Raw genomic sequence first — 72,089 nt, forward strand, 5'->3', positions numbered from 1 at the left:
AAACTATTTTTTGAAAAGACTTTGCTTTGAAGGCTGCTAGACCCCAAGCAAAGAAAAAATGGGATTTTTATATCTATTTTTAGGGTTTCTAGAAATTAAATAAATGTAACAATGTTTTAAACCGAAAATTATAATTACATTAATTATAATAATGATTCTGGTAAACTATATATTTATTTGAATTTATATACTAACCAAATTCATGTTCTCATTATGCGTACAACAACCTTGTACATAATGTGTTCGATACTTGATTATCCAATTAAATTAATTCTATAATTAATTTAATTCAAGCGGCAACCAAACACAATACCAACTATATTTTATTTCGTTCATTTCAACTATAAGGTGTGACCCTGTAGGTTCTTGTAATGTTAGCAGTAATACTAGAACGATTCCAATGTTACAAACAATGAGTGGCACCTAGCAATGCATCATTGCTACCTAAGTCACAAGAAATCATGATTCGACATGACATTTTTATGATTAACCTTTCATGCAATAATCCTTAAGTCCTTTATCTCTGGATTGGACACAAGTCATGGAATAGTCACACTTGCATAGTTCATTCCATGTTCCTTGATATCTTAAGTAGACTATGATATACAAATAAGTATGACATCTCATATCAGCTTATTTGAGCATGGCCATGCATTTCTAGTCTCACTTCATCAAGTGGCCTAAGATATTACTCCCATTATGTAGGAGGGACTTATCCTATATCGATCAACCATATCCCTCTACATAGATCATGGTATATCCAACATCAGCCTTTATAGAACAATCGATTCTGATATCGTTTGATGTATCAAAATATACAACTCACGATGTTGGGATTATGATGATCTCAAGTCTGAGGATCATATACATATTAATCACTATGAGTAATGTTGTGACAATTACATAATAATCCAAGAAACATACTCATAATGGGCCAGTCCAATATGTTATTCTCTAACACACATATTCATGCATCGGTTTTGACATTCCATATCAATGACAACTCTTTATCATCAATCAACTACATGTTAGTCTTAATGCATTCTTGTTGTCCTATCAACAATAATACTTCACTAAGGACCTTTTAAGAATAATCATATTATTCTCAGGACAGTATTATAAAACAATTTATTTATACACAAAGAAAAGAAACTGAAATAATAATGGCAATGCCTTATATTAATAAACATGATAAATCAAGTATGTTATTACAACCATCTCATGATTGATCTTTGGGCATACTCTAACATAGATGACTGTGCAGCATTCCCATAAACTAATTTAATTCTTAAAAGGTTGGATTGGTTGGACTGAAATTGAATGGTATGAGCAAGTACTCGACAGATACTGGTAGTAGACTCTAGACATAGAGCAATGTTCATATAGAAGGAAATAGTGCAGGGTACCGTATTAAACACCTATAGACACGGGCAAGGTAACTTGAGGTTTCTACTCTCAAAAGAAGCAGACCACTTTAGCACTCTTCTGAGCAGTAGGTTCATTACGATTTTGTCGAGGCATTACTGACAGTAAGGGTAGATTCTTAGTAATCCCAACCTTCTAAATCAATATCGTGGACCATTTATCCTTTTTCGTAATATCTTTGCCACCGCATCCTTAGTTGTTTACTTGTTCAATTACATATTATTCATATAATCATTTTCTTAATTGCCATTGCATTTTTACTCTTGCATTGCCATAACAGTTTCAATTATTCATCAGTTACATATATTGTTCACATCAATATTTGTTTGGTTTACCACTGCATTATTATCATTATTTTTCGATAACATCAATCAAATTCCATTATAATAACTGAACCACTTCTATACCTAATCCGATCCCTATGGAGATGGTCTCACTTATCACTTTATTGCTTGATCCAACGTGTATACTTGCACAATTCGCATATCATATTCAAATGCGACACACACTAATGAAGCTACCCTAGACCTGAGCATATTGCCTTCGATGTCGCGACACAGGCACTAAGGTGTCACGACATCGGTCATATATGGGAAACACTTATGAGCTAGAGGCATTTTGGTCTGCACAATGACAAGTTAACACGAGAACGTTATCTGACCTAGGGTTGAGGATGATGACAACCCTAACTCTATAAAGAGGCTCTTAACACACTTATAAATGACATATTTTCATATTCTCAGTTTTCTTTGTAAATTTAGTTTTTGGGTTTTCCCTTTTCTTAAGTTTTAGATTTCCTTTCAGTATTTCTATTTTGTGTTCTTTAGAGAACTTTCTTTGTAGACGCGATCAACTCTTGAACATTTTTTGCACTTCAATCATCAAATACAGAACAGGATTCTCTAAACTCTACTATTGTCTTATTCTTTATGCATAACTTTTATATTAAGTTTACGATGTTTATTGATTCTATGAGGAACTAACCCTCTTATGGGGGATTAGCAAGTGGAGGTGTGATTAACTATTTACTACGTAAGGTTTTCTCAACGGATCAACTGTTTGGGAGAGGAGAAACTTAAACCCTAGGCTTGAAGTGTAACACCCCTAACTCGTCTTCATCGCCGGATTAGGGTTATAAAGTGTTACAGTACAAACAAAAACATTTAAACTTAATACCATTCAATAATTTAATCATATCATAAACCATTCATATACATGCATATTGTCCCTAAATCGAGCCCTCGAGGCCTTAAAAATATTGTAGAAGCAAATCGAGATCAATTGGAAACAATTTGAAAAGTTTAGGAAGAAGATGCAAAATTTGCAAAATAGGGGTCACACGGCCATGTGCCTCACACAGCTGAGATACACACCTCTGTCTCAGGCTGTGTAACCTTCAAACTAGAAACACACGGTCGTGTTCCAGCCCGTGTCCATACCCATGTAACTCTCTAAGTAAGGTCACACGGCCATGTCACACGCTCGTATGCTAGGCCGTGTAACTCTCTAAGTTGCCTTGCACACCCGTGTGCCAGGCTGTGTATTAGGTCGTGTAACTCACTGACTTGAACCCTTTGAGAACTTCAAATGACACACAGCTGTGTTGCCAGGCCGTGTGGCTCACACGACTGTGTCACATGCCTATGTCTCAAGCCACGTGAACCCAAAATTTACCCAAAATCAAGCCATTTCACAAGAAATTCACACCTAACCAATCTAACCATTTAAGTATGCATCCAATGGAAATAAACATCATTCACCACTATGTAAATATGCCTTTTTAACGCCCTAAAATCAACCAACCAATGTGTCATTCAAAGACACCACAACTATATCAAAACATCAATAATCCAAAACATACCACAGGCACTCACTTTCATACCATTCTAATTACACCAAAAAGGAACCTATTTACAAGCATGTTAGAATACAAGTGACAATTTAGTAAAGTATCAAATTGTACCAAACCAATATATTTAGCAACATATACATGTCACTACCCTAAGAGACACAAAAACTACCAACTTTAATGGATAGTGTGAGTCAATTGATTGATCCTTCCAAACTTTCAGCAACAGTTATCTACAAAATAATCCACAAGAACCGGTAAGTTTACATAACTTAGTAAGATCATAGTATAACATTTAATCTAACACAATTAGACATAATTCATATACTATTAGATTTCAGGGTTGCTAGAGTGTAATCAAGACACCTAAATGTGTTCAGGGGGTACTAAAGTACAAACAGGGGCACATATGTGCAATCCGGGGTACCGAAGTACAAACAAGGGCACGTATGTGCAATCAGGGGTATCGAAGTACAAATAGGGACACACATGTGTAATCAGGGGTACCGAACTACAAACATGGGCACATAAGTGCAATCAGAGGTATTGAAGTACAAATAGGGGCATGTTTGTGCAATTTTGGGTACCAAAGTACAAATAGGGGCACGTATGTGCAATCAAGGGTACCGAAGTACAAAAAGGGGCACATATGTGCAATTCATTCAATAATTAACTATAAACATTTAATTAAAGAACTATAAGTAAAAATAGAAGTGGAAATTCATTTACATATTGAAACACTATGAACTTATCAACTATTCGATTTCGAACAACACGCAAGGGCTAATCTCCTATTTTCTCTTTTCCTCGGTTTTTGTCTTTTTGATCCAAGTTTTGATCTATATAATAATTAAATACAATATATTAATCTCATGCATATTTCACATTCCATTCAATGTATATGACCTTTAACTTTTCATTAATTACACATTTTCCTTAAACTTTTACATATTTTGCAATTTGGTCTTCTAACACGAAAATCATCAAATTAACGATTTCCTAAGAATCAAATTATAGCCGAATATACTAAGCCCTTTGACAGTCCATATTATACATTAAATTCACTATCAAACCTTGTAATTTTAACATTTTAACAATTAAATCCTTAACACAAAATCTAACAAAAATCATTTTACAAAACAACCAAATACCACAATCAAAGCTTCAAACACATAGCTATCATCAAAAACATTCAAGATTCATCAATGGAAACTTCTAAAATTTTTAAAAGATTCAAAAACGAAGGTACAGGCTAGCTGGACCTAGTTGTAATGATATCAAAAACATTAAAATTACATGAAATAGGTGAAAAATTATCTCACATGCACAAAGAGAAGATAGCCGAAGCTTGGAGCTCCTCCAATGGTGATTTCAATTCCAAAAATGAGAAAAGAAGGAAGATGATACCTTAATATTTTAACCTAATTATCAAATTACCATTTTAACCTTAAAAATTTATTGCAGTTTCATTAAAACCTATCCATGCATATCCACTAACTTATTAATTGGTATATTTACCATTCAAGTCCATTAACATTCCTTCCCATAATAATTTATCCCTTTTAACTAATAGAATTCAACTTTTACACCTTTTATGATTTAGTCCTTTTTACCTAATTAAACATTCAAACATCAAAATTTCTTAACAAAACCTTAATAGGACCTTATAATTATCTTGAAGACACTGAAGAAATAATAAAATAATTATTCACTCATTAGATTTGTGGTCCCGAACCACTTTTTCTGGTATCACTGAAAACAAGTTGTTACATGACGATCCTAGGAAGTCATTTAGGTAGGAATTAACCCAAAATTGATATGACCTATCCATGAACACCATAATCCCAAACCAGTCTGGACTGTGAGGTTGAGAGATAAATAGTTCTTGTCGACTCATTAGTTTAGTGGAAGGTGTGGAAGATTAAAAAATCCTGTTAGGGTAATGACTAGTTGATTGAATAGAAACCCGAAATAAGAATTAGTTATGATCACCAAAGTGAGCTAATCACCCATGACTAGATCAGTGAGGGATAGAACCATAAATTGTTGGTATCATTAACATAGGGATAGAGTACAAGTGTGTTAAGAGCCTATTTATAGAGTTAGGGTTGAGGACGAAAAGCCTTAGTTGTACTTTATGGGTCTATCCCTCACTTGTACCAAAAGCTAATCACCTGAGGTTGAGGATGACGAAAAACCTAACTCTATAAATAAACTCTTCATGGGTCTATCCCTCACTTGGTGTTAATTATACAAACAGTTTTCAAAATTATAAAAGCTTTACTTTGATTTTTTTTCTGGTAAGTAAGCTTAAGACATGTTGTTCCATCTTGTACGTTAATGATATTCATTTCATTTTTAATACTTATATTCTTGGTGAATTTTGGCCATTACTGGTGTGAAGAAAAATTATAGTCTATGATGAGCTGAGAAGATTGTGAAAGTTGTTAGGAAATATAGCAAGTAAAATCCTACTAAATATTAGCTATTTTCCCAAAAGTCCCTTGCATTGAAGTTATTTTCTTTTTAATCAAGAATTAAGGAAGTAATGCAAATTAGCTCAATCTCGTCGTCTTTCTCTTTATTTCCTTCTTAAATTCCATCTATTTTCCTTATTATTTACTAATAGACTATACCAATCATCTAATTCCATCATAATTATTCAACTACGAGTCACAAAGAAATATCTATGAACCAACATAGAAAATACATTGAAACTCTCCTCGCTCTATATATACATATAGATATAGTCTGTAAAGTTTCACACTCACTTTGTTCGATCATTTAAAATGAATTTCCAAAAGCAGAAAATGAATACACAGTAGCTCAATTTCCATACCCATGGCATTGTTGCAAAATTTTTCACTTGGTGCGTAATTATATATAAACATATTGTTGGTGTTTTGGAGGAGCAAAGGAAGAAAAACAAGACACAGAACAAGACATCAAGATGCAAGAAATATTTTTACTTACTCACAAACGTGCAACAAGGGAGCTTATGGTTAATAGCTCATTTTGTTCATTTTATCAATCAGAAAAACAATACATTTATAGCCAAATACATCACCAACTACTACCTACTACCACTAAGTAGCCTAGTAACTTGATAAACATAGCTTGTACACATAACAGACCACCTAAACTAGTCATCCAACACCTAAACATATCAAGTTGCCATCAGCTTGTTCATTTTCAACTAAGTTTAATTACAATGTAACTAAACAAATACCTTGTTGTTACAACAATAATACATGCTGTAGCATGTTTACAAGCTGCATACACTTCAACCAAAAATATCACAGTAGCATAATTGACCAATTTTCAGCAAATACCAATTCTTAATTACTAAAAGGCTTTTTTATTTATTAAAACATAGACTTCATTATTTTTAAGGTGGGTCATAGACAAGACCATGAATAATGTAGAAGGTGAAAAAAACCATGAAGCATTATTGTCTCCTCACCTATTTGATGCCCAACTTTCCCCACTGGGCCTGCATCAGGTAATTCCATAACATTCAATGGCTATGGACAAGGCTAGAGTAGGATATTGTTATTCTAATTCATGGAATAATGCTTCAACATATTCTAAAAATAATTGAAAATAAATATCATCCATCAGTTAGAATAGCTTTATGTAAACGGCGAGCCTTAACCAATGTCTTTATGCTCTTCATGTCATTTAGACAAGGACTAATCATCTAATGTGGGCCTTTTCAGCTTTGACAATTGTGAGCACGGATAAAAAGGTGAGCATTTTGTTCCCAAATTTAAAGACATAATTCATTCAGACAATCTCGTATACATATATATACATAAAACATCAGCATCCACTTATTGTTATGTGTTGGAAAATATGGACATCACATATGTAATAAGGGTAATTACATGTTATTGTTTACTATCATGATAGGTTAGCCCAAATTAAAAGTGATCTAATTTGGTTAAGGTTTTTGGGCTTTAATTATTTAATAAAGTATGGGTCTAATATGTGTAGATACTCTAGTAACTAATTTTTAATTGATGATGAGCTTATTAGAAATTAGGCCAAATGTACCAAAATTATATATATATATATATTAAGGTTATGGTCCCCAAATTACACATAAAGTAACTTTTTTTAATATCTCATCTTTAGAAAAGAGAGAGTCACCTTCTCAAGATTAGTTGTGTGCTAATTTGGAAGATCAAATCCCCAAGATCTAAAAAATTTTAAGGAATCCATGGATTCAAGTACGCTTCTGCATCTAGTTCTGTTATCATTTTGTTCTTGATGATTTAACATGATAGATCTTGATTTATGATTTCTTAAGTTTTATATCATATCTTGATTTACGATTCTAACAAGTGGCATCCGAGCCTCGTCCTGTCGAATCATTGAGAATTAATTAAAGTTCTTTCTTCTTTGAATTATTGATTCATGAAATTTCATGAGTTTTATATTTCAGATATATATGTTGGTCTGTGAAGGTTTATATTGAAGTATTTTTAGATCTTGATTATCTTAAATTCATATTAAAAATTTAATAATTTTTAAAATTTTTAATTTGGGTGATTTTGAATCGATGGATTCAATTTTTAAGGTTTGAAATAGAAATTGCACAAAAATTTTTTGTTTACATATCGAAGGTTAAGTTCTCTTGAAGTTTGCATGCTACTATGGAAATATGAATATATGTATTTATATAAGTTCTCTTGAAGGTTTTTTTTCTTCATACAATTTCTATTTGCATGATCTATGTTTCAATTTTTAGTTCTGTATTTGCAAGTCATGTGAGTTAATTATTATTTTAATCTATACAACATTTAATTAAAAAAGGGGTTAATAAAGATATACGCATGGCTTAGTTCATATATATATTGATTATATATACATATATAATACATGCATGTTGTTTCGAAAAGTATATAAATACATATGTATATATGATTATCTTTTAATTTGATTGAAAGATGAGATTAAGAAAATATTTTTACACAAATAAATTCAGATTTTCGCTTTGGGTTTTAATTAAGGATGTCTAATCTTTTAAATAGATTAGTTGAAATAAAATGTTACCAAAGTGACCTCTTTTGTGTATATTAGTTTATTTAAAATATCAAGATGATTATATGCTTTTGTGATTCATGCGTTTATTAATTGACCCAAAGGTAAGTTAATATTTGATGAATTTTAACATCTGTGGTGATAAATGTGTGACAATTATAAGGTATTTTATATGAACAATAAGTTAGTCCAAAGATTAATTAATTTTTAACATAATTTATTGTCAATGTTTAATTGCTACAACAAGAGTATCGCCATCGTTAATATTACTTGTCCAAAGACTTTATATTAATGTTGTGTTTGGTATCTTGAGATGAGATTAGCAATTATCTTGAATTTATTGTTTACTTATGAATATTAATGTGAGCTTGTTTTTATTTCTTTTTATTCTATATTCAACTAGTTCATCTTCTACTGCCATGCTAATATAAATTTTATACCCATGCTTAATGAGACTAATTTTAAGGAATGAAAAAGACACTTACTTATAGTGCTTGGCTGTATGGGCATAGACCTTGCAATAAGGGAAGAACAACCTGCACCTCTCACTGTTGAAATCACTGTAACGTTAGAGTTTGTGCAAGTGTGCACAATCGTTATCAAGTAATAAGTAAGTATCAAGTTATCGTCTCTACAGGGATTGTATTTGGGCTAAGTCACTTAATTTGTAAAATTATATTAACAATTTGGTAAATAAAAGCACAATATAGTTGAGAAGTGGTGATTAAAATATATTAAACTAAATGCAATGATCCCTAATGTAAATTATCCTAAGTATGCAAACTATATGAATGGAATAGATTTTAGTAAAATTAAACACAATTTGCAACAATTATAACATAAATAAACTAGGACGATTACTTTAATTAAACTCAATTTATCGTCAACATGTTTAATAACATTCGGAAAAACATTCCATGACAACTCGATCTTTCATGAGTTTAGAAACCACATTAGGTCCTTTCGGAATCCTTTACTTAGTGAATACGCATTTTACTGATCCTTATTTACTAAGGGTTTCTTAACATTCGTGTGAGGTAATAAGGACGTGTTAGGTTTGAAACAATTTAATCACACAAATCTAAAAACTATGCAAATTACAGAGCTTGGTTAGAGTTGTTATGCAACCTACAATTCAATCAGGTTAGGATTTAAATTGAGCATGCACATTTCAATTATGCGTCCATTAGCCGTCGTTTTTTCAGGATCGCTCAGCTAATTCAGGTGCATTTCAATCACGTATGAACGAAATATAGACTTGATTTTAATTGAAAACATGATCGATTGAGGCACAAACATTATAAGCATGAATCAAATAAATGTTATTTAATCAAAATAATCATCCTAGCTTAAATAAAATTAAGCTATCATTGTTGTAAACAAGAACAAAGAACACAAAGCAAACATCTTTAAATTAAATTTAAAGAAAATAAAGATTAAACCCAATTCAGAGTTGCTGTCACCCAAAACTCTGATTGACGAGACTCCTTCGCTTCTTTGCGTTGCTCCTTTGCTGATGGCTCTCCAAGGTGGCCGACCAAGAGTTCTTTAAGAGGCTTAATTGCTAAAGTCCTTATGGAAGGATGATGAAAGGGAAAGATAGCTAAAAGAGTTGAGAGAATGATGAATGAGTGAGAAATGATGGGATGAGGGATGATTGAAAAGTGAGAAATTAGCTTTTATTTATAGGTGAGGCAAGGGAGCTAGTTTGCTAAAAATAGGAGTGTCCATCCTTTGAAAATTCCTCCAAGAGTGACCGACCATGAATTGAGGAAAGGTGGCTGATTTTTCCTTAATTTTTGGTCAATTTGAGTGCTACAACAACTCAGGACTAAGACTCGGTCATTAGCAAATCGTTAGGAAAATCTCCGATTTCTTTAACTCTTCAAGGGCTTTGTATAATTAAACCAAAAAATGGTTTATGACATCCATGTGCAGCCAAAAATTGGGTTGACTTGCTCCCCAATTTGGACGGTTTTGCAATTAGAAGAAAACTCTCAAACATGTCCAAAAATAATAGATAGTTTAGAGGACCAAATAATATAATTTAACCACTTTAATTAATCAATTTACTTAATTAATTAAAACCCAATTTATTAATGAAATATTAAAAATGAATTATTAAATATAAATTTATATTTTATTATTTAATTTAATCATGCATGGCCCATTTTATAGCTTAAAAATATAATATGCTCAAATTAATATAAAATAAGCCATTTTATGCATGAAAACTATATAATAAAGTATAAAATCAGATTTAATAATTTCTATGTCCTAATTTCATATTTTCGCATATTTCATTAATTTATTAAACAATTACTTGGTTTTAACAACAAATTTAAGTAAAAGGTAATGACTTATATAGGAAAAATCCTATATATTTTTCAGTTTACAATCACCCCTGATGTTAAGAGGGATTTTGAAAGGTAGGATCATTCAAATCGCATGAGTCTAATGATCATGAAAAACATCATTCTAGAAGCCTTTAGGGGTACAGAATCTTAAGAGATTACTCAAGCCAAGGGTTTCCTTGACGAGATCGAGAAACGTTTTGCTAAAAACGACAAGGTTGAGATGCCATCGCTTCTAACTTCTTTGATGTCTATGAAGTATAAGGATTAAGAAAATGTGAAGGAGTACATTATGGAGATATTCCATGTTGCTTCAAGACTTAAGGCACTTAAGATCGAGCTTTCTGAGGAATTGTTTGTTCTTATGGTTTTGGTATTGTTTCCTGCGCAATTCAATCAATTTAAAATTAGTTATAATTGTCAAAAGGAGAAATGGACTTTAAATAAACTCATTTCTCATTGTGTGGAAGAGGAAGAAAGGTTGAAGCATGATAAGTCTGGAAGAACTCATTTGGCCAATGCCCCTAAAGACAATGGCAAGAAAGAAAATATCAGAATGAAACTGCTAAGGGTCTAGTTCAAAAGAAACAACAACAACAAGCTACAGAGAGTTGTTTCTTTTGTAACAAGGCTGGACACGTGAAGCAAGAATGTACCAAATATCATGCCTGACATGCAAAGAAAGGTATAATTCTTAATTTGGTTTGTTTTGAGGTTAATTTAGTTTCAGTACCTAGAAACACTTGGTGGGTAGATTCTGGTGCTACTACTCACATAAGTGTTTCTATGCAAGGTTGCCTGAGTTATTGAAAGCCAAGTGATAATGAAAGACACATCTTTGTGGGCGATGGAAAATGGGCAGAAGTGGAAGCAATTGGGTATTTTAGGTTGTTATTAGGAACTGATTTTTATTTTGATTTAAAAGTCACTTTTATTGTACAGTCATTTGGACGGGATTTAGTTTTTGTTTCTTCGTTGGAAAAATTTGGATATTATCGTTCATCCAAAAACAATCAATTTAGTTTGTCTTTAAATTCAAATGTTGTTGAAATTGGTTATTTAAATACTTATGACAACCTTTATTTGCTAGAAACGGTTGCATCCGATAATGAAACCTTGCATGTGGAATCACATGGTATTAAACGAAAATTAAATAAGAAAAAAATTAGCATCATTATGGCATAAGCTCTTGGGTCATATTTCAAAATTTAGATTGAATGTCTTGTGTCTAATGGTATTTTTGAGTCTCTTGACTTCACAGACTTTGATGTCTGTGTTAATTGCATTAAAGGAAAGCAAACCAAAACCAAGAGATTGTGTACTAACAAATCTTCAGATGTCTTAGAATTAATTCATACAGATATTTGTGGGTCATTCCCTATGGCATCCTAGAATGGTCAACACTATTTCATAACATTCATAGATGATTACTCACGTTATGGGTACCTCTATCTCATTCATGAGAAATATCAGTCTCTGAATGTGTTCAAAGCTTATAATATTAAAGTTGAGAATCAACTCAACAAAAGGATTAAGAACATCAGATTTGATCATGGTGGTGAGCACTACGGTAGATATGATGGCTCATGTGAACAATGTCCAGGACCATTTGAGAAATTCCTAGAGGAATGCAGTATTATCCCACAGTACCCCATACCAAGATCACCTAGTATGAATGGTGTAGCTGAAAGACAAAGCAAGACTCTTAAGGATATGGTAAGGAGCATGATTAGTTATTCTACCTTACCTGAGTCCCTCTAGGGAGAAGCATTAAAGACAATAGCTTACATTCTGAATAGAGTACCCACCCACTAAAGTAGTTGCAAAAACACTTTATGAGCTTTGGATAAGTCAAAAGTCTAGTCTAAAACACTTTCACATTTAGGGATGTCCAGCTGAAGCAAGGCCTTATAGGCCATATACAAAAGAAATTTGACTCTAAAACATTGAGCAGCTACTTTATTGGTTATTCTGAAGGATCTAGAGGCTATAAGTTTTATGATCCTATAATTAGGAATATTTTTGGGATAGGAACTGCAACACTTTTTGAGGATGTTGATTTTAGAGGGAGAAATAAGGTTAGAGACATTGCTTTTGAGGAGAAATTGGATTCTAACTTAGTTTCTACTATCACTTTTAATGATGTTCAAGTTCTCATAACTATAATTGATCAAGAAGTGAATCTATAACCTTAACAAGATAATTTTGAACAACTTCCTATTCAAGATGAGATAATTATTCCAGAAGAACAAACTCAATAACCTTAAGAACAAGTGCCATTAAGGAGGTCTACAAGAGAAATGAGAAATGCTATTCCAAATGATTATGTTGTATTTCTCCAAGAACATGAGGATGATAATGGAATGATGGAAGATGATCCAATCAACTTTCGTCAGGCCATGAAAAGTTCTAATGCTCAAAGGTGGATTGATGCCATGAAAGATGAGTATAAGTCTATGCAAGACAATAAAGTTTGGGAACTTGTCCTATTTCCTGAAGGTGCAAAACTAATTGATTTTAAATGGATATCTAAAACCAAGAGGGATGCAAATGGTAATGTGGAGAGGTATAAGGCGCATCTTGTAGCTGAAGGATATAGTAAAAAAGAATGCATTGATTTTATAAAGACTTTCTCTCCAGTTTCATCGAAAGACTCTTTTAGGATAATCATAGCTTTTGTTGCTCATTTTTATCTTGAGTTACATGAGATGGATGTTAAGACTGTGTTTCTCAATGGCGACATTGAAGAAACAATTTATATGGTGCAACTAGAAAACTTTGTATCGGAAGACCTAAAGAATATGGTTTGCAAATTGACAAAATTCATCTATAGACTCAAACAAGCTTCCCGCCAATGGTACCACAAGTTTCATCAAGTAATTTTTTTGTTTCATTTTGAAATGAATATTGTTGATGATTGTGTGTATCACAAATCCAGTGGGAGTAAGTACATATTTTCGATTTTATATGCTGATGACATTTTGCTTGCCGCTAATGATATAGGCTTATGGCACGAAACTAATAGGTTCTTATCCAAGCATTTTGAGATGAAAGATGGGATGTCTATTTTGTTTTAGGAATTCAAATACATCAAGACCGATCTCGAGGTATTCTTAGATTTTCACAAAAGAGCTATATCAATAAAGTACTCAAAAGTTTTGGCATGCAAAGTTGTAAACCAGGTGACTCTGTCGCTAAAGGAGATAAATTTATTCTTACTCAATTCCCTAAAATAACCTTAAAATTTAGGAAATGAAAAAGATTCATATGCATCCGTTTTTGAAAGTCTAATGTATGTTCAAGTATGTACGCGTCTGGACATTGCATACATTGTTGAGATGTTAGACAAATATTTAAGCAACCCTGATATGGACCATTGGATAGCAGCTAAGAGGGTTATGAGGTATCTTCAAAGAATAAAAGATTACATGCTCACTTATAAAAGATCAGATCAATTTAGAGGTCGTAAGGTATTCTAATTCTGATTTCACTGGGTGCTAAGATAGCAGGAAATCTACATCAGGCTATATTTACCTATTAGTTGGATGAGCTATATCTTGGAAAAGTGTCAAACAGACATTTGTAGCGTCTTCTACTATGGCAGTAGAGTTTTTAGCATGCTATGAGGCACCAAACCATGGAATATGGTTGCAGAACTTTGTCACTGGGCTATGCATTTTGGAGAATGTAGAAAGACCACTCAAATTATTTTGTGACAATAAGTCAGCGGTGTTGTATTCCAACAACAACAAGAGTTCATCTAAGTCAAAGCATATTGACATAAAGCTCCTAGTTGTGAAAGAAAGAGTGCAAAATGGACAAATATCCATAGAGCACATTGGGACAAATTCCATGATAGCGGATCCACTCACAAAAGGTTTACCACCCAAGGCCTTTCATGAGCACACTGCTCATATGGGTATTACATTATTTGAGGACATCATGATTTAGTGGGAGTTTTTATTTTATCTACTTATTTTTGTTTTCATATATTTATGTATTTGGTTATTTTCTGATCAGAAATGAAGTATTCAGTTTATTCACTCTATTTTATTATTTTGATACTAACATCACTTAAGTTTAAAAATACCAGTTAAAAATAGACATGTTTAGATCATATTGCATGTAAATTCCATGCTACACATCCATACTTGATATATGTCATTTGGTTGTGTTAATATACGTGAACAGGGATGGATTTAGTTACGATATATGTAATTAAAGTCGCCTTGGTTCTATTTTAGCATAATTAATGAGCGAGATTGTTCGGAATACCTTTTGGATATGATAGTAAAATTTTGAGCTCATAAGGTTATATAATGACATGTAATTATATATTAATTAGTATATACATGTGGTCCAAGTGGGAGATTGTTGGAAAATATGGACATCAAATATATAATAAGGGTAATTACATGTTATTATTTACTATCATGATAGGTTAGCCCAAATTAAAAGTGACCTAATTTGGTTAAGGTTTTTTGGGCTTTAATTATTAAATAAAGTATAGGTCAAATATGTGTAAATACTCTAGTTACTAATTTCTAATTGATGATGGGCTAATTAGAAATTAGGGATAATGTGCCAAAGTTATATATATTAGGGTTATAGTCCCCCAAATTACACACAAGATAATTTTTCTAATATCTCATCTTTAGAAAAGAGATCCCCAAAATAAAGCCTAGGAGTTTTAGGGGTATTTTAGGAATTTTAGCCTTTGAGTGTTCGGAATTCTATGACATGGCATATCAGTAATGTTTTCAATTATAGTTTCTAGAAAATTAAATCAATTTTTGAAAAAGAGTTTTAAATACCTTTAATTTTAGAAAAGTACTGATTTATAAAAGAGTCAAATTTGTGAGTTTTTAATAAGCAATTAGATCAAAATTAAAAAACCAACCTATTTCTTCTTCTCACCTACAGTTTTTCAGGTTAACTCTTCCTCAAAACTAGTGTTGTCGTCCCTTGATTCTCTTTTGCTATTTCAATCAATTTTGACCTCCAATTCTTAATCCTCTTTGATTTATATCACCTTGAACCTTAAACCTCTATAAAAGACCAAGAAAAACACCCTAAAATACCATAGTTCCTCCATTGTCAAGATTTCGAGTTTTTCAGGTTTTCAATCAAATGCATAGATTTTCTTCATCTAAGGTAACGATTCAATTACTTATGATATTTTAATGTTATCTAGTATTTAAAACTAAGGTATTAGCCGTTAAAACGCATGTTCTTAATAAAAAGCTAAAAATTGGGGCATTAATGGTGAATTTTGGGTTTGTGGATAAAAACTTGATTTTAGAGTGTTTTTCAACTTTTTTTTAACATGAATAGAAGCTTTCTAAAGTTACTTTGAATTTTTGTTAAGAATTTCTTGAGTTTTAATGAATTTTCGTCATAAAGGTCAAAACTTGTTGAAATATTTTGGTACCTTAGAAAGTGTAGTTTTGTGTAGTTTAAAAGTTGATAATTAGTTGTAGATGAATATGTAGATGAGCCGAATTTATTTCGTGCGACAAGATTAAGTGTAGACCGAGATATTCGAATCTAAAGTTTTCTATGTTGAAAGTTTCGATTAAAAGATAAGGTAGCTTAGGCTTATGTTTGTGACTATTTTAATGAAGTTAATGACTGATTGTTGAATGTGTGTTTATGTGGTTTGTCTTGTTGAAGCGTCGGAGTCAATGGGACCTTCAATGAGTAGTATTAAAGCCAAAGAAAAACTTGTCTATGTTTTTGGTTTTCGGCAAAAGTATATATTTTGGTGAGTGTTTAGATTAGTTTCTCGTAAGTGATTCATTGTGTTATTTAGGAGTTTAGAGGTAGCCTAAACCCCTTCTCTAAACACCGAGTGTAAGTGTTCTTTTACCTATGCTAAATATGTGATAAATATGCTTGTGAATTGTGATAAAGAGAGTTATAATGTGACAAAATATGAACATGTTGTGATGACTTTTGTGATGGTAAATATGAGGGTATGTTATTCATGCCATGTGATAGTGTGCATAATGTGCTAATGATATGGTTATGCGGAGAATATGTATGAATAATCGGTAAAGTAATATTTGATGACAATATGGATATTTTGGCCTTGTGACTTAATGAGACCGTTAGATATAGTTGGCATGCCCCAAGGACAGTTTTTGAAGAGATAAAGGAATGCGAGCTAAGCTCCATTCATCGGAATATATGTGTGTTTGATGTGTTGGAGAGTGTTAGCTATAAGCTACACTTATGGGATATGTTCGAATCTACGAGTCTATGTGTGGTGTGTTGGAGGTTCGTGTATCCGATGAGTGATGATATGTGTATATATGTGTAATGTGATGTATGCCTAAATGAGTATGTGGATGATATGCAAATTATTATAAATTGCGCTTAAATGAGATTATATGTGACTATATATGATTAATATGTATCAGAATATATGCCTAAATATTCGTATATAAATGTGTAAAAGGGATATATGAAAGATGATTAAATATGTAAATTATGGCACTAAGTTAAAGACGTTTTGGAAAATGCTATAAGTTATTTGGTTGATGCATGACGACTTGTTTGTGTAGTGGTTATTCTGAGCATTTACTGAACTTGTTAAGCTCACACACTTCTTTTAAACCATTGCAGATAAGTAGTGCCGGTGTGAGCGGTGTGGTCTCGAGGAGTGATCCAAGCCAGGAACTTAGTTTCTATTAGTAGGTGTTATTTGTTTAATTGGGCTTTGGGAATAAAAGGAAATATGGTAGATGTTATGTGATTTTCCTATGAATTTTTAGTTGATTGCATGCCTATTATGATTGGTATTTTGTAGATTTGAAAATATGATGTTATTGTTTGGGACTGCCATTTGAGGTATTTTTGTGCGTATTTTATAAGGCACTTGATGCATGACGTTTAGGACTAATTGAGAATGATCAATGTGCTGATACATGTTATATTTTTAAGGTCTAGAATAGAGGCATCGATATTCGGGCTTTAAAAATGATACCTCTATTATTTTCGAATTTCAGGAAGTCTATTTTGCTTGTAGGTATCGATATTTTATCTCGAGTATCGATACTCAGGGTGAAATCATCAGTACTTCATTAGTGGTACCGATATTTTCCAAAAGTTGGGTTTTTGAAACAAGAAACAGTAAGCTAATTTGGTATCGATTTTCCAAGTGGTATTGATACCACTCTTTTAGTATCGATACCTACGTAACAGTTTGGAATTTTTTTCGATTGGTCTAAATGCATGTATAATTATTGTTATAAGACTATGTGATGTATATTTAGCATGTAAGGATGATAACTAAAAAGTAAGATTGACTTAACACCTATATGAATCCTAAAATAGAAGACATTTCTTTTACAACGAGATTTTAAAATGTTGTGCATGACACGAGACGGTGATGTGGCATCCTGATATTCGGGCTTGGCAACCAGGTTGGGTATAAGGTGTTACAGCCACCTTCTCAAGATTACTTATGTGCTAATTTGGAAGATCAAATCCCCAAGATCCGAAAAAATTTCAAGGAATCCATTGATTCAGGTACACTTCTGCATCTAGTTATGTTATCGTTTTGTTCTTGATGATTTAACATGATAGATCCTGATTTATGATTTCTTAAGTTTTATATCATATCTTGATTTACGATTCTAACATTTTAAACATGTTGCAGCTTAATGGAAGCGGATTCACAACTTTGCTCACCAAGACATGTTGCAAAAGAGAATGTGTTAAGACAACAAGTTTCCAACTAATTAGAGCAATAGACTCATAGTTCCTTAGATTACTACTGTGTGAGAAAAATATGTAATTGGATTGGAATTAGTTCATCGCCTATAAACTTTTTCTTTTTTACTCTTATGTGAAATGTGAAAACATTGCAATAGCATCCTATGCATTTATTCATAAGGACTTTATTTAGAAGAGTATTTAATCCAACTATTTACGGATTATAGTGAAAACTAATCATTAATTTTTTTAGTCATATTTGTGTACTTCGATATGTAATCAATTCCGGTAGCTACCACCACCCGAACAGTTCCCTCCGCAGCTTCCTCCACAACTAACGCCGCAGCCACCACCACACCCGCCGCAATTGCTACTTTTAACCTCATCTTCACCGTCAGGAGGTGAGTCTTTGATTCCATTAGTAATGACTTCACCACCATCCTTCCCTTCATTATTGCAACTTTTCTCACAGTTGCTTGAACTTTCAGAAACTAGAAAAGCCAATATAATCATAGGGACTACAAGCGATTCTTCTTCATTGATCTGGTTTTGAAAGATTAAAAAAAATCAGTAATAGCTAAAAAAGTCTAAAGATAAAAAGACCTTTCCGTCTATCATATTTCTCAAAACAAAATCAAAGCAATTTAATCTCTGTCAATTTCGAAAGTGAACAATTAATCACTACGTTCATAATTTCCTTCAATTGTACATTATTTTAATTTGTATAATAACAAATTTAACTCTCCAAGGTTACTCATTTTGCCAATTTGATTTTAATTTAAAATTTTAGCTCACAACATTAGTATATATGTTGAGCCTAAATTTGTTGAATTTTTAGGATTTAGACCAAGTTGATAAAATATAAAAATATCGAGGGCTAAATTTGTTATTACACTAATTAAAGTTATATACACTTGGAAGACATTAACCCATATTAATTACCATTAACTGCTCACTTTTAAAATTGACAGAGGTTAAATTATTCTGATTTTTTTAGAGGGACCAATTTGTTCTATATTTTAAATTCCAAGATGTTGATAATGTAATAAACCTCTATAATAGCAGACTTAAGGTTGAACAAAGCTATAGCTTTTCCATAAGGATATTCCATGGAGAATTCAACAGCCGTCATGAAATGCTCTTCATTTTTCAGCTTCTTGCCATCATTAATCTCAAATCCTAGTTTTCTTCCTCGAAAAACAATCACCTATAGCCATAATATGTACAAAAATTTAGGGTTTTTAAGATAATGTATTTCAAAGCCATTGATACCAGAAGCGAATCTAAATTATGTTTAAGGAGATTAGAATTGAATTATAAAATTTTTGTGAGGTTAAAGTGTAATTTAATCTTGTATTCACTTATGATTTCGCCACGTTTCAAAGCACTATATAAAAATCTTTTCATTTTTTAGGGGCCAAAGTATAATTTTATCACATAATAACTTTTAATCCTATTATATTTTAGGAGATCAAAAAAATAATTTTTCCATTTTAGAGGGGCCAAGGCCCTTGTCCCCCCTCTAAATCCTCCCCTAATTGATACTAGACTTGTTTATGGGTTGAGTTATTTATCTAAGTTTAAAAGTTTGCTAGAAATTTAAAAGGGTTTAAAAAAAATTAAGCTTGAAAAACGGGCTTCGATAAAAAAAACTAGACCTGTTTAAAATATAGGCTAAGCTTGGTCACGAACAGATTTTTTATGTTTATAATATAATATATTATTTTATATATTATATAATTTATAACATATAAAAATTAAATTTATAGTAATATATAATACTATAATGTAAATATTTAAAAAGTTAAAATTTCTATATATAAAATTTTAATAAATGAAATTATGTAAAATTATTAAAATTAATATAAATATGTTAAAAATTCAAAGAAAAATATAAGCGGATAATTAAGTTAGTTATTTATAAATATGAACGAACTTAAGTAAAATTTTATATTCATATTTCGGACCAAATTTAAGTAAGCATAAAATATATAAATAAGGCCTGAACACCTATACTCACCTTTCGATTTCCTTTAAAACCAAATGCAATGCTATTTTCATTTAACTTGTTATGAACATGAAACCACCAATGGGAATTATTCAAAAACCATCCCTTCTCAGCAGATTCTGCTGCAAGCACATGCGTTCCACCACATGATGTTAGACCAATCACTTCCTTTCTTGTCTGGTAATCTCTGGAAACATATATATATATATATATATATATATATATAAACCAGACAATTCGTTCAAATTATTTGGCCATGTATGAAATTATACTACAAATGATGAATTTATGTGCACTCGTGTATACCTCATGTGGAGACTGATTATATCATTGCTAGCCTCATCGGTAAAGCAATGATACTTGAAATGCCGAACCATTTGAACCATGTAGTGTGCTAGAATTGGAGGAGTGAAAGAGAAAGCGATTCGCACACTAATCGGTTTCGAATCAGCAAGTGTCAAATTTGGTACCAAATCGAACCATTCTTCTGCATAAAGCCGAGAAACTGAGTTTACTATGCCCTTCAGGGAGATTGAGGTTGTTCCTAGTGTTTTGATAGGTGAATATGACATTAGTTCAATGACAAGATCCCCTTTAGGCTCACATTGGAACACAAGTGCTTGTTTCTCCTTGGTGTTGCACAAAATGCTTATGTTTCTTTTGTTGTTAAGAAATATATCTGGTTGTTTTTTGTTGATTGTAACAAAGAGGCTTCCTTTAAGTCCTTGAGGTAGATCTTTGACCCCAACAATCTCTATCATAATCTGAAAAAAACAGTCAAATAAAAAGAGTTATAATTAGAGTGGAGCAAAATTCGATCTGATTCGAAAAAGAAGAATTTTTTTTAAAATTTTAAGTTAATTAAATTGAGTTATTTAGTTTCAAATAAGTAATTCGGTTTTTGAGCTCAAGTCTTGAATTTTACAACTCAAATAAACAATTTTATGTAAATATCCCTTGGGTCCCTAGCAGTTTTAAAATTGACAAATTTGTCCCTCTCAAAAAATTCAAAATATCTTCAAATTTTAAAATATTTTTCCAAAATTTTATAAATATATATTCAAAAACTATTAAAAATATTTAATATATATAAATGCTAAATTATAATTTTTAAATAAAAATTAAAATAATAAATTAGAGGTATTAAACAAGTAAATTATCAAATTAAGTTTATCATACAAATCATCTTGTTTTTTTTCTCTTATTTTGTTTTAAAAGAATTTTCAAATGTATATATATGTATATATGTTCTTTAACTCGAACATAGTCATATTGTCAATAAGATTTTAATATGTTCAGTTTGTTTTTTTAATTTAACTTGAACAAATTTATTCGACTCGACTTAGATAATAAAATGGAACAATTCAACTAAATCAAAAATTTTTCACTCGATTCGATCAAACACTCACCCTAAATATAATTTTCTTATTAGAAACATACGAGGAAAAAGCGTTTGAGGCTTACCTCCGTAACCGTTTTCCTAAGAAGTGAAACCATATCTTGATTTTCATTTGATGGGACCATCTTCTTGTCCCACCACTGGTTGTCCAATTGAGACAAGTTGAGTCCAAGTGGGGATGGAGCTTGTCCTCTATACATTGCTCCAGCACGCCAATACCTACATCCGAACATGTCTTCCCATTGTTTGGTTGTTCTAGAAAATCCAGTGTCTAGCTTCTTACCCTTTGTTCTATCAGAATCTGTGTCATCATGTTCTAATATCTTTCCCAAAGCTGCCATTACATCTTTGCAATAAGAAACAGGATACAGTTGATGAGTATGCCAGATAAGGTCGATGTCATATGTTGGAACACAAAAACATCTCTTGGAATTTTCCCAATTTCTCTTGATCAAATGTAGAAATCCCTTGTATCTAGCTACAGCTCCTTCAAGAAAGACATCATCATTCATGTGGGATCCAGATACCTGCTCCATATGTTGTTGGTGTCAAGTGAAACAAACTCAAAACTTAAAACGATGATGTCCAATGTTTATGCTATGAGAATCTAGAAATTTTTTTAACATGGTCTGGAATTTAATTATATATTTTTTCATAAATTAAAATATAATTTTATCATGTATTAAATTATAATTTCATTATTTTTGAAGGGATTAATTTTTTTTCATTTTTAGGAAAACTAAAGTGCAATTTTACTACATATTAATATATAATTTCTTTATTTACAAGAGGATTAAGTTAAAAAATTCTATTTTTAGAGGGGTCAAAATGCAATTTCACTATATATTAATTTATAGTTTCTTTATTTATAAAAGGACTAATTTTAAAAAAAATCATTTTGGGGGAGCAAAGGCCCCTTCCTGCTCCCCTCAAATTTGCCACTATCTATGCTAATGGTTTTTAAAGGGTAAACTACATTGATAATCACTCAACTATGAGTATTTTGTTTTGATCACCCAACAATGAGAAGTTACAAAATGGTCACCCAACTATTAAATTTTTTTTTATCACCAGTCGTTAAATGGCTAACGACAAGATGACGTGAAAGCTTTTAAAATTGGAATAATAGCACCTTTAACCCTCAACATTTATAAATTGTGTCAATTTAGTCTTAATTCTAAAAAACCTAACCCTCAACGTTTACACATTATATACTTTGGTCTCTTTTTTTTTCAATTTTGTTTTTTTTTGTGACATTGAGGATTAATTTTAAAAGAACGAGAAAAGATAAAATTATTATCTTGGATTTTGGGGTGTTTCTATTTTTGGTAAACTTTCGATCAAATTTAGCTTATAAATTTGTTTTTAACTTTTTAGGTGAAAAGATCACAAAGAAAAGTAAAACTACAAAAAAAGAGACCAAATTACACAATGTGTAAATGTTGAGGGCTAAAGTTGCAATTATACCAATCTTAAAAGCCGTCACGTCATCTTTTCATTAGCCATTTAACGACTGGTAACTAAAAAAGACAAAATCGAATAGTTGAGTGACCATTTTGTAACTTTTCATAATTAGATAACTAAAACATAAACTTAGTGATAGTCAAATGACTACCACCCTTGTTTAAATTTCCCCCAATATCATACCTGGTAAAAAAAAGGACTTTGTCTCTTAACAGCTGAAACCAGATCATACTCGGTACTCCTCGAAGAATTTACGAAATTTTTGAGGAATTGATTGCTCATATTAAGTTCATATGGCTCATATGGATACATCCTCTTCCATATTTCTTCGGTTTGCCTTCTACAAGTTGTACTAATTGCGGACATGACATTCTTATTGTCAAGGATTCTCCCATAGAGTTCCTCACAATCAGCCTTGTATCGTACCTAACAAAGACAACAAATACACAAATTGGCAAAACTTCACTGTGACAACATATATATATATATATATATATATATATATATAATGTTGCGTTTATGTTCCATGGTTTAAAAGTGTACTGGGTTAAGCCTATGGCAATGCCAAATCCATTCACAGTCAAGTGGCACAACCAAAGGGCCTTCCAAAATCGTAGATTCTGTATGTTTGCCAAGTAGTGGAAGCCAATAGTGTTTGTACCTAAACTTGGACGTTATCAAAGGTAAATGAATTATCAGAACTTAAAACTAGAAGTAGGTAAAAGTACCATGGAAGTCTCTATACCGGGAGTCAGATTACATTTTGCCTCTTTTATTTAAAAAATAGACAAATTAGTCCTTATACATTAGATCAACGAGCAAACTCGTCCTTTTTGTTAAAAACATTATCCATTCCTACTATTAAAAAATAAACGTAACTAACAAAATAACCATACGATTACATGTGGCATGCCATGTATACCTCATTTTGACATACAAGAACCAATTTTTATCAAAAAAACCAATTTTTAACAATAGAAATGGATGGGTTTTTTAATAGAATAACTAGTTTGCTCTTTGATCTAACATACGGTGACTAATTTGCCCATTTTATAAGTACAAGGGGGAAAATGCAATTTGCCTCCTAGTATAAGGGCCTCCATGGTACTTTTACCACTAGTAGTATGAATAAATAGATTAGAGTTAATTGCACTAGACCCACCCAAACTATAACCTTCATTCTAAATTGGTACCCAAACTTCAAAACATTCTAATTACATTGACAAACTATTGATATTATACCAATCAAGTCCTTTTATTATTAAAATTGTTAATTTAACCGTTAAATGAAACGTCATATCTAATGTAGCTAAATTTAAAATGAAAATTTTAAAGAAATAGAACGTTGTCACATAACTTTTAAAAGTAAAAACTAAATATAAAGTAAAACTAAAAAATTGAATAATAAATCTTCTATAAAAGTATCGAAAACCTCAAAACTAAAATTTTTAAAACATCTATTTTACAATATTCCTTTTCTTAAACTTTTCATTTTAAATTACGTTACATAAAATCGACATGTCATGTAACAATTGAATTAACGATTTTAGTAATAAAAGACCTAATTGATATAACATAAAAAATTCAGGATGTAATTAGAATAGTTTGAAGTTTAGGGACCAATTAAAAGTGAAGGTCATAATTTGAGAATGTTTGGTGCAATTAACTCAATAAATTAATATCATTCAAGGCAAAAATTAAAGAAAAAAAAGAACTTATTAGAGTTGAAAGATTGACCTATAAATGGCCCGGTCTAAGACAGGGCCATCATAGAGGGTCCGATTCCTATCAACTTCAGCAAGAAATCGTCGGTGTTGTTTGGCTGAAGCGACGAGATCAACGCTAATGGCAAGCTTTTGTGCCTCTTCCCATTCTAATTCTTGCCCCCTTTCCATGCTAAACATAAACAAAGATTTTGCTTCAAAATTGCTCCAATAACTAGAACCCGAATTAATTATTACAAAGTTATTTCTAAAAGCGGACAATCATTAAAGCTTAGGGAGTCTTCCTCGCTCTAAAGGTTTTGAAATTTTTAATTAAATTCAAAATTTTTTAAAATTTCAATTAGACACTTCGAATTTTTTTTTGTAGATTTTCATTGAGCCTTTAAAATTATTTAAACCCATAATTAGACCTATCAAAATTTTTAAAAACTATAGTTAGACACCCTCAAAACTTAATGCTAAGATCTGTCACTAGCTATATCAAAATAAATATGGACAAAAGCCTGCACGTAGTGTGATTTAGACAAGGTAGAACTCGAAATTCCCTAAATTTCAAATTTACCATTAAGCTAGGACTTCTTTTGACTTTTTTTTTTTTACCACTTAAGTGTACAAGAAACACAAAATTTCCAAAATATATGAAAGAAAATTTTTTCGAATTTAAAAATAATGTTGAGAATTCGTGTGAGGCAAGAAATAGCTTACATTGAAATTCCGTTGTCTCGATATTTTTGGACTAAATTGAAGATAGGTAATTTGCGGAATTGAGCTTAAATAGCTTACATTGAATTCATGCATTGGGCATTTCCTTGAAATTATGAGACAATTTTGGAGGGATTTAAGGGCACGCACGCATTCATGCATCCATGCAAAACAACCAAAGCTTTTTCCCTGCACGGTTTGGCTACAAAATTTTTCCTTGATTGCTCTTTTTCATCTATTTGTTGTTAAATCGAAATATCATAGAATATAATAAAAACATAATGTGATAAATGATCAATTTAGCTTTTAAAGTTTACATTGTTTGCTAATTTGGTCCTTATTTTGTTTTTTAGCTAAATTTGACCAACAACTTTTTAAAAGAGTTGAATTGTTTTATTATTATGATGTTAAATTTTTTAACATGGCAACCGCATGTACTTCATATTTTTTATATATTTTTAAATTTTGAGTTTTTCTTAATATTTTCATAAATTTTAAATTATTTGACAATTAGTGTCATGTCGAAATAAAGTATACGGACAACCACATAGGTTGTCATACCACATCATTAAAAAAATTAATGTTTTAGTCAATATTTTCATAAGAAAATAATTTAACTATTTTGGAAGATTAATAATCAAATTTAACTCAAAAAAGAATAAAGACCAAATTAATAAAAATGTAAACAATTAAAAGTTAAAAATAAAAATGAATAAATATTCATGGTGTTTATCCCATCTGTATCTTTCTTTACAAGAGGTCGAAAATAAAATAAAATTAAAAATTATACAACTTTGTTAAACAACTAATTGACGTGTGTAAAAACTTTTACTTTGACTAATTTATATGAATTAAACCGTAAACTATTATATTCACTCAACTGTAAAAAAAAAAATTTTAGACATTCAAAATTTAAAAATTATAATTTAAGTACTGCGTTACATAATTCGATCATTTTGGTCATTCTTGTTAAAATCACAAACAACAAGTTCATGTGGCGTTAAAAAATCGATAGTCCTCAACTTTTAAATATTATATCAATTTAATTATAATTTTAAAAATTAAACTTCAAAATTTATAAATATTCTTGATACTAAATTTAAAAATTTTAAAGAAATATGTAAAAATACATAAATATTTGTATAATAAATTTAAAATATATATAAATAAAATAATATTGTTGACAAAAATAATAGTATATAAATTTAAAAAATATATAAAAATAATTATTTTCAAAAAAAGGATAATAGTAAATTTAAATTTTATATTAATATTAAATAAAATAAAAATCTCCCACCTCATTTCTCTCCCTCTCCCCCTCAGTTTTCTTCACAAATTAAGATTTTTACTCAGTTTCAACTATGATAGAATCATCTAACAGGAAAGACGGCAAGCAAATTTTGAAATTCCCATAAAAGACTTGATTCATCTTACCAACAATAAATGAGTGTAACCAAAAGACTGAGTATCTTTGATATTTCATCCTAAATAGTTGAGATTTGCAAATTAGTCAGTATTTGGAGGAATGGGATTAAATGTTGAAATAGAGATTACCCTGATTCTAAGTCTTTCAGTAACTTAAGACTGTTCATAGTCAGTTGGCCAATCCATCTTCTTTCAAGGGATTCTCTTGTGAAGAAGAAGAGCCCTCCCTTCAGTCTTTAAATGTATATAAAGGTGCTTTTTTCGGGTCGGATTTTGGGTCGAGTTAAGATATATTCTATAACAATTTGTCCCTTATCTTGTCGAAACAAGATTATGAAGTGACCTTTTTTAGACAAGACTTACATGCGTGAGTTTACTATGTAAGTTTTAACTCGAAATTTTATTTAATAAATTTTGTTGTCTAACAGTGTAGTACACAAATTAAAAAGATTCCAACAACAATCATAGCGGATGTTTTTATGGTTCAAAATCCCCTCCTATCAACCATGAAAATTCTATCTTAAGTTGTTTATTCTTTAACAGAAGCCATATAGGATAGATGCAAGAATTATAAGCAATCAACATAAATTTTCAAAGCCCAAAAGACACTCACATTATGTTTCAAGGAAATTACTTCATCACCAGCACCCTTGCTATGTACTTACAGCTTCCACAAGAAGTTCAATAAAAATCTACTTACAGCTTCCCAAGATTGATTATGTTTCAAGAGGGACGGTGGTGGGGTGGGGGAGAGGGAGAGGGATGGGGTTGGGGTTGGGAGATTTTTATTTTATTTAATATTAATATATTTATATTTATTTGATATTAATATAAATATTAAAATAAAATTTAAATTTTTACTATATTTTTAAAACATTGATGATTTTTATATTTTTAAAATTTTTTAGAATTAAAATTAAATTGAGAATATTTGTAAATTTTTAGAGTTATTATTTTAAAATTATGACTAAATCAATATAATATGTAAAAGTTGAGAGTTAATTTTGTTATTATACCGATTGTTTTAACTGCCATGTCATTTTCTCGTTTGTGATTTTAACAAAAGTGACCAAAATGATCAAACTATGTAACGTAGGTGCTTAAATTGCAAATTTTTTATCTTAAATAAAAATATTAAAATTAAATTGCACGCGTGCCCTTAAGTCCCTCCAAAATTGTCTTATAATTTCAAGGGAATGCCCAATGCATGAATTCAATGTAAGCTATTTAAGCTCAACTCAGCAAATTACCTATTTAAGCTACTTTTTTCTTTTACTTCAATTTAGTCCAAAAATATCGAGACAACGGAATTTCAACGTAAGCTATTTCTTGCCTCACATGAATTCTTAAGATAATTTTTAAATTCGACAAAAATTTTCTTTCATTAAGTGGTGAAAAAAAAGTCAAAGAAGTCCTAGCTTAATGGTAAATTCGAAATTTAGGGAAATTCAAGTTTCACCTTGTCTAAATCACACTATTTGTTGATTTTTGTCCAATTTTATTTTCGTATAGCTAGTGGCAGATATTAGCATTAAGTTCTGCGAATGCCTAACTAAAATTTTAAAAATAATTTAGGAGTTTTAATGAGAATTTTCAAAATTTTGATAGGTCTAATTATAAGTTTCAGAAAATTTGAAGTTTTAATGAGAATCTAAAAAATTTTGAGATGTCTAACTAGAAATTTTTTTTTAAATGCAAGGTTTAATAAAAAATTCAAAATTTTGAAATTTTCAAAGACTTAAGAGTAGGGAAAACTCCTAGACTTCAATGAGTCAATTTTGCAATAATTGATTCTAGTTATAGTTATTATTGAGTCAATTTTGAAGTAAATGTTGGAAAATATGGACATCACATATATAATAACAGATAATTACATATTATTATTTACTATCATGATAGGTTAGACCAAATTAAAAGTGATCTAATTTGGTTAAAGTTTTATTGGCCTTTAATTATTAAACAAAGTATGGGTCAAATATGTGTAGATGCTCTAGTAATTGAGTTCTAATTAAATTCTAATTGATGATGGACTAATTAGGAATTAGAACTAATATGACAATGTTATAAATATTAGGGTTATGGTCCCCAAATTACATACAAGATATCTTTTCTAATATCTCATCATTAGGAAAGAGAGCAAATATTCTCTAAATTTCTTGTGTGCTAATTTGGAAGATCAAAACCTTAAGATCCAGAAAATTTCAAGGAATCCATGGATTCAGATACGCTTCCGCATATAGTTTTGTTATTTATTTATTTTTGATGATTTGACATGATAGATCCTGATTTACAGTTCTAATTTTATATTAGATATTATTTAAAATTCTAACAAGTGGCATCCGAGCCTCGTCATGTTGAATCATTGGGGATTGATTAAGTTTCTATTCTTTTTGGAATGAATTGATTCTCTATTATTTTGGATTGATTTGTTTTTTAAATCTTATAGATTTGATATTTTTATGTTGAATCTTTGAAATTCTTGTAAATATTTTTAGGTTTTGGTTAATTATGATTCAATCTCTTTAGGGTTATTTTTTTATTTCCATTCAACGATGAATCTTGGATTAATTATGGCTTTGGTCTTTTAAGATTTGCTTGTTTAGAATGTTTTAATTGCAATTGCATAATATAACATTCTTGATATATTGTATGTAAATCTTGATTTATAATTTTCGGATTAATTCTGCAAATCTGATAATTCATTTTAGATTAATTTTATGGCATTATGTCAATTATTTTGCTTGTTTTAGCATGTATGCGAATATAAAACAACGCACAATATAAGTTGCCTAAGGTTAAAATCTAGTTTGCTATATGTATATTATGCTTTTCTCAAGATTATGCTTAATAACGAATGAATGAATGTTGTTAAGATGTTTTTTTTCACACTATTTATTTTAAATTTTTATTTGTGGTTGAATGTATATGAAATTATCATCTTTTGTCTTTATTCATGATGAATTATATTTACCATTGAATTTTATTCATATAAACAAATGATTACTTTTGGTTCCTGCTGTAATTATTTTATATAACTTTTAGTCCTTATGAAACATGACTAAAATTAAAATGTTTGGGATTTTTTTACTATGGTAGCTATGAATTTTCATAAGTGGTTGTGCATATGAAGGCTTTTATATAATTTGAGATTCTTTTATATTTGGTGGTTATGGATTTTTTAAGTATTTGTGCGTATAAAGAAGTTTTATGATAATGTCTTTAGTCATTAATATAAATTTGAGTTTACATGAAATATGTAAGGCAAGTCAATATTATTTTTCTATTATTATAATTGTGTGTATATATATATATATTATATCAATGATTTTGAGGATTAATACATTATTATAGTTTGTGTGAATATGTGTTTATAACCATTATTCAATAAGATATCTTTTATAGTTTAATTGGTGAAATTAAGTTTTAATGGATATCGTTGAAGTTGTTTTATTTTTATTTTTGCTATGGTTGTATATATATTCGATTTTATGGGTGCTTTGGTGCAAATTCATGTAAACTATATACATATTTAAATAATTTGGTTTTAAGTTTGGTTCTATAATCTTAGGCTTTGGCATCTTATGGTTCCAAATATTTGGTTAAATTATGATGATATGGTTTATTGTATGAATTGTGGGATATGCCAACTATTATGATTTTTTTTTTGAGATTTATTGGCTTGAAAATATTTTTCAAGTATTCATGTGAATATCTGTTTAATAATAAATACAACTTTGGATTTACATGGTAAATTTAAGGTAAGTTTTTCTATTTGATTATGAATACATGTATATGTGTGAATTGCTTTGGTGTTTTTGTTCATGCTAAAATTATGAATACATGTGTTTGTTAATTATTTGGCTTTGAACCACTACATTATTTATGTTTGGTTTTGATATATGTGATTTTGGAACCAAAAAAACTGTCAAAGATTAAAGTTTTCGGTTTTTATTGTATTATTAAGATAACCTTATTTTGAGTTATTTCGAGTTTGTAAAGCAAAAAAATAGTTTTGACATTTGACTATTGGGTAAATTTTAAATTTGAATATTGGTATGTTTATATATATTTTAAAATAACTTAATTGAAGCAATAAGTCACCAAAGTGATTTTTTTGTATAAATTATTTTGTTTTAAAATATAAAAGGTTGTGTGCATGTAACTTAAGTTATGTTAATATTGATCGCCCAAATGAAGGTTAATAATATTACATGTGCAATTATGGTAATACACATGTGACAATTATTTGGTTTTACATGTGAGCAATAAATTGGTCCAAATGAATATTTATGGTTCGACATGTTCTTATTGTCAATTTTGATTATTACACCAATATATCGTTTACAAGTTAATATTTTGTCCAAAGATAAAATATTAATAGAGTGTTCGATATCTTGAGATGAGGTCTACCTTTATTCAAATTATTTTGGTTTAAATTTGAAGTCTTATGTGAGGTAAATTATGGTTTATGATTTATTCAACTATTATTATATTTGCCAACATCATTGTATGTTGTTTTGGGATAAATATATATACATATATATACTATTATCTTTTAATTTGATTGAAAGATAAAATTAAAAGAAATATTTTGAAACAAATAAGTTCGATTTTGGCTTTAGGTTTTAATTAAGAATATCTAATATTTTAAATAGATTAGTTGAAACAAAATGCCGCTAAAGTGACCTCTTTTGTGTAGATTAGTTTATTTAAAATATCAAGATGATTATATACTTTTGTGATTCATGTGTTTATTAATTGACCTAAAGGTAAGTTAATATTTGGTAGAATTTCAATGACATCTGTGGTGATAAATGTGTGACAATTATAAGGTACTTTATATGAGCAATATGTTAGTCCAAAGATTAATTCATTGTTTGACATAATTTATTGTCAATGTTTGATTGCTACAACAAGAGTACCACTTACTATTAATATTATTGTCCAAAGACTTGATACTAATGTTGTGTTTGGTACCTTGAGATGGATTAGTCATTATCCTGAATTTATTGTTTACTTATGAATATTGATGTAAGCTTATTTTTATTTATTTTTTTGTTCTATATTCAACTAATTCACCTTCTACTGCCACAATATCTGCTAATATAAATTCTATACCCATACTTAATGGGACTAATTTCAATGAATGGAAAAGACATTTACTTATAGTGCTTGGCTGTATGAACATAGACATTGCACTAAGGGGAGAACAACCCGCACCTCTCACTGCGGAAAACACCCCTTATGTTAAAAGGGATTTTGAGAGGTGGGATCGTTCAAATTGCATGAGTCTAATGATCATGAAGCACAACATTTCAGAAGCCTTTAGGGGCACAGAATCTAAAAAGATTACTCAGGCCAAGGTTTCCTTGATGAAATTGAGAAACGTTTTGCTAAAAATGATAAGGTTGAAATGACATCATTTCTGACTTCTTTGATGTCTATAAAGTATAAGGGTCAGGGAAATTCTGAGCGATCTAAGGGCTATGAGTTTTATGATCCCACAATTAGGAATATTTTTGAGACAAGAATTGAAACATTATTTTAGGATGTTAAGTTTGGAGGGAGAAATAAGGTTAGAGACATTACTTTTAAGGAGGAATTGAATTCTAACTCAGTTCCTACTATCACTTTTGATGATGTTTAGGTTCTCATACCTATCATTGATTAAGAAGTGAATCTAGAACCTCAATAAGACAATGTTGAACAACTCCCTATTCAAGATGAGGTAATTGTTCCAGAAGAACAAACTCAACAACCTCAAGAATGAATGTCATTAAAAAGGCCTACTAGAGGAAGGGTTATAATGACTTTAGAGGAATATTTTGACCTTAAGCTGCATCAGATGAATATTAAGTTAATGGTTTCTGAATGGTAACATTGATCATACATTTATATGGTGCAACTAGAAAACTTTGTATCTAATGATGCAAATTTAATTATTTGCAAATTAAAGAACTTCATTTATGGGTTTAAGCATACTTCTCATCAATAGTATTACAAATTTTACCAAATTATTATCTCATTCGGTTTAGAGATGAATTTTATCGATTATTGTATATACCATAAGTTTAGTGGGAGTAAGGTTCTATAGTTGGTTTTATATGATAATGACATACTGCTTGTCAATAATAAGTATAGTCTTAATCAATGTCTTAAGAATAATTTTGAGATTACAAAAATGCATAAGATTTTTTACATTTTAGAAGTGGGACGTCTAATGTATGTTCAGGTTTGTATACATTGGAATATTATGTACACTGTTGGGATGTTAGGCAAATATTTTAAACAACCCTGGTTTGGACAATTAGATAGCATCCAAGAGGGTTATAAGATATTTTCAGAGAACAAAAGATTACATGCTGACATATCGGAGGTCTAATCAGTTAGAGATCATCAGGTATACAGACTCCGATTTTGATGGAATATGAGTACAAGATTTTGTCACTAAGGTGCAAATTGTGAAAACAAATTGCAGTCTTTTATTCCAATAGCAACAGGAGCACATCAAAGCTAAAACACATAGACTTTAAGTTCCTGGTTGTTAAAGTAAAAGTTCAGAATGGTTAGGTACCTATAAAAAATATTAGGACAAACTTCATGATTGTGGATCCGTTTACTAAGGGACTACACTTAACGTTTTATAAGAGCATATTGCTTATATGGGTGTAATGTCATTTAAGGATATTTGATTTTAGTGGGAGTTTATACTTTTAAATGCTTTTATGTTATAGACACTTTTTTAGTTATTTCAGTTTATGGATATTAAGTTTATTTTCTGCAGAAATAAATTTATTTGGTTTATTCACACTCTGATTTTAGTAAGATTTGATCTCACTAAGGATTAAGAAGGACAAGTTGGAAATAGAGATGTTTAGATCATATTGCATGTAATTTCCATGCTACACATCCATACTTGACTTATGTCATTTGGTTGTGTTAATATACGTGATTAGGGATGGATTTAGTTACAATATATGTAACGAAAGTCGCATTGGTTCTATTTTAACATAATTAATGGACGAGATTGTTCGAAATACCTTTTGGATATGATAGCAAAATTTTGAGCTCATAAGGTTATATAATGACATGTAATTATAGAGTAGTAAATATATGTGGTCGAGTGTGAGATTGTTGGAAAATATGGACATCACATATATAATAAGGGTAATTACATATTATTATTTACTATCATGATAGGTTAGCCCAAATTAAAAGTGATCTAATTTGGTTAAAGTTTTATTGGGCTTTAATTATTAAATAAATTATGGGTCAAATATATGTAGATACTCTAGTAATTGAGTTCTAATCAAATTCTAATTAATGATGGGCTAATTATGAATTAAAATTAATATGATAAGGTTATAAATATTAGGTTATGGTCCCCAAATTACATACAAGATATATTTTCTAATATCCCATCATTAGGAAAGAGAGCAAATATTCTCTAAATTTCTTGTGTGCTAATTTGGAAGATCAAAACCCCAAGATCTACAAAATTTCAAGGAATCCATAGATTCAGGTACACTTCCGCATCTAGTTCTGTTATTTATTTATTCTTGATGATTTGACATGATAGATCCTGATTTACAGTTCTAATTTTATATTAGATATTATTTAAAATTCTAACAACAAAATCTTTGTTTATGTTTAGCATGGAAAGGAGAAAAGAAATAAAATAGGAAGAGGCACAAAAACTCGCCATTAGCGTTGATCTTGTCGCTTAACCCAAACAACACCTACGATTTCTTGCTGAGGTTGATAGCAACTGAACCCTCTATAATGGCTTTGTCTTAGACCGAGCCATTTATAGGTCAATCTTTCAACTCCAATAAGTTTTTTTTTCATTTAATTTTTGCCTTGAATGATATTAATCTATTGAGATAATTGCACCAAACATCCTCAAACTATGACCCTTACTTTTAATTGGTCATGAAATTTCAAACTATTCTAACTACATCCTTAAACTATTGATGTTATATCAATTAGGTCCTTTTTTATTACTAAAATCGTTAATTAAACCGTTACATGACTCGTCAAATCTTATGTAATGTAATTTAAAATGAAAATTTAAGAAAATGAATATCGTAAAAGTAGAAGTTTTAAAATTTTTAGTTTTGAGGTTTTAAAACTCTTATAGAAACTTTATCATTCACTCTTTTTAGTTTTACTTTATATTTAGTTTTTACTTTTAAAAGTTATATTTAAATTTAGCTACACCAAATTTGATGTATCATTTAATGTTAAATTAATAGTTTTAATAATAAAAGGACTTGATTAGTATACTATCAATATTTTGTCAATGTAATTAGAATTTTTGAAGATTGGGGACCAATTTAGAATGAAGGTTATAGTTTAGGGGTGTCTGGTACAATTAACTCTAATCTATTTATTCATACTTTTAGTGGTAAAAGTGCCATGGAGGCCCTTATACCAGGAGTCGGATTGCATTACCCCCTCTACTCATAAAAATAGGCAATTTAGTCCCTATATGTTAGATAAAAGAGCAAATTAGTCATTGTATTAAAAATTCCATCCATTTTTACTGTTAAAAACTGATTCCTATATGTCAGAATGAGGTACATATGGCATGCCATAAGTAACTGTTTAGTTATTTTGTTAATTTTTAGTAGTAGAAACGAATGAGATTTTTAACAAAAAGGACTAGTTTGCTTGTTGATCTAATATACAAGGACTAATTTTCCCATTTTTTTAGTAAAGAGGGAAAAACAAAATCTGACTCCTAGTACAAAGGCTTCCATGATACTTTAACCTACTCTTAGTTCTAAGTTCTAACTATTCATTTACCTTTGATAACGTCCAAGTTTAGGTACAAATATTATTGGCTTCTACAACTTGCCAAACATTCAGAGTCTACAGTTTCGAAAGGCCTTTTGGTTGTGCCATTCGATTGTGAATGGATTTGGCATTTCCATAGGCTCAACCCAGTACACTTTTAAACCAAGGAACATAAATGCAACATTACATATATATGTTGTCATAGTGAATTTTGCCAATTTGTGTATTTGTTGTCTTTGTTAGGTATGGTACAAGGCTGATTGTAAGGAACTCTATGGGAGAATCCTTGACAATCAGAGTGTCATGTCCTCAATTAGTACAACTTGTAGAAGGAAAACCAAAGAAATATGGAAGAAGATGTATCCTTATGAGCCACGTCAACTTATTGTGAGCAACCAATGCCTCAAAAATTTTGTAAATTCTTCGAGGAGTACCGAGTATAATCTGGTTTCAGCAGTTAAGAAACAAAGTCCTTTATTTTTTACCAAGTATGATATTGGGGGGAATTTAAACGAGGGTGGTACTCATTTTCCTATGGATATGTTTATTTTTTAGTTATCCAATTATGAAAAGTTACAAAATGGACACTCAACTATTCAATTTTTTTTGTTACCAGTTGTTAAATGGTTAACGAAAAGATGACATGACATCTTTTAAATTTGGTATAATTACAGCTTTAACCCTCAACATTTACACATTGTATAATTTGATTCTTTTTTTTTTTGAAGTTTTACGTTTCTTTGTGACCCTTTCACCTAAAAATTTAAAACAAATTTATCAGTTAAATTTGATAAAAAATTTTACCAAAAATGAAAACACCCAAAAATCCAAAATAATAATTCTATCTTTTCTCACTCTTTTAAAATTAACCCTCAATGTAACAAAGAAAAGTAAAATTGAAAAAAAGACCAATTTACATAATGTGTAAATGTTGAGGATTAATTTTTTAGAATTAAGACAAAATTTGTAACACCCTCAACTCGACCCAAATTACCGTATCCGGATCTCGGGTATTACATCACATAACACTTAGCAAAAATCTCAAAATAGTTTACATGTATTGCTTAATAAAACATATTTCTTTTTAATTTATTTAGCTTCTCAATTAAGGAAACAAAGAAAAGTATTTTTTTTAAATACATCAAACTTATTACAACTTCTTACACACAAAAGACAAATTCTTTAAGGCATAATTCTACTATACGCCTAATCCCTAAGTTGTTCTTAGTTTTTGTATTCATAGTATCCCAGCTCGTCGTTCCCATGACATACTCCTGGCTTGTCCCTCTAGGCGGACCAATACATACAACAACACTTGAAAAAAGAACAAACACTTATAAGTTCAAGAGAACTTAGTGTTTTAATATAGAATACCTTGGCAGGTACTTTTCAAATGTTGAATGTATGCCTATACGCCAGTTTTCATACTTAACCTATCATTTATGTTTTGGGCAGACACTCTCATAATATCTGACTTGCATTTATACGCCAACCGCCATACTTAACATACCAGCTTTCTTTTCACTACTTGACTGACTTCAAATTTTACAGACACTATTCTATTATACTTTCCTCTTAGAACAACGAAGATACTTCTCGAAAGAATATTTCTATAGAGTCCACTTTCTATTTATTTCTTCTTCACATAATATTTAACATTTTCCCAGGATAGCCGTCCATAGATATTACTTGTTGGCAAATACTTACTATATAAACTTGCAGTTGGTGGATTCTCATATCAAGTTTGTTAATTATCATATTAAGATTCAGATCATATGACTCAAACCCAATACATATGCATACTGGTAAAGAACATTTCAAATCATTTAGAAGAATTTCTAAACATCTATATTTCATAGCATAAGAACACTAGATTTACTAATGACTTACATTCCAAATATCCTCAGAACAAGACATGATACTCCTCAAATGTGACAGATATCAGATAACTCGAATTCCAATCTTATATAGCGTAACCAATTTCAACTAATGAACACTTATACCATTCGTAATATGAATATGCCCATAACCTAAACTGACAGACTATTATGGTGGATATCCATTTAAGATACTAATACATACTTTTATTCAGGAAACTTCCCTTAAGACTCATTTGATTACATCACAAAACTAGTCAAACCAAATTAACTTCAGATATATCATATCTTATATGGAATTATCTGAAAAAGAATTTTCAAAACGTATACGTAACTTACCACAAAAGCGAATAATCACATTCCATCACACAGACAACACTGAATACTCCAATAACACTATACAGAACTTCACTACACCAAAACAAGCTTTCAGCGGCGTTTCTAGCGGTGTTTGGATAAAAAACGCCGCTAAAGATCGATCATTAGCGGCGCTAAACGGAAAACGCTACTGAAAATAAGCATTAGCGGCATTTTCCAGAAAGCGCCGCAAAAACCTAAGCCCAACGACGCCATTTTCTGAGCATTTAGGGATTTAGCGGCATTTTTGCGGAAGCGCCGCTAATGCTCAAGGCTTTAGCGGCGTTTTTGAGAAAGCGCCGCAAAAAAACCTAAGCCCAACGACACGATTTTCTGAGCATTCGGGGATTTAGCGGCATTTTTGAGGAAGCGCCGCTAATGCTCAGGGATTTAGCGGCATTTTTGAGAAAGCGCCACAAAAAACCCTAAGCCCAACGATGCCGTTTTCTGAGCATTCGGGGATTTAGCGGCATTTTTGAGGAAGCGCTGCTAATGCTCAGGGCTTTAGCGGCGTTTTTGAGAAAGCATCGCAAAAAACCTAAGCCCAACGACGTCGTTTTCTAAGCATTCGGGGATTTAGTGGCGATTTTGAGAAAGCGCCGTAAAAAAAACCTAAGCCCAACGATGCTGTTTTCTGAGTATTCGGGGATTTAGCGGCGTTTTTCAGAAAGCACCGCTAATGCTCAGGGATTTAGCGGCGTTTTTGAGAAAGCGCCGCAAAAAAACCTAAGCTCAACGACGCCGTTTTCTGATCTTTTCTGGGATTTAGTGGCATTTTTAATAAAGCGCCGCAAAAAAACCTAAGCCCAACGACGCCATTTTTTGACGTTTCGGGGATTTAGCGGCGTTTTTGGTAAAGCACTGCAAAAAGACATAAGCCCAACGACGCCGTTTTCTGACCTTTCGGGGGATTTAGCGGCATTTTTAATACAGCGCCGCTAATGCTCTGGGATTTAGCAGCGTTTTTGGGAAAGCGCTGCAAAAAAATTAATTGTCTATTTATTATTTAATTGATTTATGTATATTAATTATAATTAGAAGTTTTCATTTAAGTTACCATTAAGCTGTTAAAATCGATGACGGCTATATGGCTTTCTCAAAACCCTTAAACCCTAAAAACATAATCCTTAAAACCCTAAAACCCTAAAAATTTCATATGGATATTGATGTACATGTATATACACATAGATATATATTAATGTAAAAGCTTATATATGTTTATAAAAAATTGTAGCAGTACTTAATATTGATTAAAAAATTTTGGGGTTTAAGGTTTAAGAGGTTTAAGGGCTATAGCTTAAGGGGTTTTTAAGTTTAAGGTTTAATGTTTAGTATAATTTTAAGTTTATGGTTTAGGGTTTGTTATATTGGGTTTGGGATTTAGTGTTTTAAAGTTTGTTGTTTGGACTTTAGTTTTTATAGTCAGAGTCTTAGTGTTTGATTATGGTTTTAAGGGTTAGGGTATTAGGGTTTAAGGTTAGGGATTTTGATAAAAAATATAAAAATAAAGTTATTTTAGGGTTTAAACAAGCAATAAGATTCTTTTTAATTACTTTTAATTGTAACTTATAATATATATTTATGGTTTAAAGTTTAGGGTGTTAGGGTATATCATATTAGAGTTTAGGGTTTAATGTTTAGTATTTTAGGTTCAGTGATTAATGTTTGTTATTTGGATTTGGGGTTTATGGTTTAGGGTTTGGGTTTAGGGTTTAGTTTTCTATAGTTAGTGTCTTACTGTTTATGGCTCTAAGGGTTTAAGGTTAATAAAAAATGACAAAAATTAAATTTATTTTAGTGTTTATGCATTAGTGGCGTTTTAGTAAAAAATGCCACAAATATGTCACATAGTATGCAAAACGATGACGTTTTATTTTGTGTTCCTAGTGGCGTTTATAAAAAAATGCCGCAACTTTGTTTCAGAAATGGCAAAACGTTGCGTTTTGATCTGTGTTCTTAGTGGCGATTTCTACCAAACGCCGCAAAAAGATAGAAATTAGTGGCGTTTTTTTAAAATGCGCTGCAAAATTTGAGCCTGATACTGCAAAACGTTATGTTTTGATGAAAAATTTTAGTGGCGTTTTTTGTAAAACGCCGCAAAAGGACTATACTTTAGTGGCGCTTCAGCAGAAATGGCCACAAATAGGTTTTAATAGTTTTCGAAACGGTCCCGTTTTTTCCTATGCTTTTAGTGGCGCTTATTAAGAAACGCCACAAAATTTAATAAAACTAACCTAAACGACGTCGTTTTATTAACCCTGAATTTCCTTTAGTTTTCCCCATGTCAGATTCCCCCGACTTCATTCCCCCAATTTCCTATCTGTGTTTCCCCTAAATTTCCCTAGGTTATTCTTCCACAAATTATTTTCCCCAATTCCGAAACTTCCAATCCCTTTGTGATCCAAACCCCCCAATTTCCCAAATCCCTTTATTTCTTTTCGGGTTCGTCCATGCTACACCTTCCATTTTCTCCCAAATTCAAACTTTTTCCTTTCAAAATTTAAGCTCCCAATCCGCCGCAAAGCTCGATTCTTTAACAAAAAGGTGTTGGAACTGCGTCGCATACAAGACTGGAACAACGTCGTTACTCTATTCTGATTCTTGCAAGAGCATTCAACCCCTTGCTTTATGCATTGATTACTGTCAGATTTTTGGGGTGTAACTGTTCTTTTTTTTTTCCCGATAGTATAGAATTTTAATTTACCGATTTTTGTTCCGTAATTGCTTTTTCTTAATTAGCACAGAAAAAAAGTATGAAATTGAGGTTGACGGTTTAGAAGGGAAGTACGAGGTTTGGCAGAGGAAATTACATCCTGACCTTGTTCTCAAAATCCACCAGGTTCAAAATCCCTCAACTTAACCCTCGTCTATTTTTATTTTTCTAAAAATTTTATAATTCTTAAACTATTTATTTCTTAAAATTTTACATATATATGAAAGTAGAGAGAATTGCCTTTACAATAAGAACTGTTGATTTTAAATTTTTGTAATAATTAAATTAGCATTAGATTAAATCGTAATTGTATCATTTTGCTGCCTTATATGCTATTATATAGTAGAAGGCACTGTTTATTTGTTATTGTTATTTCTCATTTAAGAGGATGCATCATTGGAATTAACCATTTTCTCTTGATACCTTTGGTAGTCCAAAACAACAAATGAAATTTAACATGTGTAGGTCTAAGTATATCATAAAACTAGAGCCATTCGAATGTCTATAGTTTTAGTTAATGGGAATTATTATTGAAGTTGCAGTTGTTGATGCACTGAACTAACGAAAACAAATACTATTTTGGTTCATATGCTAAAACCAAAGTTTTATCTTAGTAGTTTTCTACCCTTAGATTTGACTAAGTTACTGCTTCCTGCTCCTCCTGCAACTATATGTTCAACTGAAGCTGCCATTTAATCTTCGAATTAATATTTGGTAGTGATATTGATAAAGTTTTTATATTTGGTTCAACTGAATTAATAATATTTGGTCCTAATCTTATAATCTTACATCTGTTCTAGGTACTATCGAGCACCTGAATTAATATTTGGTGCAACTGAATACACCACAGACATTGACATCTGCTCTGCTGGCCATGTTTTGGCTGAGCTATTGCTTGGGCAGGTACATGTTTCGTTGCAAAATTTATTTGCTTATTTATATGCATTTTCCCTTTAAATTACTTAACAAATACTATTTTTCTGACTCCAGCCTCTGTTTGGTAGTGAGAGTGGAGTAGACCAGGTTGTTGAAATTATTAAGGTACCTTTTAGTTCAAAATTCTAATCAATAATAGTTTTATCATGATGAATTCTGAAAATTTAATCTTTTGGGGCTTCGATTTTGTATAGATTTTTTTGCTGGTTTTCCTTTCAAATATTGGATCATTTTACTTACTTAAAATTGCCATCTAGTTTTCTGCCTTATATTTTCTGCTATAATCTGGCATCCAATTTGCCATGTTTTGGTATTAAATAATTTTGGTCCTTCACAAATCAAAGACAGTATATTAATGTATAGGGACTAATTGATGATACTTTTACTAAAGGAATCTAAATATAATGTTTTCATGTGTCCTGCCATCACCATTTCCGTTAATTACAAACATAAGTTCTTGCATAAGATTCTAAGGACCCAAATATAATAAATAATTAAATTACATAATTTTATAAAATTGAAAGTATCCTTTTCCAATCTACTTTCTTCTCACATTTAACTTTCATTAATATCAATTATGATACCTGTTTAAATCTTCTTCCATTTCTCAAGTAATTCATTTCCAAAATCTCATTTTAAATGTGTAAATAATATTCACATGGATAAATAAATTGGTCCAAACTATACAAATATTTATATGTTTTCCTTTTTCATTATATTTTTTTATTTTATGCTATTTTAAGCACGAAAAATATATTTTGTTTTATTCTCTTTTATTTTAATTTACCTAATTAAATAAATTGTACTTAAAGTTATATTTTAAATATTTTATTTTATTTTAATCACAAATTTTTTAAATATTTAATTTTTTAAAGTTCAAATTTCATAACTTACGTAATTTGCATAACTTACATAATTCATAACTTACATAATTTAATTTTATAATACATAACTTACATAACTTATTAATATTTATATATAGTTTTAATATATATATATTTTTAAAATTTATATATATATATTTAAAATTTGATACATTACATAACTTACATAACCTACATACATAAACTTACACATAATACATAACTTATATAACTTAAATTTATCAATCATATCATAACTTACATACATAAATATTAATCATATCACAACTTACATAACCAACATAATGACTTATATAATAACCTACATAATAACTTACATAATAATACATAACCTACATAAATTATGTAATGGCCCAAATTTGCCCGGCCCGATACAGATATTAAAACCCAAATATGAAAATAAATAAAAAATTTCAGTCCAATTTACAAACCAAAATAAATTAAACCTAAACCCAAGTTACCTACCTAAACACTAGCCTAGCCCAATATCCCCAACCCAATTAGCCCAACACCTAACCCCGACCCAAATCACCTAAGCCCCAAAAAAAATCACAAACGGAAACCCTAGGGTTCCTGGAAACTAAGCCGCTGCAACAGCTATTGTGTCGCAATCGAGCACCGGCTCTGCCTTCCCCATGTACGTTGTGCCACATCCACCACCTCCGTACGCTAGCTGGCCTCCGTACCTGCAAAGAAGACGAAAACAACACAGCAAAGAAAAGAAAAAATATTGTATTTCTTATTTTGGTTTTTCTTTTTACTTTCGGCCTATAAAACAGAGGACAAAGGCATTGTAATTTTTTTTTACGAACAGAGAATCAATACAAAAAAGAAAAAGATTGAAAAGAGGTGATTTCCCTATTTTTTTCTCTTCGTTTATTTTTGTTCTCTTTTTCTTTCTTCTTTGCAAAAACAAATAGAATAAAGGAGGGAGCATACTTACCTTCGCGGAGACGATGACAGAGCCTTATCTGCTCCGCCCAAATTGGAGCTAGATGTGGCTTTGAATTTGTTGAAGCGGCGGATGAGAAAGAATGGGGGGCATAGGGTTGCTGATTGTTTTGAAAAGAAAAAGAAAAATGACTTATTTCTTCTGATTTAGGGTGTAGAATGATGTTTATAGGTATTCCAAACGGCACCGTTTGGGGCTAGACTTAGTGGCTACCAAAACGGTGTCGTCCAGACCATTGACCCAAGATCCGACCCAATTCGATCTCAGATCCGCGCATTTTGATTCATTGGTTTATTTGCGTAGAGAGTCCCTCTATATTTTGTGTAGTTTCAATCTGATTTTCTTCATTTTTTTAAAAAAATTTGTACCGTATATTTGATTCTGTTTTCATTTGGATCCAAACCTAAACGGCGCCGTTTTCTATTAGTGGTTTTGAATGTTCAGATTTTGCGCTTAATTGCAATTTTAATCCCTCATTTTTTAAGTCGATTACCAATTTAGTTTATCTTTATTTTTCCTTTTTATTTCTATTTGTAGTGTTTTATTTTTTTTTTTGAATTCCAATATCATTTTTAATCCTATTATTGTTATTATTATTATTATTATTTCTTCTTTATATTTTAAATTATGTCTTAACTTTAACTTGATTTTTAATAGTATAATTTTAAATCGAATTTAGTACTTATTTTAATATATTTATTTATAACACATTTTAATATTTAGCTTGACATTACCTTTAAACTTATTATTAATATAATTTTAAAATGTAATATACTATTATTTTAAATTATTATTGACATGTTTTAAATTTATCATACATTATTTTTTTAAAATATCTATTATATAATTTTATCTTCAAACTTGACATGTTATTATTTGATTCATTATTTATTAATATATATTTTATAAGAATTTGATATAATTTGTATATATTTTAATGTTTTGTTTAGGTTATATCTTAAAATTCATTTTGTATATCTATATGCTAAATGTTTATATAAATTTTTATACTATTTTTCAATGTTGTTATTATTTTATTTCAAGTCTATTTTGAGTACATGCGTGTAATTTATTTTAAAACTTTTATACGTAGGAATTTTTTTCATTTTTTATTATCTTGGTGTATCTTTAAAATTGATGATAAATTTATTTAGCTTTTGAATATTGATGTTGGTATTTGTATAATATGATTAAAATCATCATTGCTACTTGCATTTATCTATTACTTGCTTGTTAATTCTTAGTATATTTTAAGTTGATATTTATCTTCTATATTATATATGGCCATTAAATCATGTTTCATTTGTAAAAATTAAATTTTATTAAAGCACTACAATCATTTTATTTCGTAACTTTCAAAAAAAATGCTTGGTGTTCATAATTCTCGAGAAGGTTGTGCCCTAACTTACTGGGCTTTAATTCTTTTCGATGAATTTAGATAGTCAAGTATTTCTTTTGTTAAAACCACGCAAATTCTAAATAAAATTTATCGGGATTTCAAAAGGTCGGATCCTAACTCACTGGATATGACATTTTGCTACTTCGAATTAGGGATTTTTAAATAAAGGAAATATTTGACGTTTAGGAATTTCAAGAAATTGAACCCTAACTTACTGGATTCTGATTTCTCGTCTGACCCAAATAAGCAAATATCGTTCTCGAAATGCATGAATTTTAAGATTAAAAAATAAAATAAATTTAATTTCGAAGATTGAACTGTTGCACCCTAACTTATTGAGTGTAACAAATTTATTTCTTTGAAATGAGTATGTCTTACCATCCAACTCGATTATTTAAGCTTTCATTTCATGGGATCGTATTTAAAAATATTTTTAAGTTTCGGCACTAAGACATTAAACAATCAATTCGGTACCAATTTTGGGCGTTACGAGGGTGCTAACCCTTCCTCGTGCGTAACCGACTCCCGAACTTGTTTTCTCAAAATTTGTAGACCTAAAATCATTTTTAAGGTGGTCCGATCACACCTCAATAAAAGATTGGTGGCGACTCCATTTTCAAAGTCGATTCCCATTTTCAAATATAAAAATGGTTTCGACAGCTTGGCGACTCCACTGGGGACAGTAAGAGAGTGAGGCAGTAAAATTGATTGTTTCTTTTCTTATTGTCGAAAATTAAAAATTTGATTTGAAAAATTACGATCTTCTCTTTTCATTTGTTGCATGATTACTGTAAATGGAGATCTATATTTTGGCGTCATATTGCATAAAGACTATTTAGTCTTACCCTTTTAAGTGGGAGTGAGAAGCTACTCCTTCGTGAGGTTTTCACCTTCGTGCAGGATAGTGGATCACTTTCGAAATACATCCGTACCTATGTCTTCGTGATATTTTCATCTCCGTGCAGCCATAGGGAAATGTATTCCCCTGAACCGAACTTGGTCTGTATGAGCTTATAATGGGTGAAGATCGAGGAATCTGCTGGTTCGGGTACCTTGACTTTAGAGCCAAACCGCATGTAGAAGACATTAGGAACCCATCCTAGGTAGAGCCACTCCAAATCCTTAGTGGTTACCTGACTAGGTACTTTTGTTTTCCTTGCTTGCTTATGTTTTCTACTAACCCTTCTTGTCGTGTTTTGATTGTGATTGCATTGCATTTGCATCTTAGGAAGGAGATATTGATTCAAGTTTGACTACTAACTTATAAAGCTTGTCATGGAATACGAATTCCTTGATAAAGTGGAAAATAGTACGACTGCCCGAATATATTCCAAGAAACACAGGAAAGGTGATGAAAGAGCTCGTAACCTTTACTTCGTGGCCCAAAAATTCAAGATGACTATTTAAGAGCCTTCGATGTTCCAACTCCCTTAAAGAAGCTGACGAGCCTTATGAAGATGGGCAGATGATGGATCAAGAAAAGGAGCTAACAGTGGCATCTATCGGCGAGATTGTCTCAAGCATGCGGATGAAGAAAAAGATTGATGTTGTCTCTTGGAATATAAGGGAGAGGTCGTACATGCATCTGCTTTATGTAAAGGAATTTGCTTTCTAATAAAGTTTTCTAAATGTAATTGAATCAGAATTAACATCTCTTTAGGCATTCATTTCATGCATCTGCATTACAAGACATCATATGCATTAAAATCCATTGAAAGAGTCTAATTGAGTACATTTATTTCAGCTAATCTGGAAAACCAACCAACCAAACATCCTTACGGTACTCGTCGCAAAACTAAGGAAACGGATCAAAGATTAGAGAAACTAGAGCAAATGCAAAAAGAAATGCAAGATCAGCTACAAATGCAAATGAATGAGCAGTTAGAAAAAATTCAACAAGAAATGACAGAAAGGATGCTGGAGTCTCAAAAGGACATGATAACTGAGCTGACGCAATTACTGACTAAAGGAGTAAATAAGGGGAAAGGTCCTATGGTAAATGATGAAGAAGAAGACAAGGATAGACCTACCTATCCTCCAGGCTTTACGCCTCTGCATGCGCAGGTTCAGACTGAGGTACCTCCGCACAGATCCTCTGTTTCAATTGGGCCTCAGCGGTTTCAAACCAATGTTTCAATACCGATGAACTTTCTAGCCAGATCAAGTCCTAACCCTGGTGATAATCTGGTTAATCTTGCCATCCCGAATTTTGATGAAACAGCTGAAGAAGGAAAGGCGAACTCGGAATTGCCAAAACAGTGGGAAGATATGTATAAATGGTTGGAGGAAAATTTCAAAGCCTTGGAAAGCGCTGATAGTAATCAGGGAATTGACGCTAAGGATCTAAGCTTAGTCCCAGACTTAGTACTTCCTCCCAAATTCAAAATGCCTGAATTTGAAAAATATAATGGAACTAGCTGCCCTGAAGCCCATATCACCATGTTCTGTAGAAGGATGATTGGCTACATTAACAATGATCAGCTGCTAATACACTGCTTCTAAGACAGTTTGGTAGGGGCAACGTCCAAATGGTACAATCAATTGAGCCGTACCAGGATTGGTTCATGGAGGGACCTAGCTCAAGCATTTATGAGGCAATACAGTCATGTGACAGATATGGTTCCTGATAGAATCACTTTGCAAAACATGGAAAAGAAGCCAAGAAAAAGTTTTAGGCAGTATGCACAGAGGTGGAGAGAGGTTGCAGTCCAGGTTCAGCCACCCCTCTTAGAGAAAGAGACTACAATGCTCTTCATCAATACACTGAAGGCCCCGTTCATCACGCAAATGTTAGGAAGTGCAACAAAAAGCTTTTCTGACATAGTTATGAATGGAGAAATGATTGAGAATGCTATAAGAACAGGAAAAATTGAGGCGGAAGAGAGTAATAAGAGGTCAACCCCAAGGAGAAGAGAAAATGAGGTGAACAATACAGGTTACTCTAAACCAGTTACTGTGAGTCAACCAGGAAAGGTGGCTGATAATCAACAAAATTCATCAAGGCAAGATTCTAGCATGAAGACTGAGAAGTTCCAGTTTACGCCAATCCTAATATCGTATACGGAACTGTATCAAAATTTGTTTGATGCACATGTTGTCTCCCTTTTTCATGTAAAACCTCTACAACCTCCATACCCCAAATGGTATGATGCGAACGTACAATGTGACTACCATGCGGGAATTACGGGGAACTCAATAGAGAATTGTATTGCCTTCAAAAAGCAAGTTGAAAGACTCACCAACATGGGTATTGTCAAGCTTGATCGCTCATCTAGTGCAGAAAGCCCGCTACCCAATCATGATTGATAATGGAGTGAATACAATGTATGAAGAGGTGTTGGGAAACGTTCACATGAATGGCATATATGAAGACACAAATGAAAAGGGACCTTGTTAGATATCTACCCTTATAAATCTGGAGTGTTCTAAGCAATTAGAATGCTGAAGAAATCCCTATAGTTTTTAGAGCTTATATAGAGTAATGGTCAGAACATTTTGTTGTTTTTAGCCTAAAAATGATAGAAATTCCTTTGTGAAATAGGCTCATGTCTGAAGGTTATTATTTTAATGAAATACATCTTTGTAATTATTGCTGAGCCAATAATAATTCCAGATTCTTTCAATCTTTTGGATTTTCTTCCAAATTATTATTCATTCATTCATAATCGTATGGTACAAATAATTATTCATATAATCGTATGGTACAAATAATTATTCATGAATTTATACATTCTTTTGTATATTCTTCGGTACTTATTATGGGTCCCCAGATATCAATTTCGTGAATGACTCTGCTACAGACCTAGATTTTCCTTTTGAGCAAGGTATGTGTTTAAAGGGATCTCATGACTTTGAAAATGACATGGATTGTAACCTACCTTCTAACTTGTTGAGGATAGTAGAGAGGGAATTTTACCCTACAAGGAGATAATAGAGATTGTGACCTCAAAGAAACGTGCATAGCCGGAGAAACAAAGTAGGGCCTCGTCGAGTCACCTCTAGAGTTCGAAGATGTCTTTATATGATCATACCAGGATATGCCCGAGTTAAGTGCTGATAATGAAATCTGCACAACAACACGATGACAAAAATTTACAATGTGAACGATGCAATGAAAATTCTTTGCCGGGGCAATGCCTTTCTTGTTGACTCAGTATAGCTTTGCCCGTTTGAAGTCGAGTTTCCATCTCTTCAAGTTTTGTTGGATTTTATCCTGATTGAAGAGGAGGATCCAAATTTTTCTTTCGTAGTTTCGCCCCAGTAGGCTCTATGAAAGAAATCTGATACCAAAATATCTTTCGCATACGAGATGAAAGTAGAAGATCTTATGTGTAAGGCTTCATTGAGAAGTAATGGTTCTAATCAAAAGAGATACCATGGACTTGCCTAATCCCATGAGTTTAGATCCAATTCACAAAAAAAAAGATAAAAAAAGAAAAAAAGAAGGAAAATCAAAATCAAAATCAAAATAACAAATGAAATGAAAAAGAAAAAGGAGAGGCCAAGGCGAAAACCTGCAAAGGGCGCTTTGTGACCAAAGGTGGATTTGAGTTGAAAACCTGAAAAGGGCGACTCAAATTTTGAGCGAAATGGGGCACGGACATCACCATTATCGAGGACTTTTAATGGGCATTGTTTCATTTTTTTTAGCATTAAAGGCTGCTTCATACGTCAATGCCATCATATGCCAATATAAAATTTCGAAGAAGATTATATTGGATAATGCGTTGAGCCTGAACAATATCACGATAGCTGAGGTCCGAAATCAATTCAGAAGCAGACACCACGGTTCGTCACTGAATTGCCTAGAGATGAACATCAAGAAAATTAAAAAAAATGATTGAGATTTGCAAAGACTGGTATGAGAAATTACCATTTGCCCTCATCGCTTGACGAACATCTGTACTGGGGCAACACCTCTCTCTTTGGTTTACAGGATTGAGGTAGTTTTACCTATTGAAATCCCCTCTCTCCGGGTATTAGTTGAGCTAGAGTTGGAGGGATCCAATCGTGATATGATCAGTTGGACCTAGGAAAAGAGTTAAAAGCTGTTAATCAGGGTCAGATGTATCAGAAACAAATGATACGGGCCCATAATAAACAGGGTCGTCTCAGAGAATTCCACGAGAGGGCTGGATGTGGAAAAAGATCCTTCCTCAATGAAAGGATTCTAGAGGGAAATGAATGCCAAACCGGGAATGTCCTTATGTTGTAAAGAAGACCTTTTCAGAGGAGCACTAATCTTGAGTGAAATTGCCAGATCCTGTAAACTCAGATTCAGTCAAGAATTACTTCACCTGAAGAAGAAGAAAGGACCAATGTGAAAACCGGAAAAGGGCACTTTGAGTCGGAGAAATATGAAAAATGAAAAATGAAAAATGAAAAAGTAAAAAATAGAGAGGCTAAGGGGAAAACCCGCAAAGGGCACCTTAGGCCAAATGGGATTTGAGTTGAAAACTCGAAAAGGGCGGCTCAAATTGTGATCAGATTGGGGCATATGATGACCTTGCTATATCTGAATTAACAGGAATGAGTATACGACATCTTGGAGCATTAACAGAGTACTGCAGATCTCCTAAACACATGTCAAACTCATAATGGTCTTGAGAAAGTTTGTACAGAGAAGTTCAAGCTGCGATATCTGGGGGACCCAATTTGCTTACTATTTATATTGAATTTGTTGTTCGTGGAATACTTCATTCTTTTTCAAGATACACATTCCCAATCAATTTAGTTGTTATCCTTCTTTATTATTTTTGATAATTTATTCCTTTTGAGCTATGCTCAGAGCCAACTTTATTCTTGTCCATTGATATGACCCTTTTTGCAAGCATGTTGCATTGGAATAATGATTAATGGACTAATAAAACTTTCACAAAGGAAGTTTTGCATATTACTCTGAAAAGTTTCTAAATGATACAGAAACCTGAAACAGGATTATTGTTTAGAACGTACCAAATTTAAAGGTTGGAAATTTGAGAAGGAAGAGTCTAAATTTGGACTTTATCTTTGGATTTTGTTGTCAAAAACATTAATTGAACAAAATGACAAGATGTCGGGTTAATGATAAAGCTTAAATAAACAAGCAAACAATAATCATCAGACAAGTGGAAGAGGTTACCTCGGAGAAGAGAGTCTTCATCTGCGCATAAGTCTTTGGTACGACACATTGGGAATGGTGTAAGGAACTAGAACGATTTAGATCATGTATCATTGAATTGTGATAGGAAAGGACTAAGGAAAAGCCAGATATTTCTATCCTTGGGTTGCAGTGGGAGAATAATGGTACAGATTTTGCGTCCCAGAAGATTGAACTTTGAAGTTTACAGTGGAGGCAATCTGACTAAGTGATTCTTTGAAAAGACCGGTCAAGCGAGAAGGCGTTGTAGCACGTCAGTGTTAAAGCCTTAATAAACTTCGAGTAATGACAACCTAAGCGGGATCATTCTTGGAAAAATAAAATTCTACATTCATGCAAACACCATTCACACATGCCTAGTTAGAAGCATTTGATTCATTTTAATCATGCTATCCTAATCATTAGGCATAATTAGGTTCATTATACAGGTCATGTTCCCCAGAGAACAGATCAGGGAAATTACAGATCTTGTCTCCCTAAGCAGTAGCGAAGCAGATCGAAGACGGCGAATCTTATCTTCAAGTGTAAGGAAGCAGATTTAAGCCACAAGTCCTATATCCCTGGTCAGTAGTGGAATAGGCTGGGAATATAGCAGATCTTGTCTCCCTAAGCAGTAGCGAAGCAGATCGAAGACGACAAATCTTATCTTCAAGTGTAAGGAAGCAGATTTAAGCCACAAGTCCTATATCCCTGGTCAGCAGTGGAATAGGTTAGGAAATTACAGATCTTGTCTCCCTAAGCAGTAGCGGAGCAGATCAAAGACGGCGAATCTTATCTTCAGGAGTAAGGAAGCAGATTTAAGCCACAATTCCTATATCCCTGGTCAGCAGTGGAATAGGTTGGGAAATTACAGATCTTGTCTCCTTAAGCAGTAGCGGAGCAGATCAAAGACGATGAATCTTATCTTCAGGAGTAAGGAAGCAGATTTAAGCCACAATTCCTATATCCCTGGTCAGCAGTGGAATAGGTTGGGAAATTACAGATCTTGTCTCCCTAAGCAGTAGCGGAGCAGATCGAAGACGGCAAATCTTATCTTCAAGTGTAAGGAAGCAGATTTAAGCCACAAGTCCTATATCCCCGGTCAGCAGTGGAATAGGTTGGGAAATTACAGATCCTGTCTCCTAAGCGAAGGCGGAGCAGATCAAGACGCGAATCTTATCTTCAAGTGTAAGGAAGCAGATTTAAGCCACAAGTCCTATATCCCTGGTCAGCAGTAGAATAGGTTGGGAAATTACAGATCTTGTCTCCCTAAGCAGTAGCGGAGCAGATCGAAGATGGCGAATCTTAACTTCAAGTGTAAGGAAGTAGATTTAAGCCACAAATCCTATCTCCCTGAAGTTGTAGTGGAGCGGATTAAAGTAATAGATCTTATCTCTCTAAAGTTGCATTAGAGTGGATCGCATTAAGTCTTATCTCCCTGAGGTTGCAGCGGAGCAGACTGAGTAAGCAGGTCTTATCCCCCTGAAGTTGCAGTGGGACAGATCAAAGATGGAAAATCTTATCTCCCTGAGGTTGCAGTGGAGCAGATTGAAGCCGATAATCCTATCTCCCTGAAGTTGTAGTGGAGCGGATTAAAGTAATAGATCTTATCTCTCTGAAGTTACAGTAGAGTGGATCGCATTAGGTCTTATCTCCCTGAGGTTGCAGCGGAGTAAACTGAGTAAGCAGGTCTTATCCCCCTGAAGTTGCAGTGGGACAGATCGAAGATGGCAAATCTTATCTCCCTGAGGTTGCAGTGGAGCAGATTGAAGCCAATAATCCTATCTCCCTGAAGTTGTAGTGGAGCGGATTAAAGTAATAGATCTTATCTCTCTGAAGTTGTAGTAGAGTGGATCGCATCAGGTTTTATCTCCCTGAGGTTGCAGTGAGCAGATCGAGTAAGGTGTCTTATCCCCGAAGTTGCAAGTGGGATGATCAAGATGGCAAATCTTATCTCCCTGAGGTTGCAGTAAAGCAGATTAAAGCCGATAATCCTATCCCCCTGAAGTTATAGTGGAGTGGATCGAAGCACCAATTCTTATACCTCTGAAGATGCAGTAGGATGGAATGAGGCTACTTAAAGAAGAAGAGTACCAAGGTCTAACACGACCGGGGAAAATTAGCCTTTTTTAGTCTATGCTTCATTCCCGTTACACGACAATGAGCAAAAAGGGGCAGCTGTAATGGCCCAAATTTGCCCGGCCCGATACAGATATTAAAACCCAAATATGAAAATATAAAAAAAATTCAGTCCAGTTTACAAACCAAAATAAATTAAACCCAAACCCAAGTTACCTACCCAAACACTAGCCTAGCCCAATATCCCCAACCCAATTAGCCCAACACCTAACCCCGGCCCAAATCACCTAAGCCCAAAACAAAAATCACAAATAGAAACCCTAGGGTTCCTAGAAACTAAGCCGCCACAAAAGCTATTGTGTCGCAATCGAGCACCGGCTTTGCCTTCCCCACGTACGCTGTGCCATGTCCACCACCTCCGTACGCTAGCTGGCCTCTGTACCTGCAAAGAAGACGAAAACAACACAGCAAAGAAAAGAAAAAATATTGTATTTCTTATTTTGGTTTTTATTTTTACTTTCGGCCTATAAAACAGAGGACAAAGGCATTGTAATTTTTTTACGGACAGAGAATCAATACAAAAAAGAAAAAGATTGAAAAGAGGTGATTTCCCGATTTTTTTTCTCTCTTCGTTTATTTTTGTTCTCTTTTTCTTTCTTCTTTGCAAAAACAAATAGAATAAAGGAGGGGGCATACTTACCTGCACTGAGACGATGACAGAGCCTTATCTGCTCCGTCCAAATCGGAGCTAGATGAGGCTTTGAATTTGTTGAAGCGGCGGATGAGAAAGAATGGGGGGCATAGGGTTGCTGATTGTTTTGAAAAGAAGAAGAAAAATGACTCATTTCTTCTGATTTAGGGTGTAGAATGATGTTTATAGGTATTCCAAACGGCACCATTTGGGGCTAGACTTAGTGGCTCTCAAAACGGTGCCGTACAGACCATTGACCCAAGATCTGACCCGATCCGTCCCAGATCTACGCATTATGATTCGTTGGTTTATTTGCGCAGAGAGTCCCTCTATATTTTGTGTAGTTTCAATCTGATTTTCTTCAGTTTTTTTTTTAAATTTGTACCGTATATTTGATTCATTTTCATTTGGATCCAAACCTAAAGCTACTGCTTTTCTATGAGTGGTTTTGAATGTTCGATTTTGCGCTTAATTGCAATTTTAATCCTCATTTTTAAGTTTATTACCAATTTAGTTTATCTTTATTTTTCCTTTTATTTCTATTTGTAGTGTTTTATTTTTTTTTGAATTCCAATATCATTTTTAATCCTATTATTGTTATTATTATTATTATTTTTCTTTATATTTTAAATTATGTCTTAACTTTAACTTAAATTTTAATAGTATAATTTTAAATCAATTTAGTACTTATTTTAATATATTTATTTATAACACATTTTAATATTTAGCTTGACATTACCTTTAAACTTATTACTAATATAATTTTAAAATGTAATATACTATTATTTTAAATTATTATTGACATGTTTTAAATTTATCATACATTATTTTTTTAAATATCTATTATATATTTTATCTTCAAACTTGACATGTTATTATTTGATTCATTATTTATTAATATATATTTTATAAGAATTTGATATAATTTGTATATATTTTAATGTTTTGTTTAGGTTATATCTTAAAATTCATTTTGTATATCTATATGCTAAATGTTTATATAAATTTTTATACTATTTTTCAATGTTGTTATTATTTTATTTCAAGTCTATTTTGAGTACATGCGTGTAATTTATTTTAAAACTTTTATACGTAGGAATTTTTTTCATTTTTTATTATCTTGGTGTATCTTTAAAATTGATGATAAATTTATTTAGCTTTTGAATATTGATGTTGGTATTTGTATAATATGATTAAAATCATCATTGCTACTTGCATTTATCTATTACTTGCTTGTTAATTCTTAGTATATTTTTGGGTTGATATTTATCTTCTATATTATATATGGCCATTAAATCATGTTTCATTTGTAAAAATTAAATTTTATTAAAGCACTACAATCATTCTATTTCGTAACTGTCGAAAAAAATGCTTGGTGTTCATAATTCTCGAGAAGGTTGTGCCCTAACTTACTGGGCTTTAATTCTTTTCGATGAATTTATATAGCCAAGTATTTCTTTTGTTAAAACCATGCAAATTCTAAATAAAATTTATCGGGATTTCAAAAGGTCGGATCCTAACTCACTGGATATGACATTTTGCTACTTCGAATTAGGGATTTTTAAATAAAGGCAATATTTGGCGTTTAGGAATTTCGAGAAATTGAACCCTAACTTACTGGATTCTGATTTCTCGTCTGGCCCAAAGAAGCAAATATCGTTCTTGAAATGCATGAATTTTAAGATTAAAAAAATAAAATAAATTTAATTTTGAAGATTGAACTGTTGCACCCTAACTTACTGAATGTAACAAATTTATTTCTTTGAAATGAGTATGTCTTACCATCCAACTCGATTATTTAAGCTTTCATTTCATGGGATCGTATTTAAAAATATTTTTAAGTTTCGACACTAAGACATTAAACAATCAATTCGGTACCAATTTTGGGCATTACGAGGGTGCTAACCCTTCCTCATGCGTAACCTACTCCCAAACTTGTTTTCTCAAAATTTGTATACCTAAAATCATTTTTAAGGTGGTCCGATCACACCTCAATAAAAGATTGGTGGCGACTCCATTTTCAAAGTCGATTCCCATTTTCAAATATAAAAATTGTTTTGACAAATTAAATAAGTTACATCAAAAAACAAAAACTTACATAACTTACATAATATCCTACATAATAACTTACATAATAATACATAACCTACATAAATTAAATAAGTTACATAATACACGAAAACAAAACTTACATAACTTACATAATACATAACTTACATAACCTACTTAATACATAACTTACATAATACACAACTTACATAACTTACATAATACATAACTTACATAACCTACTTAATACATAACTTACACAATACACAACTTACATAACTTACATAATACATAACTTACATGACTTATATAAGACAACTTACATAATTTACTTAATACATAACTTACATAATACATAACTTACATAACCTACATAAGACATAACTTACATAAGTTTCATAATACACAACTTACATAACTTACATAATACATAACTTACATAATACATAACTTACATAATACATAACTTACATAATTTACTTAATACATAACTTACATAATTTACTTAATACATAACTTACATAACTTACATAAATATATGATATGGCATAACTCACATAACTTAAATATTCTTATAAGTTACCGTGATATATATTATATCTTAACTTACATAATAACTTACATACCTTAATACATAATTTATTCCTAAATCCTAAACCCGTGCAATTTATTGTCAATGTTAGACTTCAAGAATTAAGAAATGGACCGGTCTTGGATGAATTTGTCAAGGGTAAGCGACGGTTATCGAAATGGAGTACAGACTTTCTAAATTTTGTACTTCAATATGCAAGCCAAGAGAACATGATTTTTTGCCCGTGTAAGAAGTGTGTCAACATAAACTAGCATTATCGTGAAGTTGTATACGAGCATCTAATTGTTGATGGGTTTGTTCAGGGTTATAAACAATGGCTTTTTCATGGAGAATGCCCGCCTAGTACTTCCTCTTCAATGATGGATGTATCTTATGATGGTAATGCTTACCATTAGTCTGTTAGAGGGGATGACATGGAAGGGATGTTGCGGGATGCATTTAATATGCACAATCATGGTTTGCAGTCGTTCCCAGCCGACTTTGTGGCATTTGATGATTGTAATCTCGGTGGAAATGCTTTTATCGAATCGGGAAGAAGTGTTCCTCATGAAGAGCTGAATGGAGAACCAGCGAAGTTCTACGTGCTACTTAATGACATGAACGAAGAACTGTATGAGGGATCAACATTCTCAAAAATGTCTTTCTGTATTTGTCTTTTTCAGTTAAAATGTTTGGGAGGGTGAACCGGGAACTCTTTGACAATGCTGTTAGAGTTTTTGATAGATATGTTTTCGTTTGCAAAAATCCCTCAATCATGCAAAGATATGAAGAAAATGATAAAAGATTTAGGCCTTGGGTACACCAAAATCCATAGTTGCCCGAATGACTACATGTTGTATTGGGGCGATCGGAGAAACCAACAGTGCTGTCATGTATGCGGCCAATCCTGTTGGATAAATAAAAACACAGAAGATGAGAATGACGATGAAAATGATGCACAATCAAGAAAGAAGCCAGTCAAGATTTTGCGGTATTTTCCGCTGATACCAAGGTTTCAAAGGCTTTTCATGTCGTCGAAGACAGCGGAGTCTATGACGTGGCACCATGATGGATGAACCGATGATGGATTACTATGGCATCCAGCAGATTCTTTAGCTTGGAAATCATTTGACAATAAATTTCCAAGCTTTGCAAGCGATCCTAGGAGTGTGAGGCTTGGGCTAGCATCTGATGGATTTAATCCTTACAAGATCATGAGCACTGCGTACAGTACTTGGCCAGTAGTGTTTGTTCCTTACAATATGCCTCAACGGATTTTCATGAAGCAATCTTCCCTTATCTTATCTATGATTATCCTTGGAGCGAAAGGGCCCGGAAATGATATCGAAATTTATTTACAGACAGTTACTGAAGAGTTAAAATAATTATGGGCTGGTGTTGAGACATACGATGTGCTCAGAAAGGAGAACTTTAATTTACGTGTAGCTTTGATGTGGACCATTAATGACTTCCCCGCTTATGCCAATTTATCCGGTTGGAGTACCAAGGGTCGTTATGCGTGTCATTGTTGTGCTGCACAAACATGTTCGCAATGGTTATACAATGGGAAAAAGTTCTCTTCCATGGGGCATCGTCGGTGGTTACCGTAAAATCATAGATTTAGATTTCAGAGTTCTGTATTTGATGGTACTGAAGAGTTCAGAGAAGCTCCTTCGCAGAACAGTGGATCTGAAATCTTGTTCATGTTGGAAGATATAAATTTTAGTTATGGGAAGATGAACCAACCTCCAAACACACAAAGAAATAGAAGATCAAATGTTGAAGCTGATGATAACTCTGATGAAGAGGATGATCCTAATGAGGTGGAATTGTGAAAAAAAAGAAGTATTTTTTTGAGTTGCCTTATTGGGAGCATCACCTTTTACGACACAATCTTGATGTTATGCACATTGAGAAAAATGTCTGCGAGAACATTGTCGGTACAATTTTGAATATCGACGGAAAATCAAAAGACAATCTTCAGAGTCGACTTGATTTAGTCCACATGGGAATTCTGCCTGATCTTCATCCCAATCCACTTCCAAATGGGAAATATCGGTTGCTGTCTTTTATTTTTTCAATGTCGAAGACGGAGAAAGAAGTGTTCTGCATGGTGTTGAAGGATATAAAAGTTCCAGATGCATATGGATCAAACATATCTCGATGTGTTAATGTTAAAGATCGAAGACTATATTCGCTAAAATCACATGACTATCACATCTTGATGCAAGATTTACTGCCAATTGCTCTACGATGTTGTATGTCGAAGAAAGTAACGTCTTGTATAATTGAACTATCCAATACAATGAAAGCCATTTGTGGCAAAGTTTTGGATGTTCAAGAACTTCAGAAGGTACAAGATCGAGCTGCTTTGACTTTATGCAACTTGGAGAAAATCTTCCCACCTTCCTTCTTCACTATTATGGTTCACTTGATAATCCATCTCCCGCATGAAGCAATTATCGGCAGACCCATTTTCTATCGATGGATGTATCCCATCGAAAGGTGTTAATTTATTTTTAAAATTTTTCTTCGTTCACCTATAGTTGTTTTAGTTACAACTTTTGATAATTTGTATATCGTGTTTAGGTTCCTATCAAAATTAAAGTCTTATTGCTGCAACAAGCGTTATCCAGAAGGATCGATTACTGAAGGCTACTTGGCAGAGGAATGTATGACCTTCTGTTCAAGACATTTGGAAGATGTTGAAACAAGGTTGAACAGACCAAGTAGAAATGCTGGACTCACGGATCATAACTTTGCCGATACTTATATGTTCCAAAGTTTTGGAGAACCAATCGACAAAGTTGATATTGCAGAATTAGATGATTTATCGTGGGTACAAGCACATCGATATGTTCTGTTTCACCACGAATCAATGGAACCATTACGGAAGTAAGTTGTAGAAATTTGATAATTATTCATCAATCCAAAATTGTTTATCTTCTAACAAAGTGAACAATTTTTTAACATATTGAGTACAAACAAATATTGAGATCTCGTTCGCGCTCCCGAAGAACACAACATCAAGATATTAATAAGTTTTTCACAGAAACTTTTCATGAATGGTTAAGCCAAACGGTATGCAATTGGAGCTTCATTGACAAATAATAATGTTTTCTCATAACATTTTTAATTACTCAGTTTACTTTCCATTCAATAGGTTTGGAGTGGGAAGAACGTCAATGACGAAGTTAAATGGCTTTCCCAAGGTCCAAATTGAGTGGTTAAAAGATATAGTGCGTTCCTCATCAACGGATTCAGATTTTATATAAAATATCGCGAGAGATTGAGGAGAACGCAAAATTGTGGAATAGTTGTTAATTCCTCAATTACAAGTTATGCTAGTGCTAGGGACAATAATCCTGTCGAGGAAAATGTGGAATATTTCGGACTTCTTACTAACATAATTGAGTTAGATTACTACGACAAATGGAAAGTTGTCTTATTTCGAGGTGATTGGGCCAATGTTAATACTGCTCGTGAAATTAAGCAAGATCAATTTGGTTTTACAATGGTGAACTTCGCTCAATTGATTCACACAGGACAACAACTGATAGATGAGCCGTATGTATTCTCATCTCAAGTCAAACAAGTTTTTTACTCAAAAGATCCAACTGATGAGGGTTGGTACGTTGTACTCCGTAACATCCCTAGAGACTTGTTTGACATGGGCAGTGGAAGTAGAGATAACATCGACGACAGATCAGAAACTTTGCTCTTTCCGAAACAAAACTTAAACGAAAATATCCCTAGTACTAGTACGTAATTTCAATGGGTTCGCCAGGATACGGATGAAGATATTTACGAATAATGATGTAGTAAGAATATACGATTGTTTAATTATCTGTAATATCATAATTTAAATCTTGGTCTTATTATATATTTCAATTATTTTATATGTGCTGTTATTGTTGTAATTAGTTACTAAGATTTCAACTATTTTATATGTATTGCAGAAAAATTGCCTAGAAGAAAAATGCAAAATGTAAGCATTGTTCAAAATGCTCCAAACTCGACAGAAACAAATAGTGAACAACAGACAGCTATTGGATCTTCGAATGTTCCGATGGCACCTGAGGATCCTACTGAAGTTCAACGTAATTTTATATTTAATTTACATGCGTGTTGACTTCTAATTGATTTATTTTTCAAATCCTTATATTATAATATACCATTTTTCAGCTGAAAATGGTGGGACGCGTAGAGGTCAAGGACGTACGCTACTTAGAGATTTATACGAGTTAGATCCAGTTGAGCGTGTAAAAGTATGCAGAAACAGTTTTGGTCAGTCTGTTGGAACAGAAGCTCGACTTTTAGCAGGATACTTGGGCATTTTAGCACGAAATGCGAATATGTTGCCTATCAACTATGAGTCATGGCATCAAATGTCCAATAGTAACAAAAACCAAGCCCTTGATAATATTAAGGTAACAAAACGTTAATGTCATCTGTAACACATGGGAATTAGTTTCATTTATATTTACTTTCTTAACTTGTGTTTTTTGTAGGCGAGGTTTGCTTTAGAGGTCTCGGATACCTATGTAAAGAAGCTATTGGGAAAAAGATGGAGAAACCATAAAAGTACTTTAAAGAGAGATTATTATAAGACAAAAACAACCCTCGATGAGAAATTGCAAAATGTCCCGTCGGGTATGCTGAGGTACCAATGAGAAGATGAGGTTAGATTTTGGCATTCGAAGAAAGGCGAGGTATGACGTACTTCTAAACTCTTGTAATTATTTTGGTTTATTGAATTTACTATTGACGTACTAATAATTTCATAACGTAGGATCGTAAACGAGTTGGAAAAAGCAGCAGACAGAAACAGAAATTCACTCACACAGCCGGGTCAAAAAGTTTTGCTTGTGTAGCTGAGGCCGAGGTATTTTTAATTTTTTAATACTGTCAAATATGTATTACTTTCCATTAAATAATATTTTTACTACTATACAGTAGGAACTGTCGTCCGGTCAAAAATTTGGACGCCTTCAACTTTTTGAGGTTACACATAGGAAGAAAGATGGATCTCCTATGACTCCTGAAGCTGCAGAAATTATGGTACGTTTACTTAATACGATTTTCTATTAGTTTAATTCATTGCTTGTAATGCGACTATTGTTATGTTGCATTTTTTAATATATATTATGCTCCTAACTATGTGATTTATTTATTAGGAAAACTAAAGGATAAAAGGTGGAGTCTGAGCGATTGCTTCCAGTGATAGTTCTGTTCATCTTGAAGACATTGATAACCGGATTATTATCAAGTTTTGGGTCTGAAAGGTATGGTCGGGTTCGATTTCAAGGATCTTTTGTTAGCCCAACCCAATATTTTGGATCCATTTCAAGAATACATGGCTTCGGGAGTCAAAGCTAAAGTCAAGTTCAGAGGTTAAAAGACCGGATGGCTCGGATGCAAGCGACCACAGTTGAGGTTCAAAGGAAATATGAAGAACTCCAGCTACAACTTAAAGCAGAGGCGGCAGTGAGGGAAGCAGAGGCTGCAGCGAGAGAAGCAGAGGTTCAAAAGAAATATGAAGAACTCCAGCTACAACTTAAAGCAGATGCGACATCGAGAGAAGCAGACGCTACAGCGAAGGAAGCAAAGCAGAGCAGAAAGTACGACGAACTCCAACAGCAACTTCAGAATATGATGAAAATGTTTCACCAGTCCCAACCTCCGCCGTCATAGTGTATTGTATAAATATTTTTATCATTTTAACTTTTAACATTTTTGTGAAAATAATATGAATTATATTTTATTTATTGATATTAATATTATATTATTTGTTTAATTTAAAATATTATATAAATTTATTGCTTTTGGCTGGTTTAGATTTGGTTGCTTTTGATTTGTTGCTACAGGAGGGCTGAAAAAATATAAAATTTTATTTTACAAAATTCCCAAAATTAGTGGCGTTTTTAGAAAAAGCGCAGCTAAAAGCAACCAAACAAATAGCGGCGTTTGTGTAAAAACGCCGCTAAAAGAACATGACCTGTAGTGGCGTTTGCAGAAGAAGCGCCGCTAAAGAACATTATCTTTAACGGCGTTTGTGGAAAAAGCACCGCTAAAGAACATGATCTTTAGCGGCGTTTGTGGAAAAAGCGCCGCTAAGGAACATGATCTTTAGCGGCGTTTGTGGAAAAAGCGCCACTAAAGAACATGATCTTTAGTGGCGTTTGTAGAAAAAGCGCCGCTAAAGAACATGATCTTTAGCGGCGTTTTGTTGAAAAAGTGCCGCTAAAAAACATGACCTTTAGCGGCGTTTGTAGGAAAATGCCGCTAAAGACCCTGACCTTTAGCGGCATTTTTTTCGTAGTTCCACTAAAGAACATGACCTTTAGCGGCGTTTATAAAAATAAACACCGCAAATGTTAGCTGCGTTGTCAATTGCGGTATTTTTTGCGGCGCTTGGTGCTAAAAAGCGCCGATAAAGGCTTGAAAAAACGCCGCTAAAAACCTGTTTTGGTGTAGTGCTTGCCATTGAATTAATGCATTGGGCATTTCCTTGAAATGATAAGACAAATTTGGAGGGATTTAAGGGCACGCACATATGCATACATCCATGCAAAACAACCAAAGCTTTTTCCCTGCACGGTTTGGCTACAAAAATTTTCCTTGATTTGCTCTTTTTCATCTATTTGTTGTAAAATCGAAATATCATAGAATATAATAAAAACATAATGTGACAAATGATCAATTTAGCTTTTAAATTTTACACCGTTTGCTAATTTGGTCCTTATTTTGTTTTTAGTTAAATTTGACCAACAACTTTTAAAAAGGGTTGAATTATTTTTTTTATGATGTTAAATTTTTAACATGGAAACCGCATGTACTTCATATTTTTTTATATTTGTTTTAAATTTTGAGTTTTTTAATATTTTCATAAATTTTAAATTATTTGACAATTAGTGTCATGTCGGAATAAAGTATACTTGGACAACCACATAGGTCGCCACACCACATCATTAAAAATTAATTTCTTAGTCAATATTTTCATAAAAATAATTTAACTATTTTTGAAATGTTAATAATCAAATTTAACTCAAAAAATACCAAATTAATAAAATGTAAACAATATACCTAAAATAAAATCTAAAATGAAAATTCAAAATGTATGTGGAGCTAATTACTATGCAAGTCTAAGCTCAACTGCACTGGTGTCCCAAGAAAAGCATCATTTTCAAAATCTTAATTAGATAAATATTAAAATACAATTAAAAAGTAAATACATAATCTTATCCGATATGAGTAAATATTCATGGTGTTTATCCAATCTATATCTTTCTTTACAAGAGGTCCAAAATAAAATAAAATTAAAATTATACAACTTTGTTAAACAACTAATTGACCTGTGCAATGCATAAAAACTTTTACTTTGATTATTTTATATAAATTAAAGGGTAAATTACTATAGTCACTCAATTGTAAAAAAAAATCATTTTAGGTGTTGACACCATTTTTATTTTGAAAAACGAGGTCGACTTGGATTTTGAAAAAAAAATGAAAATGGGAGTCGCCACCGATCCTTTTTATTTAGGTGTGATCAGGTCACCTCAAAAAGTGGTTATTTTTAATAAGCAATTTGACCTTATTAAACAACAATTTTGGTCCATGAAATTCAGAAAAATGGGTTCGAGAGTCGGTTACGTACGAGGAAGGATTACCACCCTCGTAACGCCCAAAAATTGGTACCTAGTTAATTAATTAATGTCTTAATGTCGAAAATTGAAAACTTTGAATAGATTTAAAATAAGATCTTTTGTTTTTTTTTTAATTTATATAAAACAAGTTACTCGATAAGACCCTCTCATTTCGAAAAGAGAAAATGTCACACCCAATGAGTTAGGGCATGATATTTCACTTCCTCAAAAATGAGCTTGTCCAAAAAAAAACTTGTGCAATAAAATTTAAAAGGATATTCAATTGTTTTGATTAAAGTGCATTCTCAATTATTCAGATTCAATATTCAGCTACTGCTGTCGCCTCGAATTGACCACCAACTTTTCTTCATAGCCACCGTTGCTCCCCTTGAAAGTTCTATTGTATCCAACTCTGTCACCGTTTCGAACAACAGGGAGGTTATCGATCCTGCTTTTGGTGGAGATGGAGAAAAAAATAAGTTGGTTATACTGGAAAGCCCTTGACTTTTTCCCTACGATTATCATTTCAAACTTCAGAATTGGTTTTGTAAAGCATTCTCTTCTGTATCGATACCTTAACCCAAATATCAATTTTTTTGAGAAACAAAGAGCAATTTTGGTATCGTTTTTGAGGTGGGTATCGATATAAGCGCCTAAGGTATCGTTACATTCATCAAAACTTGAATTTTTAGAGTTTCAGAATGCTATCTTGGTATCGATTTTGTGTAGCGGTATAGATACTTTTCATAAAATATCGATACCTTTTGTTTAAGTATCGACATTTTTCCCTTGTTTTGAGTAAAAATAATTTTTAAATCATTTCCAAATGCAAACAAACATCCGTTAATAACCCTGGGATGTTCATATTAATAAATTTTGGATTAAATAAGTTAATACACTATATATGAATGATTGAATTATACAATGTCTAGCCAAAACCGCTTTGGCACCAAATGTATCGATACCTTGGGTTATAATGACACAAAAATAGTTGGAAAATTTGCTAACAAGTCCTTAAGCCATCCATCTTTACATTTTTACCCATCATCATTACACCTTAAAATATCTACTTGACTATTTACCATTTTATCCCAACTCATTTTTTATAATTCCTAGGATGACTCATACTTCACTTTGATTAAATTTCTTTTTAATCCTTCCTTCCTTTCTACTACTACTATGTATCTCCTAACTTTCTAAATTCCTATTTACACCACAATAATTTTTATACTCTTTCAATTTAGTCTAAGCTTCTATTTAAATCTTTTCCATCTCGAAAATATTTTCTAATCTCCTATAGAGTCTAAATACTTCTTAATTTAATACTAAAAATCCCTATTTAGTAAATTTCAAAATTTCTCCATTATTTCCTGACTCGGTCCATCACTATACTTAACTCCAAATCAAAACATGGTCGTTACAATCTCAGTTCTCTTTTCAGATATCCCAAGAATCCTGAGATATTTTCATTCATTGAAAAATACGTTTTAAATTTTCCTCCTTCACTCGTTGCCAACCGCTTCCCTATATAAAGGGGGTTTCTCCCTCTAGTGCATCAACTCTCTCGGTCACCTCCCCTTACCCTTAAAAACTTCTCTACACCATTGTTTATATTTTGCTTTCAATTTTTTAGCTTTTTCAACTTACAAAATTATTTTTGTTTGAGGTTGCCGGTGTGTTAATTTTAAAGTGTGTTTGAGTTCACGATGATATGGTGGTGCTCCGAGACCTACATATTTCATCTGCTTGTCGAGGCGAAACCATTGCACTAGAAGTCCATCTCATTGCAACTCAGGCTCCGAGTTCGCGGTGCTTATACAGTCACGGGGTGTAGTCTAACTATAAGTCTTAGTTGACTGATCTTAATGTGCGGTCACAGCTCGGAGTATGACTTGAGACCCCACTTAACGGTGGTTATGCAGTCGTAGGTTCAATTTCCGACTCACCAAAAGAGGATGCTTTGTAAAACTGATACGTAAGTTTGACATGATACTTATAGGGAAAATCTCAGGGGCTTCTCGGTATAACCTACTTATTTTTCTCTGTCAACACCAAAGGTAGTATCATTAACCCCTCACTTGTCCGAAACTAGTGACGATGTTAGAGACAAGTGCATTCTCAGAGGGCGAGCGACTGTGGCGTTGGACAAAAGCCGAAGGTTGTTTCAGCTCGACAGTTGTTGCTGTGATTAAATCACGTACTAATAACTACAATCGTTGTTGTACTAACTCAATATTCAGCTACTGCTGTCGCCTCGAATTGACCTCCAACTTTTCTTCATAGCCACCGTTGCTCCCTTTGAAAGTTCTATTGTATCCAACTCTGTCACCGTTTCGGACAATAGGGAGGTTATCGATCCTGCTTTTGGTGGAGATAGAGAAAAAAAATAAGTTGGTTATACCGGAAAGCCCTTGACTTTTTCCCTACGATTATCATTTCAAACTTCGGTATTGGTTTTATAAAGCATTCTCTTCTGTTGAGGCGAAACTTGAACTCACAACTGCATAACAACTGTCAAGTGGGCTCCCAATTTATACTCTAAACCATGACCCCGCATTAACATCTGTGAACTAGGAGCCTTACTTATACTTCAACTCGTGACAGTATATACATCGTAAACTCAGGGTCTGAGTTGCATTGTGATGAGCTTCTAAGGCAATGGTTTCATCCCGACGCGTAGATGAAATGTATGAGTCTTCGAGCACTATCTCATCATCGTCAGCTAAAATTGCCTTTGAGCTTTCACAATATCTACCTCAAACACAAACACAAGTAAATCAATCTCTCATTATTTTCATCCCTAAACCCTTCAAAAACCCTAACCCTAAAATCCAATTACTACTAACCAAAGTCCAAACCAAACAAACCTTAAAAATAAAACTCAACTGAAGAGAGAGGGGAAAATGGGTCCAACCTTTCTCTTCAAAACCAGCCCATTTCAATAAATATAATAAAAATTGACCTAATTCCTCAAATTTAGTTTAAAAACTGACATATACTGTTAATTTAGCCTACTCACGGGCTTGTTGCTGCTGCTAGATGGAAAAAATTAAAGGAAAGAGTGAAGTGGGACCCTTTAGGTGCCAACTTCATATATTTTATTATTTAATCCACCACCTCATGAAGTTAGTATATTTGAAAGAAAAAAAAAAGCGCGTGGAACAATAAATAGAAATGTGAAATGTAAAAACAATACATAATCCGAAGGACAGAGAAATTGGGGCCTGATATTCTGGTTTGGTTGTGGATTAATATGGGTCAAATTATGTAGCCTATCTTACATTTATTTCTATGAACCCCATTTCACTATTTGTCTTGGTAGCTTTTAGTTCTCATGAAGACAGTGGTTAAATTAAAAACAATACATAAAACCCCCTCACTTTGTCAACTGAAATTAATAGCACAGCAGAAAGCGTTAAAATATAGTGGTTTTGTTTTTGATAATTGGGAGCGGATAACGAGATAAAAGTCAGATTCTCATACTTACGACATAATATTTTTATCATCGGGTTAAGAGGTTGTTGATAAATATAGTGATTTTATTTGTTTACATATTTACGTATTATTTTCAAATATTTTCCTTGTGGTTGTTATAATTAGACACGACTATCCGATTGAATTAAGAATTGGTGGTATAATCAATTTAATGATACCATAAAAGTTAAAATTGGAGAATGATTGGAACCGAAAAAATAATAAAAACTGTTTAAACTAATTTGAATAATTAATTTTGTTATTATAATTTATAGAATAAATGTTTATACTTTTATTATTATTTTATCTGGTTTAATTGATGTAATTGCATGTTGTGTTTCCCTGGTGATAAAATTGATGGCTGTAGAAAAAAACAAGAGAGTAGAAGCCTGTCTTATTCTCTATCAACAGAAGAGAATGCTTTATAAAACCAATACTGAAGTTTGAAATGATAATCGTAGGGAAAAAGTCAAGGGCTTTCCAGTATAACCAACTTATTTTTTTTCTCCATCTCTACCAAAAGCAGGATCGACAACTATTGTCCGAAATGGTGACAGAGTTGGATACAATAGAACTTTCAAGGGGAGCAATGGTGGCTATGAAGAAAAGTTGGAGGTCAATTCGATAATGAGCTTTTTATTTATGTTTTGATTAAAGAGCATTCTCAATTATTCAGATTCAATGAAAGAGTTGGAACCCAATACGTTAGGACTCAATCCTCTCGAAGATTCCAAATACCGAGTATTGTCTTTATTTTCCAAAATTTTCTCTTTATACGAATTTGGGTAAAAATTATAATATATAAATATATATATGTACATATAAGAAAAATATATATGTATGTGAATTATAAAAAATAAAAAAATAAAAAAAAATATAAATATACATATTTTAATATGTAAAAAAATAAGTATGAAACATAAAAATATATAAAAGTATGTATATATATATTTATAAAAATTAAAATGTGTACGTATATGTATATATTATAAAACGTATGTATGTATACATGCATATATATAACAAAATTTGAAATTTAAAGGCATAAAAAGTAAATAATAATGATATAAGATTAATGATGCCACATAATAGTATTAATAATATTAAAATAATTAATTTAATAAAAAAACTAAAACAACAAATAGAGGATTAAATAGCATCAATGATAAAACACCAATGAATTTAAAACAAAGAGTATAAAAAATATAAGACAAAATTAAATGTAAACAAATTTGAAAATAATGAATTTGAAAATGAATAAAAGGGAAAAAAGATTTGAAATCAACGATATACAAATCAATAAATAAATTATACACAAATCAACAAAATAAGAACAAGCCAAAGAAAGTAAGAACGCAAGAGAGAGAAATTTGAGTGAATACTCTTAAGAATTATTATTACTCTCAACTCCCCCCTTTTACAATGAAGGGAGAGGCCTCTATTTATAGTTGAGCCTCCCCAAATGCAACGGTACCGAATAATTACATCAACGGTTAAGATTAAAGGATATCTACAAATTAAATCTCTAAGATTACAAAATCATATCTTCTAATATTGCATATCATATCTTTTAAGATTGCATATCATATCTAAGATTGCATATCCTTGAAGATTATGTTTCCATACGCTTGTAGATGGACCTTCAACCTTTTCATGTAATGGGCTATTCCGATCGGGCCAAATGATATAATTTTGTACTGGACTTAGAATTTGTTTTATTATTTTGGGTTTATTATTTTTTTGTGAGCCCGGGCTAAAATTGGGTATTACAGCTACCCCTCTTTGCTCGTTGTCGTGTAACAGGAACGGAGCAAAGACTTTAGAAATGGCCAATTTTTTCCCGGTCACGCTGGATCTTGGTGCTGCATCTTCAGAGGTATAGGAATTGGTGTCTCGATCCACTCCACCGCAATGTCGGGGAGATAGGATTGGTGACTTGTAACTTTTAATCTGCTTAACTGTGATGTGGGGGAATTACAATTCGCTGTTGTAGCTTCAATCTGTTCCACTACACCGCCAGGGAAGTAAGATTTGCTATTCTCAGTCTGCCTCACTACAACTTTAGGGGGATAAGACTTGCTTTCTCAGTTTGCTCCGCTGCAACCTCAGGGAGATAAGACCTGATACGATCTACTCTACTGTAACTTCAGAGAGATAAGATCTATTATTTTAATCTGCTCCACTGCAACTTCAGGGAGATAGGATTACTGGCTTCAATCTACTCCACTACAACTTAGGGAGATAAAATCTGTAATTTTCAACCTACTCCACTACTGCTCAAGGAGATAAGGCTAGTGGCTTAAATCTGCTTCCCTACTACCTTGGGAAGATAAGATTCACCGTCTTCGATCTGCTCCACTACTGCTTAGGGAGATAAGATCTGTAATTTTCAACCTACTCCACTGCTACTCAGGGAGATAAGATTCACAATCTTCAACCTATTCCACTGCTGACCAGGGAGATAGGACTCACAATCTTCAACCTATTCCACTGCTGACTAGGGAGATAGGACTCACAATCTTCAACCTATTCCACTGCTGACCAGGGAGATAGGATTCACCTATTCCATTGCTGACCAGGGAGATAGGACTTACAATCTTCAACCTATTTCACTGCTGACCAGGGAGATAGGACTCACAATCTTCAACCTATTCCACTGCTGACCAGGGAGATAGGACTTACAATCTTTAACCTATTCAACTGCTGACCAGGGAGATAGGATTCACAATCTTCAACCTATTCCACTGCTGACCAGTGAGATAGGACGTACAATCTTCAACCTATTCCACTGCTGACTAGGGAGATAGGATTCACAATCTTCAACCTATTCTACTGCTGACCAGGGAGATAGGACTTACAATCTTCAACCTATTCCACTTCTGACTAGGAAGATAGGATTCACAATCTTCAACCTATTCCACTGCTAACCAAGGAGATAGAACTTACAATCTTCAACCTATTCCACTGCTGACCAGGGAGATAGGATTCACAATATTCAACCTATTCCACTGCTGACTAGGGAGATAGGATTCAAAATCTTCAACCTATTCCAATGTTGACCAAGGAGATAGGACTCACAATCTTCAACCTATTCCACTGCTGACCAGGGAGATAGGACTTACAATCTTCAACCTATTCCACTGCTTTCCAGGGAGATAGGACTAGTATCTTCTATATGCTTCGCCGTCAGTACAAGAAGGCTAGATCTGTTATTTTCAACTTACTCCGTTGTAACCCAGGGAGGCAAAGCTTTTTGATTTCACCGATCTGTTCTCCGAGGAACATGACCTGTATAATGAACCTAATTATGCCTAAGATTAGGATGGCGTGATCAAAATGCATCAAATGCTCCTAACTAGACATGTATGAATGGTGTTTGCATGAATGTAGAATGCTATTTTTTTGTGAGAATGATCATTCTTTATCACTTAGGTTATCATTGCTCGAAGTTTATTAAGGCTTTATCACTGACGTGCTACAATGCCTTCCTGATCAATTGGCGTTTTCAAAGAAACACTTAGTCAATTGCCATCACTGTAAACATCAAAGTTCAATCTATTGGGACGCAAAATTTGTACTATCATTCAATCTATTGGGACGCAAAATTTGTACTATCATTCTCCCACTATAACCCAAGGGTAGAAATATATGGATTTTCATCAATCCTCTCTTATCACAATTCAAGGATACAGGATTTAAATCTCTCTGGTCCTTTACACCATTCCCAGGGTGTCATACCAAAGGCTCATGCACAAATGAAGGCTTTCTTCTCCGAGAAAACATCTTTCTATTGTCTGGTGATCATTGATTGCTTGTTTATTTAAGCTTTGTCATCAATATGACATCTTGTCATTTTTTTCAATCAATGTTTTTGACAACAAAATCCAAAGAGAAAGTCCTAATTTAGACTCTTCCTTTTCAGATTTCCAACCTTTAAACATGGGGCATTCTAAACAATAGTCCTGTTTCAGGTTCTTGTATTATTTAGAAACTTCTAGAGTAATATGCAAAACCTCCCTTGTGAAAGTTTTATTAGTCCATTAATCATTATTCCAGTGCAACATGCTTGCAAAAGGGTCATAACAATGGATAAGAATAAAGTTAGTTCTGAGCATAGCTCGAAAGGAATAAATTATCAAAAATAGTAAAGAAGGATAACAAAGAAATTGATTGGGAATGTGTATCTTGGAAAAGAATGAAGTATTCCAAGAACAACAAATTCAATATAAATAGTATGAAAATTGGGTGCCCCAGATATCGCAGCTTGAGCTTCTCTGTACAAACTTTCTGAAGACCATTCTGAGTTTGACATGTGTTTAGGAGATCTATAGTGCTTTGTTGATGCCTTAAGATGTCGTCTACCTTTTCCTGTTGACTCAAGTATAGCAAGACCATCATATGCCCCAATCTGATCAAAATTTGAGCTGCT

The 72,089-nt window shown here is 32.3% G+C and overlaps 1 protein-coding gene and 1 long non-coding RNA gene across 2 annotated transcripts; one reads left to right on the top strand and one right to left on the bottom strand.

The window, feature by feature from the left end:
• Positions 1–18,517: 18,517 nt before the first annotated feature.
• On the bottom strand, positions 18,518–25,159 carry LOC105774769 (glycine-rich domain-containing protein 2). Its single transcript, XM_012597347.2, has 8 exons — positions 25,002–25,159; positions 23,808–23,925; positions 23,448–23,690; positions 21,866–22,327; positions 20,708–21,165; positions 20,414–20,588; positions 19,445–19,600; positions 18,518–18,936 (listed from the first exon to the last, which is right to left on the bottom strand). Exons 1-8 carry the CDS (start codon positions 25,157–25,159, stop codon positions 18,673–18,675), a joined length of 2,034 nt encoding a protein of 677 aa, XP_012452801.1. The 3' UTR covers positions 18,518–18,672.
• Positions 25,160–61,330: 36,171 nt separating this feature from the next.
• Positions 61,331–61,602, top strand: LOC128041857 (uncharacterized). Its single transcript, XR_008196777.1, has 2 exons — positions 61,331–61,425; positions 61,500–61,602. It is a non-coding gene; the product is annotated as an uncharacterized LOC128041857 (long non-coding RNA).
• The last annotated feature ends 10,487 nt before the right edge of the window (positions 61,603–72,089 follow it).

This window comes from Gossypium raimondii, chromosome 6 (assembly GCF_025698545.1).
Source record: "Gossypium raimondii isolate GPD5lz chromosome 6, ASM2569854v1, whole genome shotgun sequence".
Lineage (NCBI taxonomy): Eukaryota > Viridiplantae > Streptophyta > Magnoliopsida > Malvales > Malvaceae > Gossypium > Gossypium raimondii.

What these genes read in the sequence shown, in the direction of transcription:
- LOC105774769 (XM_012597347.2), bottom strand. Translation starts at nt 25,159, where the DNA reads ATGGAAAGGGGGCAAGAATTAGAATGGGAAGAGGCACAAAAGCTTGCC. An exon ending in GTTTTAAAGGAAATCGAAAG is followed by an intron (nt 19,601 to 20,413) that starts GTGAGTATAGGT and finishes TTATGGCTATAG; the next exon opens with GTGATTGTTTTTCGAGGAAG. An exon ending in TTAAGTCTGCTATTATAGAG is followed by an intron (nt 18,937 to 19,444) that starts GTTTATTACATT and finishes TTTCAAAACCAG; the next exon opens with ATCAATGAAGAAGAATCGCT.